This window comes from Rhinoderma darwinii, chromosome 8 (genome assembly GCF_050947455.1).
Source record: "Rhinoderma darwinii isolate aRhiDar2 chromosome 8, aRhiDar2.hap1, whole genome shotgun sequence".
Lineage (NCBI taxonomy): Eukaryota > Metazoa > Chordata > Amphibia > Anura > Rhinodermatidae > Rhinoderma > Rhinoderma darwinii.
This window is the reverse complement of record NC_134694.1, coordinates 106,268,259-106,340,347: the sequence shown is the minus strand read 5'-3', so window position 1 is coordinate 106,340,347 and position 72,089 is coordinate 106,268,259. Positions and strand designations below refer to the sequence as shown.

Genomic DNA, 72,089 nt, shown 5'->3' with positions numbered 1-72,089 from the left:
CGCGCTATTTATGGTTTCAATATTCCCCCACACCCAAATGCGCCAGATAGATTGGAAGCTTGCCCAAGATGTGCCACTCCCAAAACCGATCTTTTACACGGATTATGGAAGTGCCCCAAACTCGTTCCGTATTGGACCGAGATAGTGCAATTTATAAAAGATACTTGGGAAATCTCACTAACCCTGGACCCACTGCCTCTGCTGTTTCATGTCTTTCCTGATCTCCCTAGTGTACCACAAGCCCTTCATGTATTCTTGCTGATCGCTAAAAGATGCTTATTGGCACAATGGCTTACGCCCCTTATACCTACACTTACAGATCTAATGTACCAGATGAAGAAGGGTATACATATGGATAAGTTAGACATAGAGCGTACACCGGAAGCTAAAGCTTCCAAATTTTTTCAGAAATGGAAGACTTTTATTTCCAAGCATTACCGACAAAGCGAGATTGTGGAATTGATGGCACCATTTCATTACACGTCCTGGTATTTGACAAGAGCGGTGGCGGGGACGCTAGGTAACTTGGGGTCTCGGTGAGGGTCTAGCGAGGGGTGGGGGGGTGCACAGAGCTTGACCATGAAGATATATATGATTATTAGATCTGATGTCCAAATGTCGTATATTGGTTGCTATTGAAGATTAATTGAAAACTGATGGGACCCTGAGCTATGGTGGGGGGGGGGGGTATGTTTGTTTGATTGTTTAAGTTACTTTGGTCTAATGTCATTTGTAACAACAAGTACCTCAATGGTCATTGGCGATACTGCGAATGTTGCAGAATATCGTATTCTCTGCTGTATCTTATGCAATATGTTGCTATTACTGTACATTTCCTTTTCTCAGGGATCAATTCTGATGTAGAATATTTGATTTCTCTTTGATTTTATGTTTCTTGTAATGTTATAAAATCCAATAAAATTTGTTTACAAAAAACCAGGCTACACATTCACTATGCCAGGAGCCATAATACCATCTTATGGACTTCTGGACCCGGAAAGCTGAAGACCTTGACAATTGTCTCTGCTGGAATAGTATACGGATCCTGGGCCAACCGGGTCATGCAAAAAGAATGGCCCCTATTAACTCATAAAACAAATTGCTGCACTACATTAGAGACAGTCACTACAAAGTGAGACTAGCAGAATGGAAGTTGTTTCCACAAGTAAAAATCATGTGCACCCATGCCCACTGGTATAATAAACCAAAGTAATAAACTACTGTAATATAGTAAAGGACGTGTTCTGTGTAGACTGGTTCATTATTTATTAGCATGGATTTTATTTTTTTATGATCATCTCGGTTCCACGTAGAGTTGATATGTTCTGGCTACAACTCCATTTTTCCCAGGTTCGGGAGTAATTTCAAGATCTTCTGGAGCTTTGTTGGATTTCAGGTTCAACTTCTGCAGTATGGTGGTCAATATGAGGAAGATCTCCATGCGTGCTAACCCCTCTCCTAGACAGCTCCTCTTTCCTGTGGATAATAATATGGGAAATGTTAGAGCTCCTCAGTCTGGACTGTAGTGATGGGACATAAGGGGATTATTATATTACACAACTGGAAGGTGTTGGATTGTCTTCAGATGTCTGGTATCTATGCTACAAGTCAGTGTTATCTTACATCACTGGGATATATACATTCAGCATATCACTATTTCATATCATCAGTTTACCATGTACTAGAGTTGATGATATAGACCCATTGCTATGTTTGGTCAATGACTGTCGCCATTTTGTATCTATAAACTGCATTGTACCCCAACATTGTAAGCAGCTCACCTCAACCCAGCGTGGAATCACGATGAAGCTGATGTTTTGTGGCCACATGTCCCTCATATAATGGATCGTACAAACCAAAGGAACAGGCCATTATCCCTGACACAATACAGCATGGCGTGTGGGTGTGGAGCAGCTGCTAGAAGTTTCAACCCCTATGAATTGTATAAAAGAAGTTCTTGCTCATATATTCATGTCATATTACCAGTGGAGAAGGGAAGAAAAGCCTCATTATTCTTGAAGCGTCCATTTTCATCCAGGAAATGTCTTGGGTCAAAATCTTCTGGTCACTTAAAATACTTGTGAGTGATGACAATCTCTATACAGCCCTGTGGAATATATTGGTACTATATAAGCAACAGAAATAAACAAGTTCCATAACACTTGACGGCACAGGAATTGTAGCGCTACTCAAGCACTGAAATGAAGAAACACGATGGACCCCGATTTAGCTTAATGCGTTCTGTCGGCCACCATTGGTATCTGTCATATAATGGAGGTCTTAACGCAGATGTGAACCGAGCCTAACACAGAATCATACATTTTATCCAAGCTACCAAATACTTTAAGCAGGATCTCCAATCAACATGAACAAGAGAACTGAATCCTAATAATGCAATAAGACGACATCTGTTGAACGTCCATCTAATTCTAAAGCTGGTCATAAACCGTAGATTAAAGTCAGTCAGACCCGTCAATTGTAGTATTATCAGTCAACGATCTAATGTGTATATATAATGAATATATAATGACTGATTCCGTTTATGAATATTTACAGGATGGAATTGCTCTCTAAGTAGTAAACTCCATGAATTTCTTGTAAGGATCCTTTACGATTCTGACCTTTGGGATGCTGTATCCTCTGAATACTGTATCCTCGCTGGCCACATGTGGAACTCCCAGAGGGACTATGTCAGCAAATCCCTGGATCTCGTGAATCGCTGCATCTGTATATGACATGAAAGTGCGACCCTCCAGGGCAGGACATCGATTCTGTCCAATCACATTGTCAATCTCTTCTTGGATTTTCCCTGCAGACAAACATAACATTTTTGTACCACAGATGTATAAATAATGTAGGTTGAGCATGTAGGAGATTTAGTGTTATTATTGTTCTCATTCATTTATGTTCCTTGATCACCAGGTTAAGTTGTATTCCCCCCAAACATGTTTTTGCTCTGAATATGAAAAGAGGCCAATATGTCATTCACTTCCTAATATTAGGAAATGTTTATAAGTTGTATTTGATGGAGTCTACTCCCGGGGACGGGAGGAACTCCCGCTCGGACGTGGAGCCCGCGCTCCCTCACAATTTTACAGGAGGTGGCCAAATCGACGTCACCCCCTCGAGTGTCACCTGGCCTAATACACCGGATGGAGGCGCCAAAGAGGCCAAACTCCTGGAACTGCTGATCGGATCCGGCCTACAAATCCAACCTCATATAATGTAACCGATCTCAAGACTTTACTTACGTGCTACATTCGGGTATTTGAGGAGGATGAGGAGGGCATTTTTCATAGTTGTACTGGTGGTTTCAATTCCAGCAGAGAAGAGATCCATCACTGTACCAAACAAGTTCTCCAAGTGGAATTCAGTGTCCGGGTTGTCCTTCTCCTGTAGATTATGACACATCAAAGGATCGATGGACACAAAACATTACTAGTTAAGCCGTACCTCATCCAAAAATGTAAAACTTTACATTTAGTTTCTGGAAGTAACTCTCTAAAAACTAAGTGTGTCAGCCAATTAAGCTGCGATGGAGCAAATGTTCCTGTTATTTGGTCATTGGAAACACTCCTCAAATGTCCATGGCAAAGTTACATGTACATGCGACTATTTCATGACCCGTCGTATTGTTATGGACTGCAACTGTTTGGTGTGTATGTTCTTCAGCCTCACTGTGCAGAAATGTGCCCGATCTCCGTTGTCATAGCAATACATTCCTCTTCTCTGAGTGCAGCCCGGCCTCCTGGGATGACGTTTCATCCCATGTGACTGCTGTAGCCAATGAAAGGCTGGATTCACACGAGGTCATTACGTCCGTAATTGACGGACGTATTTCGGCCGCAAGTCCCGGACCGAACACAGTGCAGGGAGCCGGGCTCCTAGAATCGTACTTATGTACGACGCTAGGAGTCCCTGCCTCGCTGCCGGACAACTGTCCTGTACTGTAATCATGATTTCAGTACGGGACAGTTGTCCGGCAGCGAGGCAGGGACTCCTAGCGTCGTACATAAGTATGATGCTAGGAGCCCGGCTCCCTGCACTGTGTTCGGTCCGGGATTTGCGGCCGAAATACTTCCGTCAACTACGGACGTAATGACCTCGTGTCAATCCAGCCAAAGACTGAAGCAGTCACATGGACTGCAGCGTCATCCCAGGAGGCAGAAGATAGGTTAAGTGATACCCGTCTCGCTGAATACTATGAATGATGAGGATTATAGTGCAGCAGATACTTTATGATGGAGCTCATCGCTACTCACCTTCATGAAAGGCCGGGGCATTTCAGTAGCGCACACATGTAGAACAGTGCCCAGTACGGGAAGCGGGGGAGGACCAGGGTGTACGTTTTTTCTCATCAAATATCAGGAGGATGGTCCCTGTTACTCCCATCTCCATCTTCTCTGCACACTGACAGCAGGAATGTAGGAAATATTATATCTATACAGTACAGTGCGGGGAGGGTTATCTACTGCCTATTATTTGTAGTCGCGTGAGTCCAATGTACAAGATCTGCACAGGCTACATGCAGAATGACTACACTGCACTGACGGATGTTATTTACACGGATGATAAGAAGCTGCAAATGAATTATATGAGACGTTTATCAGATCAAAGAGGCAAATTTACCAGACGATTCATATAAGGAGTTAGATTTGGGTGTTGTGCAGAACATGTGCAGCTTTACCAGGGGTTTATATTTAAAGGGTTTTTCTGGTTCCTTTAAAGTGATGGTCTATTCTTAGGATAAGACATTAATATTAGATTGGTGGGGGTCCGACTCTCAGCACCCCCACTGATGAGCTGTTTGAAGGGGCCGCAGCGCTGGTCGACTTTGTTGTTTACACTGCTCTGTACAGCTCAGGTCTGTTCTTATAGAGGCCGCGGTGTCTGGTATTACAGCTCAGTCCTATTCACTTAAATGGGATAAAACCATAGCAAATTGTAATACCAGGCACAGCCACTACTAAGAGTACGGCGCTGTGCTGTACAGAGCAGTGTAAACAATGAAGGGGGCGCCGCGCTCACCAGGGCACCACTCCCTCATCAAACAGCTGATTTAAAAAAACAAAAAAAACCTGATACTAAGCAGATATTTCTCATGTGTCTGCTCAGTGTGACGGATATGCCCAGTGCAGTCAGTGGTTAGTAGCTGTAGCCTTACTAGAATAGCTGCTTACAGGGTAAAAATAGTGGGTTTTCCAGAAAAAGTATTTTTGTGGCAAATAAACGTAATATGGCTGCAAAGTGTGAACACAGCCTAAAATGTCACAGTGCAGCAATTTACTGTACAGGTGGGATAAATAATAAACAGAGTATCAGAGATTTTCTTTGCATCAAAGCAGGTAAAATACGAGGAGCAGACACATAATTCGTCCAAATTATATGTGTCCGCTCCTTATATTTTACCTACTTTAAAGCAAAGAAAAGATATATGCTTGATACCAAATGGTGAGTGCCGTGGACTCTCTTCTATATTGAATGATTCCTAGTATGGACTTTATACGCAGACACCACCGGAGGAAACGTCATCTGGAACCACTGATCCCAGAACGTCGCTATTTGCCACCGGCGATCTATGATTTGTGCCGACGTTACTCGTGTTTGTGAAGAATTTTAATACACATTATGTAAAGAGTATAAGCACATACTAAATTATCATTAGGAAAATCAGTCAGTATTTACACTTACCATCACAATCCAACTGTCGTCTATTCCTTATTGAGTTTCCGAGGTCGTGCCTTTTTTTTCTCAGTGATGATGGGACAGGAGCCCCCATTTCTTCAAGGCTTTCAGAGCTGCAGAAGGGGTTGTCTAAACACAATGATGGCCATTTTTCATTTTAGTAGTTTCATGGGAATGGCCCATTTGTAGGAAATACAATGATCTTGACGAGATTAGTCACAAAGAAGTCCACATCTGATGGAGAAGATTTGGGGCCAGTGTCTTCTGAATGGTGGACACATCTGGAAGCAGAAATCAGTGACTTAGGGACCAATTCCGTAAAGTCAAATGTGGTTGTAGGGATTGATCTCTCATGTCGATAATTGTTATGGACGTTTTATCCATGTTTTACTCCATTCTCTTATTTTTATTAATCAGTTCATTATGTGATTTGGTCAAGGTCTCCTAACTGAAGCAATTCCTCATTTTGAAAGTCAACATTTTCTTTATCATCCTCCAGGTTGGGCTGTGAGTAGATACTTCATGAACTCCTGAGCAGGAATGAAGAAGTCTTCTCCATCGGCTGGAATACTGTGAGAGAGAAAGGCTGTCCTACTTTTTTCCTGTTTTTTCTTATATTGTTATCCTAGTACTTATTAGGAAATCAAGGGGAATGTAAGGCCCCGGGTAGAGTCAGTTACCAGAGCAAGCGGCCCGAGGGATGAACATGGACCCTTTATGAGACAATAATAAAGGCAATTTAGATCCTGAACAGATGAAGAGGCCGCAAGGATGGTTTCCTCAGAAATATTGCATCTTTTTGTTGGGCCTTTAATAAAGGCTTCATGGAGTTCTTTGCTAAGGTCCACAGTAGTGTCAGTTACCAGAGTCCTCTTTAAGTCCAGTAGCATTCCCAGGGATAGGACCAGGTGGACAGCAGTCTACAGACATGGGTCCTTTAAGAGACGTTACATCAATATTGGCAATTTAGATTCGTCTTTGGTCAGAGGAAGAGGCAGCAAGGATTGTTCCTTGTGGGATATGACATCCTCCATTTTTGGCCTAAAACGCTTTATGGACTCCTCAGTTATTAGAGGGTGCAGTGATGAGGGAGTCTCTGACAACACTGTGAGAGGGAGAGGGGGCCTCAGATGAAGACCCCTGTTGAGAATTGTCCAATGTATTGAAAATAATCAGTATGTCTGTCAGGACGGCCTTTGCATTTAGATTTGTATTGTACTCCAGGAATCTGTATGGCATAGTGAGAGCTGTAATAGTAGTGCAGTGTTGCTGAATATCTCTGCCTGGCCATCAAGTCATATTTATGAGGCTGAATGCATTGCTCAATATCCTGCCTTATGGATGTAGAATCAGAAGTAGAGGAGGGTGTCCTTTTTCTTTTTTTTATAATTATAGTTATCCTTGTATTGATTAGGAAGAGATAAAGGGGGACTGATTAGAGTCAGTTCCAGAGCCCCCTTAAAGTCCAGCAGCTTTCCCAGGGATAGGACATGGTGGACAGCAGCTTGCAGGTGTGGGCTCTTTAAGAGACGGTACATCAATATAGGCAAATTACATGTCTCTGGTCCTATGAAGAGGCAGCAAGAATGGTTCCCTGTGAGATATGACATGTTCCTTGTTTGGCCTTCCATAAATGCTTCATGGACTCCTCAGTTATGGGAGGGTGCAGGGATGAGGGAGTCTCAGACATCAGCTAAAATACTGGGAGAGGGAGAGGAGGCCTCTGATGAAAACCTCTGTTGAGAATTGTCCAGTGGAAATAGAAAATCTCTGGTGCCTTCCGTCTCACAGTATTACAAAAATGAAGGTATGTGCCTTGGATTTGGATTGTGGACCTAGAGGCTTCTGGTATATTCCTTATGGGATGCCTTAGTGTCGATGATTATGAGTTCATGATCATGACGGGGACACTGGATTGTATAGGGCACGGCCAGTGTGGGACTGGGGTTCCTTGATTCTGAGCGCCCACCGTCTATCTAAATAAAAACAATGCATGTTAAGTTTACAATTATCAATGTTCTTGATGCGACCTGAAGTGCCGCTTTCCTTCTGCGTTGCTCAGATATTTAATAATCAGAAAATGTTATAGAATTGATAAATGAGAGCAGAATGTAAGTCAGAATGTAAACACCGGTTATGTCTCTTATACAGGAACAGTCCGATTACCGGTTTTGAAATATATGTGCAGCGCAGAAAGAGAATGCGAACCTGCTGAAGATGAGACAATAGTGCGCTCATAATGAAGTACAGAAAAAATGCTGACATGCAATACAAATGGACAATGCCACCATTTATACACATAAATAGTGCCGTTACACTATATACATAAATAGTGCCGCTACACTATACACATAAATAGTGCCTCTACACTATACACATAAATAGTGCCGCTACACTATACACATAAATAGTGCCGCTACACTATACACATAAATAGTGCCGCTACACTATAGACATAAATAGTGCCGCTACACTATACACATACATAGTGCCGCTACACTATACACATAAATAGTGCCACTGCACTATACACATAAATAGTGCCGCTACACTATAGACATAAATAGTGCCGCTACACTATACACACAAATAGTGCCGCTACACTATACACATAAATAGTGCCGCTACACTATACACATAAATAGTGCCATTACACTATACACATAAATAGTGCCGCTACACTATACACATAAATAGTGCCGCTACACTATACACACAAATAGTGCCGCTACACTATACACATAAATAGTGCCGCTACACTATACACATAAATAGTGCCGCTACACTATACTCATAAATAGTGCCGCTACACTATACACATAAATAGTGCCGCTACACTATACACATAAATAGTGCCGCTACACTATACACATAAATAGTGCCCTTACACTATACACATAAATAGTGCCGCTACACTATACACATAAATAGTGCCGCTACACTATACACATAAATAGTGCCGCTACACTATACACATAAATAGTGCCGCTACACTACACACATAAATAGTGGCGCTACACTATACACATAAATAGTGCCGCTACACTATACACATAAATAGTGCCGTTACACTATACACATAAATAGTGCCCTTACACTATACACATAAATAGCGCCGCTACACTATACACATAAATAGTGCCGCTACACTATACTCATAAATAGTGCCGCTACACTATACACATAAAGAGTGCCATTACACTATACACATAAATAGCGCCGCTACACTATACCCATAAATAGTGCCGCTACACTATACACACAAATAGTGCCCTTACACTATACACATAAATAGCGCCGCTACACTATACACATAAATAGTGCCGCTACACTATACACATAAATAGTGCCGCTACACTATACACATAAATAGTGCCGCTACACTATACACAAATAGGGCCGCTACACTATACACACAAATAGTGCCCTTACACTATACACATAAATAGTGCCGCTACACTATACACATAAATAGTGGAATTACACTATACACATAAATAGTGCCGCTACACTATACACATAAATAGTGCCGCTACACTATACATATAAATAGTGCCGCTACACTATATACATAAATAGTGCCGCTACACTATACACACAAATAGTGCCATTACACTATACACATAAATAGTGCCGCTACACTATACACATAAATAGTGCCGCTACACTATACACATAAATAGTGCTGTTACACTATACACATATATAGTGCCGCTACACTACACACAAATAGTGCCGCTACACTATACACATAAATAGTGCCGTTACACTATACACATAAATAGTGCAGCTACACTATAAACATAAATAGTGCCACTACACTATACCCATAAATAGTGCCGCTACGCTATACACATAAATAGCGCTGCTACACTATACACATAAATAGTGCCGCTACACTATACACATAAATAGTGCCGCTACACTATACACATAAATAGTGCTGCTACACTATACACATAAATAGTGCCACTACACTATACACATAAATATTGCCGCTACACTATACACAAATAGTGCAGCTACACTATACACATAAATAGTGCCGCTACACTATACACATAAATAGTGCCGCTACACTATACACATAAATAGTGCCGCTACACTATACACATAAATAGTGCCGCTACACTATACACATAAAAAGCGCCGCTACACTATACACATAAATAGTGCCACTACACTATACACATAAATAGTGCCACCTTTTTATACACATAAATAGTGCCACCTTTTTATACACATAAATAGTGCCGCTACACTATACACATAAATAGTGCCACCTTTTTATACACATAAATAGTGCCACCTTTTTATACACATAAATAGTGCCGCTACACTATACACATAAATAGTGCCGCTACACTATACACATAAATAGCGCCGCTACACTATACACATAAATAGTATCACTTACCATACACATAAATTGTGCCACTAATCAAACACATAAATATTACCAATAACTATACACAATGTAAATAGCACCACTATACCAAACAAATAGTGCCACTATACTATACAAGTAAGGAGTTACAGCTGACATGTACAGATAAATAGTACAACTAACCATACACATAAATAGTATCTCTAAATAATGATACACATACATTTGTATACACACACACATATTATATATATATATATATATATATATATATATATATATATATATATATATATATATTATACACAAACATAAACATATATACAAATTCAACATTACACACAAATATACACATTATACACATGTATATACATATTACACACTACACGCATAAAACATTACATTTATACAAATTAGACATATACACATTACACACAGATTATATGCACATATACACATTACACACACATATATATTAGTTATACACACATTACACACATATATACAGTAGTTATACACACATTACACACATATACATTAGTTATACACACATTACACACATATATACAGTAGTTATACACACATTACACACACATTATATGCACATATACACATTACACACACATATACATTAGTTATAGACACATTACACACATATATACAGTAGTTATACACACATTACACACACATTACACACACATATACACATTACACACACATATACATTAGTTATACACACATTACACACATATATACAGTAGTTATATACACATTACACACACATTACACACACATATACATTAGTTATACACACATTACACACATATATACAGTGGTTATACACACATTACATAGACATTTACCTTTTCTGCAGATCGCTGATGTTTGGACCTCTGACATGCAGGCAGCCTGAAGAATCTAATCAGCGGCCACCGTCTTTCTCATCTTTGGTGTCGCCGTACCAATGCATCCATTTTTTCCCCAGTAGGTGTTACTACCAGCAGTCCACTGAGCAATGTCTTGATTTTCATGCAATTTTTGTACACTTTATCATATGACAGAGCCCTGACTATACTTAAAAGCTGCCAGCCGGCTCTACAGTAGGAGCATTGTAGTAAGTGCACAGGGGGCAAGCCACAGGAGGATTACCCAGTCCTTTGGTGGGCCGGTCTGACACTGGCCATGGTATGTATCCTGTCATGGGGTAATTAATTCTGTAGGACCTTCAAATTGATCTAAGGACCCTCTGGAGCATTAAAGGAAGGTTTTCTTAAGGGTGATTGAATGCTGAAATGCTAATTGGGCTGGATTCCAGCTTTAGGTACCAAATCGGCAGGCAGAATAATAGTCAATATCAAAGCAAAGGTCAGGGTCGGCAGCAAACAATCATAGACGATAAGCAGGCCGAGGTCAGGGCAGGCAGCAAACAGTCATAGGCGATAAACAGGCCGAGGTCAGGGCAGGCGGCAAACAATCAAAGGCGATAAACGTACCGAGGTCAGGGCAGGCGGCAAACAAGCATAGTTCAGAAACAGGCAAAGGTCAGGGCAGGCGGCAGTCAATAAGCATAGTCCAATAATCAAGCCAAGGTCAAAACCGGAAAATCAATCATTCAGTAGAGCAGCTAGTGCAATATGATGTTATTCGCACGCTGCAGTTGACACAACCACTACATTATTCAGCAGCAATATGAGGATATCTCTCCCTGGGGATCTTGCTCAGAATAGATGACATCTCTGAGCTGGACAATCTCTGATCTACCACAGGTTCGGTCAGCATAGCTCTCAAGTTGTTACGTGCTGCATTGCTCAAACTGACCATTGGTCGGGGCCCATTTAGCTGTTTCGCAGTCACCTTAATGCGTGGTGGTAGGACATAAGGTGCACTGCGGACCCTTGATGTTACTGCTGATGACCCTCTCTGAGTTGGCAAGACTGATGACTGTCTTGCCAGATACATCTCCATGGGAGATTGTTTCCTCACCCATGGGGCAGTGGTCCAGACCTTGGGTTTTTCTTTTGTTGCTGCACAGGTGGCTACAGGTCTCGGTGGTGGTGATTGCAGCCTTAGGTATCGGCCAGATTCCTCTTTAGGCAGCAGGTTTTTGATACACTGCACGATACCTCTTAATGCGGATGTTATAAATCCAATACAGCCAGTTTGCCCTTGATGTTTTTCAGGCTTTTGGCTGTATGGGGACCTCCGGAGACGTTGGAGATGTCTCCGGGGCTGGAGTTTTCCCCCAGTTGCAGCCATTTGGCTGCCTCTTCCACAACACCCTCAGATAAAGTGTTTGTGGAGAGAAGAAAACAGTAACAAAACAAACAATAAACAAATAAACAAATAAGAGCCCAGCCGGGCAAATGCCTGCTCTGCAGAAAGTACTCAGCGCTCCTCTCTCTCTCGATGCTTGCTTCGTACTGGCCGTCCTTGCTGAGTATTCCGTGTCTCCAGGGCAACGCTTCTGTCATGTAATAAAGCTGTACACAGCACCGGGGTTCTAACTAGTGTTACCCACGGCAACAAAACAGATCCTAGCGCTCACTGTACAAGTGGAGGCCAGAAAATATAACTTTGGATGGATTGTCATGGACAATAGTAATGAATCCAATGTGTGTTTCTTCTATCGTCTGGGTTCATTGAGGAGCCGGCAGAGATGTTCTGGTTATAAAAGTCTAAAATTTTAAATCTAGCTCATTCCCTTCTGACTATAGAGGAGCATGCTGGGATCTGTAGTGCACATTACCTGTGCTGTAAACAGGTGCAACTGAATAAAAAAAAATCAGTTGGATTTATTCTTGTGAGGGACATGGGAGAGACGTGATAGCGCTGCCAACCGCTGCTTCTCACTGATATATACTGGACATAGGTTGTAGGAGTGATGTGCACTGTGATCTTGTAAAGCTACCGAAAAACAGAGCTCCAATTGACTGAATATTGGACTTGTATTGGCAATCACATGTGACTGGTGCATGTACTGGCCAACACACCGCAGACATCTACCGTGAAACAATATTCATCAGACCCGCTGAAAAATGAACTAAAACGTATCAATTACTGCACGCAAGTAAATTAGACTATTGCCTAGCAACACGTATTACGTGAACAGGTGACTACGCTGGATGTCCATGCTGCTGCGGAGACCAGGAGAAGAGCTGGTGGTGCTTATTGATGATGCCACATCTGAACTTCTGCCCCGCCCCCTCCCCACCACCATGGCATTTCTCCAGGGAAGTTGGCAACTGGTTCCCAACACTGAAAAGTTAACATAGGATATGCTCACAAGCGCTGGTCGTCCAGTGAGAAATCACAATGTTACGTATGGATACCGTACCTCATCTGTAGACATGCTGGATGTACAGAAATGTACTGGCCCTCAGGCTTATTGGCCGTATGGACTATGACTGTGGGCAATGTAGGGGTTAATATGGGTACAGCAGGGCTAGGGGAAGTTAGATTCTCCCTCCCCACTTTTCTTTACTCTATGTAAATGACAGGGCAGCCTATAGGGATTTAAGGTCCCTCCTACAGGGTGACTTTAGGGGGAATAGGGGCGGTTTTGCCCTCCTCCCCTTGCCTGGATTTATAAGGCAAGGGTGGGAGGGCATCTTCCTCTTTGGCCGTCACTTGTCCCACCCTCCGTCCCTCCCTCCCTATTGACTGTTATTTGTGTATTTTTTTTTTTAAATAAAAAAAATATGTAATAACATATAATATATATGTGTAAAAAAGCAAAACAAAAAAACAAAAACAAGAAAACAAACTGTAAAAAAAAACAAAAAAAAAACCATTTTATAATATGAAAATATACGGGAAGGTGTCCGAGGTCAATAGAAGTGAATATGTCTGTAATTGCGGACCGTAAATATGGTCTGCAATTATGGAAGATTTTTACGGTCGTGTGCAACTTTTTTATTTTTATGAATATTCAAATGGAAAAGAACAAAACTAGTACAAAAAAATACATAATTAGGTGAGAGCGGACAGGCAACTAAAATTCTGAGCATCCAAAGAGGCCCAGCCTACTTAGCAGTGGCACTACATTTGTGGTGAGGCCACATGGTTGGGCCTCCTTAATATCCCCTTGTTGAACCCTTCACTGTGCGGTATCAAAAAGTTGTAGCCATACAGTGGTATAGTATGGACCGAGGATTCCAGGAAGACATTATTCTTTCTCCCCTTATTGTCCTTTCCTAATTTATCCCTGTCTGTCAGGCTAGTGGATGTGTAAGGAGGGTGAACTGCAAATCTACAAATCCTCCATTTGAAGCCTATGGACTGCCATATATCCTTTGCAAATAAGTTGCCCTGTAGATATATATTGTCTTCCTCCCTTTTGCTTTGCAGGTTATCTGGACGGCAGGTAGTAATGCCCTGCAGCGCTGCCATGGCTGCCAAGCTGCTGATGCTGGACACCGAAAATGTATTTATAGAAGTTATGTTGCAGTTTGTGGTGTTGCCCCTAGGTGGCTCTGTTGTATTGTGTTATAAAAGGGAGTTCCTGCAGGAAGCGCTTCAGTGGGTGAATGAACCACATGGAGTGCAGAGGCAAATGCTGCACTGGGAGAAAGAAGACTAGGCCTGGATCCAGCTGCTGAGAAACTAGTCAGTGGGCTGAAGGAGAAGGAATAATGGAGATTTGCTACCCAAGGGAGAGGGAGAACAGCATGTGACATGAAGAGAGCGCTGTGTTGTAGGATCTGGCGGGTCAGGGTGGCCTGTATTGCTGCATGAACATCAATCAGTAGAAGGCTGTGAATAGAGGTGGATGCAGGAGGATGTGTAAAGTAGAGACAGGGAATGCTGTTGTGTAATGCACAGTAGGAGGCAGTCACGAGCAGACAGTGAGCTGTCAGACTAGTCGTAGTCTAGTATGGAGAGAGGCGGACCATGGAGAAGGGGATCCCGTGAGTCAATCCGGGCCATTTCTCAAGCGGTGCCTGTGGCAGGGTAATTGCCTTGCTGGTGTGTTAGCTCTTAGAAAGTCTAATGGGGGCTGTAGCTACCTGTAGTGGTCACTGCAGAGGAAATAAGCAGCAAACAGCATCTTCCGAGGTTACTGGTTGAGGTATTCATACCCCTCTTCTTTATCAGACCGGAGGAAAGTATAACCCACATTTACAAAGAGTGGCCAGTCTGAATAAAGGAGGCGGTTGGAATGATTTTCACCAAATTTATTAAAAGAAACAATCCTCTTAATATATTTGGCGCATTTTTAACCGCCTGACAGTCAGGAACGTCATATAATTTTTTTGCAGCAAATTACAGCTATTTTCTCCAATTCCACACAATAAATGTGGTGTGAAGTACGCCTCCTTTCTAGACTATGCCTACTATTCCCGTTGCTTGCCAAAATTGTACGGCAAAACCCGCCGTTCACTGCTTGATAAATGTGGAGTAATGTTTGGTCAGCCTCCGCGGTCAAGTCTTGTTCTACTGACCATCACTGGTCGTCATCGGGCCCTGACCCAATACATACATCTGCCTGCAGAGACTCACCTCCAGGATGGGTTTGTGTATCTCTCGACTCGTCAGTTGCAGTAAGTTTCCTACGATAGGTAGAGGTCTGGGACCTGGGGGAAGGTTTCCTCTGTTTCTAAACAACTTTTTAACCATGAGAAGCAGGAGTAGGGCAAGAAGAAAAGACGTAAGGAGCAACTCCATGTCTGTGAGCTGCAGTAAAGGAGAATGGCAGGCAGTATGAGGAGAACTGTGTACACAAGAGCCAGGACATAAGAATCTGCAGGGTTCAAACCAGCATTTCCTATAAGTCGTCACACCCTTTGTTAACCCATGATTGCTCAGTTCTACAATTACATGTGATCAGGGATGTTACTTTATTACTCTACTTGTTCATTTGTCTTCGTTCCTGTTTGCATTACATAATCTCTTATCCTATTGTATTGTTCCGTCCGGAGCGCTGTGTAATTCTTGTTTGATAATTATGTTATATTCCTCTAATTTAGTTCCTTAGATTATGTGTCTGCCAATTGTGTAATATAATTACAATACATTTATTAGTTGCATATTTTTACTATCTGAACATTTTAATCATGATCACTGCTGCACAGAGAAAAGAAATAAAAAAGAAATAAAAAACAAGGATTTGCCACTTTACCAATTGAAAAAAACAACTTTATTAGCAATACTTATAGGCGTCCTTGGTTCTTTGCAGCCGTGCCAGAAATCATTGCTTTTTACTTATTTTATTACAACTTGAACAAGGAAGGAGCAGCAGCTGAAGACCACCATAACCCACCACTACGCGTCTACCAGGGTTGTACTAGCACAGCCCTAAAAGGTGAGCCTAATGCCCCTCGCCCCTCAATGACACTTTGCCAACCTTTCCCTTTGAGATCCTTGCACAATGAGGCGCCGTTATTTTTCTTTCTCAGATTCACAGCTGCACAGAGACTTTTAGGAGAAATGTTTTAAGCACCACACTCAAATGGGAAATGATGTTGTATAATGCTGCATGGTATGCGCCAACACAGTATAGCGAAGTGTGAGGAAATATGAAGAACGAAGCAATAATAAAAACACACAAAAATACAAATATGATCTGTATGTATTCCAGATAGTATGGTATATACAGCGTGTGTGTGTGTATATATATATACTTTTTGACATCCCATTCCTGTGAGCGTTTTGCCCATTCAGCCAAACAACATTTAGTTGGGTTCGCAATCGCCGTTCCAATTCATCCCAAAGGTGTTGGCTGGGGCTGGGGTCAGGGCTCTGAGCAGCCACTCGAGTTCCTCCACACCAAACTCGCCAACCCGTGTCTTTATGAACCTCGCTTTGTTCACAGTCGAACAGTCAAGTTGGAACAAGAAAGGACTGAACCCCAAACTGTTCCCACAAAGTTGAAAGTTACAATTGTCCAAAATGGCTTTGTATATGTAGCATTAACTCTTTAAAGGAAATAAGGGACCAAACCATGAAAAACAGCACAGACCATTATCCCTCCTCCTCCAAACTATATAGTAGGCACTATGCACTCCGGTAGATAGCATTCTCCCGGCACCCGCCAAACCCCGATCCTCCATCAGCCGGTCAGATAGTGAGATGTGATTCATCACTCCAGAGAACACGTTTCCGCTGCTCCAGAGTCAGTGGCGGACGCTTTACACCACTCCATGGTGATCTTACATTTGTCTGCAGCTGCTGGACCATAAAAGCCCATTTCGGTTCTTGCGCTGATTTTACTTCCAGAGGCAGCCTGGATCTCTGTAATGAGTGATATAACAGAGGATTGGCGATTTTTATGTGCTACACGCCTCAGCACTTGGCGGCCTCACTCTGTAATCTTGCGTGGTCTATCACTTCGTGGGTGAGCTGTTGTTACTTCTAGACCCTCTCACTGCAAGGTTATAGCACAGTCGGAGGTGTCCGATGGGTTAACCCCTCAACGGAAAGACAAACGGAAACCTTAGCTTCCGTTTGCATCACCATTGATCTCAATGGTGACGGAAATGTCGCTAATGGTTTTGGCTTGTCACCGTTGTGACAGGGTTCCGTTGTTTTTGACTAAATCAATAGCGCAGATGTTTCTGCTACATTAGGAACAATATTGTCCATGGGAACATGTCTATATGAGAAATATAACTGCTTGTAAATGTTGTGTTTTTATACTGATGGTATATCAATAAGGGCTCATCCACACGGCCATATTAATAGGGCTGCTATAGAGGTATATAGGGTCTTTACTGAACCTCTGTACACCTCTGATTTCCTATGGAGGCACATGAAGGATTTTCTGTCAGATTCAGTATAAACCTAACATAAGCATCGCTACTAGGGAAGAATATCTCAGCGGCATTCGATGGAGCCTGTAAGACAGCACAAGGAGGATGTGCAGCTCCATACTGTCATGTACTTAAGCCCTGAAAATCCAATGTCAAAACCTCTGCTGTTTACTTACACTCATCCAGTTGAGTTTTCTTTTTGTTTTGACTTATTACATGTATATCATTCTACAATGAACAGAAAAAGCAGTATGCTGATACAATGCTCTCATATATAGTGTATATAGAGTGATGATGATGGAGATGGAGCTTGTCGGGGAGTCTACACTAAAGCAGGTGTCTGTGCGGGTCCTAACTTCTAAATTAGGTAAATTGTGGAATTGAAAGTAGATGTGGCTACATGTGGTGTTACAAATCCGTAAAATAGAAGACCACCCGGGATGCTTAGATGATATTACAAGTTCTATGTACAGATTACTGAAGATGGTTCATGGATCCAAGGATTTATTCTCCATTTTGGAGTCGGGAAGGAATTTTTTTTCCCTAAAATGAAGAAAATTGGCTCCTTCCTTGTGCCATTTTTTTGGCTTCTTATGGACCAACAATGCAGGTGAATAGGTGGAACTAGATGGACATATGACTATGTTAACCTTACTAACCATATAACCAGGCTACACATCACTATGCCAGGAGCCATAATACCATCTTCTGGACTTCTGGACCCGGAAAGCTGAAGACCTTGACTTGACTAGAATTCTCTCTGCTGGAATAGTTTACGGATCCTGGGCCAACTGGGTCATGCAAAAGGAATGGCCCCTATAAACCCATAAAAAAAATTGCTGCACTACATTAGAGACAGTCACTACAAAGTGAGACTGACACCTTCATAGCAGAATGGAAGTTGTTTCCACAAGTAAAAATCATCTGCACCCATGCCCACTGGTATAATAAACCAAAGTAATAAACTACTGTAATATAGTAAAGGACGTGTTCTGTGTAGACTGGTTCATTATTTATTAGCATGGAATTTATTTTTTTATGATCATCTCGGTTCCACGTAAAGCTGATATGTTCTGGCTACAACTCAATTTTTCCCAGGTTCGGGGGTAATTTCAAGATCTTCTGGAGCTTTGTTGGATTTCAGGTTCAACTTCTGCAGTATGGTGGTCAATATGAGGAAGATCTCCATGCGTGCTAACCCCTCTCCTAGACAGCTCCTCTTTCCTGTGGATAATAATATGGGAAATGTTAGAGCTCCTCAGTCTGGACTGTAGTGATGGGACATAAGGGGATTATTATATTACACATCTGGAAGGTGTTGGATTGTCTTCAGATGTCTGGTATCTTTGCTACAAGTCAGTGTTATCTTACATCACTGGGATATATACATTCAGCATATCACTATTTCATATCATCAGTTTACCATGTACTAGAGTTGATGAGATAGACCCATTGCTATGTTTGGTCAATGACTGTCGCCATTTTGTATCTATAAACTGCATTGTACCCCAACATTGTAAGCAGCTCACCTCAACCCAGCGGGGAATCACGAGGAAGCTGCTGTTTTGTGGCCACATGTCCCTCATATAATGGATCGTACAAACCAAAGGAACAGGCCATTATCCCTGACACAATACAGCGTGGCGTGTGGGTGTGGAGCAGCTGCTAGAAGTTTCTACCCCTATGAATTGTATAAAAAAAGCTCTTGCTCATATATTCATGTCATATTACCAGTGGAGAAGGGAAGAAAAGCCTCATTATTCTTGAAGCTCCATTTTCATCCAGGAAATGTCTTGGGTCAAAATCTTCTGGTCACTTAAAATACTTGTGAGTGATGACAATCTCTATACAGCCCTGTGGAATATATTGGTGCTATATAAGCAACAGAAATAAACAAGTTCCATAACACTTGACGGCACAAGAATTGTAGCGCTATTCATGCAGTGAAATGAAGAACCACGATGGACCCCGATTTAGCTTAATGCGTTCTGTCGGCCACCATTGGTATCTGTCATATAATGGAGGTCTTAAAGGGAATGTGTTGCCAGAAAAACATGTTTTTTTTTTAAAAATTAAACATTTAGTGTGTGGGTGATTAAACATTGTTCAAATTTTTTTTATTTTTTTCAAGAGACAGGAAATATTATAAATTTTTTCTAATTTATAATACTACCCATTTTTGGTCACTAGATGGAGCTAGTTCCCAAAATTGCAGCATTGCAACATTGGGTTAAAAGCCCTCGCTCTAGTGAGCTCTCAGCATCCCCCCCTCCTTTATCCTGGCTAGTGCCGGGATAAACGAGGGGTTTGAAAGGTTTAACCTCCTACACTGTGTGTCGCCATTTTTTGAGGTAACCCACAGTGTAGTAGGTTTACATACAGTAGTAAACACACACAAACACTAACATACATTGAAATCTCTTACCTGCTCCTGCCGCCGCGGCTCCCTCCGGCCCGTCCGCTCCCTTTGCTGCCGCTGTTCCATGTGCACAAGTCCGGAAGCCGCGACCGGAAGTAGTAATATTACAGTCCGGCCGCGACTTCCGGTCCACAGGAAAATGGCGCCGGACGGCGCCAATTTCGAATAGGACTGTGTGGGAGCGGCGCATGCGCAGTTCCCACACAGACGCCGTACACGGACGTGAATGGGACGGGAGCCGTTCACAGTCCCTATGGGACTGTGGCTGCCGTACTCCATGTCTGTGTGTGTCGTTAATCGACACACACAGAAATGGAACAAAAAATGGCAGCCCCCATAGGGAAGAAAAAGTGTAAAAATAAGAAACAGTAAAACACAAACACACAAATGAATATAAACGTTTTTATTAAAGCACTAACATCTTTAACATATAAAAAATTTATTTGTGATGACACTGTTCCTTTAACGCAGATGTGAACCGAGCCTAACACAGCATCTTCATTTTATCCAAGCTACCAAATACTTTAAGCAGGATCTCCAATCAACATGAACAAGAGAACTGGATCCTAATAATGCAATAAGACGACATCTGTTGAACGTCCATCTAATTCTAAATCTGGTCATAAACCGTAGATTAAAGTCAGTCAGACCCGTCAATTGTAGTATTATCAGTCAACGATCTAATGTGTATATATAATGAATATATAATGACTGATTCCGTTTATGAATATTTACTGGATGGAATTGCTCTCTAAGTAGTAAATTCCATGAATTTCTTGTAAGGATCCTTTACGATTCTGACCTTTGGGATGCTGTATCCTCTGAATACTGTATCCTCGCTGGCCACATGTGGAACTCCCAGAGGGACTATGTCAGCAAATCCCTGGATCTCGTGAATCGCTGCATCTGTATATGACATGAAAGTGCGATCCTCCAGGGCAGGACATCGATTCTGTCCAATCACATTGTCAATCTCTTTTTGGATTTTCCCTGCACACAAACATAAAATTTTTGTACCACAGATGTATAAATAATGTAGGTTGAGCATGTAGGAGATTTAGTGTTATTATTGTTCTCATTCATTTATATTCCTTGATCACCAGGTTAAGTTGTATTCCCCCCAAACATGTTTTTTGCTCTAAATGTGAAAAGAGGCCAATATGTCATTCACTTCCTAATATTAGGAAATGTTTATAAGTTGTATTTGATGGAGTCTACTCCCGGGGACGGGAGGAACTCCCGCTCGGACGTGGAGCCCGCGCTCCCTCACAATATTACAGGAGGTGGCCAAATCGACGTCACCCCCTCGAGTGTCACCTGGCCTAATACACCGGATGGAGGCGCCAAAGAGGCCAAACTCCTGGAACTGCTGATCGGATCCGGCCTACAAATCCAACCTCATATAATGTAACCGATCACAAGACGTTACTTACGTGCTACATTCGGGTATTTGAGGAGGATGAGGAGGGCATTTTTCATAGTTGTACTGGTGGTTTCAATTCCAGCAGAGAAGAGATCCATCACTGTACCAAACAAGTTCTCCAAGTGGAATTCAGTGTCCGGGTTGTCCTTCTCCTGTAGATTATGACATACAAAGGATCGATGGACACAAAACATTACTAGTTAAGCCGTACCTCAAGCCACAAATGTAAAACTTTACATTGAGTTTCTGGAAGTAACTCTCTAAAAACTAAGTGTGTCAGCCAATTAAGCTGCGATGGAGCAAATGTTCCTGTTATTTGGTCATTGGAAACACTCCTCAAATGTCCATGGCAAAGGTACATGTACATGCGACTATTTCATGACCCGTCGTATTGTTATGGACTGCAACTGTTTGGTGTGTATGTTCTTCAGCCTCACTGTGCCCGATCTCCGTTGTCATAGCGATACATCCCTCTTCTCTGAGTGCAGCCCGGCCTCCTGGGATGACGTTTCATCCCATGTGACTGCTGCAGCCAATGAAAGGCTGGATTCACACAAGGTCATTACGTCCGTAATTGACGGACAACTGCCGGACAACTGTCCTGTACTGTAATCATGATTTCAGTACGGGACAGTTGTCCGGCAGCGAGGCAGGGACTCCTAGCATCGTACATAAGTATGATGCTAGGAGCCCGGCTCCCTGCACTGTGTTCGGTCCGGGACTTGCGGCCGAAATACTTCCGTCAATTACGGACGTAATGACCTCGTGTCAATCCAGCCAAAGACTGAAGCAGTCATATGGACTGCAGCGTCATCCCAGGAGGCAGAAGATAGGTTAAGTGATACCCGTCTCACTGAATACCATGAATGATGAGGATTATAGTGCAGCAGATACTTTATGATGGAGCTCATCGCTACTCACCTTCATGAAAGACCGGGGTATTTCAGTAGCGCTCACATGCAGAACAGTGCCCAGTACGGGAAGCGGGGGAGGACCAGGGTGTACGTTTTTTCTCATCAAATATCAGGAGGATGGTCCCTGTTACTCCCAGCTCAATCTTCTCTGCACACTGACAGCAGGAATGTAGGAATTATATATATATATAGTACAGTGCGGGGAGGGTTATCTTCTGCCTATTATTTGTAGTCACGTGAGTCCAATGTACAAGATCTGCACAGGCTACATGCAGAATGACTACACTGCACTGACGGATGTTATTTACACGGATGATAAGAAGCTGCAAATGAATTATATGAGACGTTTATCAGATCAAACAGGCAAATTTACCAGACGATTCATATGAGTTAGATTTGTGTGTTGTGCAGAACATGTGCAGCTTTACCAGGGGTTTATATTTAAAGGGTTTTTCTATTTCCTTTAAAGCGATGGTCTATTCTTAGGATAAGACATTAATATTAGATTGGTGGGGGTCCGACTCTCAGCACCCCCACTAATGAGCTGTTTGAAGGGGCCGCAGCGCTGGTCGACTTTGTTGTTTACACTGCTCTGTACAGCTCAGGTCTGTTCTTATAGAGATAGAGGCCGCGGTGTCTGGTATTACAGCTCAGTCCTATTCACTTAAATGGGATAAAACCATAGCAAATTGTAATACCAGGCACAGCCACTACTAAGAGTACGGAGGGGCGCCGCGCTCACCAGGGCACCACTCCCTCATCAAACAGCTGATTTAAAAAAACAAAAAAAACCTGATACTAAGCAGATATTTCTCATGTGTCTGCTCAGTGTGACGGATATGCCCAGTGCAGTCAGTGGTTAGTAGCTGTAGCCTTACTAGAATAGCTGCTTACAGGGTAAAAATAGTGGGTTTTCCAGAAACAGCATTTTTGTGGCAAATAAACGTAATATGGCTGCAAAGTGTGAACACAGCCTAAAATGTCACGGTGCAGCAATTTACTGTACAGGTGGGATAAATAATAAACAGAGTATCAGAGATTTTCTTTGCATCAAAGCAGGTAAAATACGAGGAGAAGAAACATATAATTCGTCCAAATTATATGTGTCCGCTCCTTATATTTTACCTACTTTAAAGCAAAGAAAAGATATATGCTTGATACCAAATGGTGAGTGCCGTGGACTCTCTTCTATATTGAATGATTCCTAGTATGGACTTTATACACAGAGCACCACCGGAGGAAACGTCATGTGGAACCACTGATCCCAGAACGTAGCTATTTGCCACCGGTGATCTATGATTTGTGCCGACGTTACTCGTGTTTGTGAAGAATTTTAATACACATTATGTAAAGAGTATAAGCACATACTAAATTATCATTAGGGAAATCAGTCAGTATTTACACTTACCATCACAATCCAACTGTCGTCTATTCCTTATTGAGTTTCCGAGGTCGTGCCTTTTTTTTCTCAGTGGTGATGGGACAGGAGCCCCCATTTCTTCAAGGCTTTCAGAGATGCAGAAGGGGTTGTCTAAACACAATGATGGCCATTTTTCACTTTAGTAGTTTCATGGGAATGGCCCATTTGTAGAAAATACAATGATCTTGAAGAGATTAGTCACAAAGAAGTCCACATCTGATGGAGAAGATTTGGGGCCAGTGTCTTCTGAATGGTGGACACATCTGGAAGCAGAAATCAGTGACTTAGAGACCAATTCCGTAAAGTCAAATGTGGTTGTAGGGATTGATCTCTCATGTCGATAATTGTTATGGACGTTTTATCCATGTTTTACTCCATTCTCTTATTTTTATTAATCAGTTCATTATGTGATTTGGTCAAGGTCTCCTAACTGAAGCAATTCCTCATTTTGAAAGTCAACAATTTCTTTATCATCCTCCAGGTTGGGCTGTGAGTAGATACTTCATGAACTCCTGAGAAGGAATGAAGAAGTCTTCTCCATCGGCTGGAATACTGTGAGAGAGAAAGGCTGTCTTACTTTTTTCCTGTTTTTTCTTATATTGTTATCCTAGTACTTATTAGGAAATCAAGGGGAATGTAAGGCCCCGGGTAGAGTCAGTTACCAGAGCAAGCGGCCCGAGGGATGAACATGGACCCTTTATGAGACAATAATAAAGGCAATTTAGATCCTGAACAGATGAAGAGGCCGCAAGGATGGTTTCCTCAGAAATATTGCATCTTTTTGTTGGGCCTTTAATAAAGGCTTCATGGAGTTCTTTGCTAAGGTCCACAGTAGAGTCAGTTACCAGAGTCCTCTTTAAGTCCAGTAGCATTCCCAGGGATAGGACCAGGTGGACAGCAGTCTACAGACATGGGTCCTTTAAGAGACGTTACATCAATATTGGCAATTTAGATTCGTCTTTGGTCAGAGGAAGAGGCAGCAAGGATTGTTCCTTGTGGGATATGACATCCTCCATTTATGGCCTAAAACGCTTTATGGACTCCTCAGTTATTAGAGGGTGCAGGGATGAGGGAGTCTCTGACAACACTGTGAGAGGGAGAGGGGGCCTCAGATGAAGACCCCTGTTGAGAATTGTCCAATGTATTGAAAATAATCAGTAAGTCTGTCAGGACGGCCTTTGCATTTAGACTTGTATTGTACTCCAGGAATCTGTATGGCATAGTGAGAGCTGTAATAGTAGTGCAGTGTTGCTGAATATCTCTGCCTGGCCATCAAGTCATATTTATGAGGCTGAATGCATTGCTCAATATCCTGCCTTATGGATGTAGAATCAGAAGTAGAGGAGGGTGTCCTTTTTCTTTTTTTTATAATTATAGTTATCCTTGTATTGATTAGGAAGAGATAAAGGGGGACTGATTAGAGTCAGTTCCAGAGCCCCCTTAAAGTCCAGCAGCTTTCCCAGGGATAGGACATGGTGGACAGCAGCTTGCAGGTGTGGGCTCTTTAAGAGACGGTACATCAATATAGGCAAATTACATGTCTCTGGTCCTATGAAGAGGCAGCAAGAATGGTTCCCTGTGGGATATGACATGTTCCTTGTTTGGCCTTCCATAAATGCTTCATGGACTGCTCAGTTATGGGAGGGTGCAGGGATGAGGGAGTCTCAGACATCAGCTAAAATACTGGGAGAGGGAGAGGAGGCCTCTGATGAAGACCCCTGTTGAGAATTGTCCAGTGGAAATAGAAAATCTCTGGTGCCTTCTGTCTCACAGTATTACAAAAATGAAGGTATGTGTCTTGTATCTGGATTGTGGACCTAGAGGCTTCTGGTATATTCCTTAGGGGATGCCTTAGTGTCGATGATTATGAGTTCATGATTATGAGTGGGACACTGGATTGTATAGGGCACGGCCAGTGTGGGACTGAGGTTCCTTGATTCTGAGCGCCCACCGTCTATCTAAATAAAAACAATGCATGTTAAGTTTACATTATCAATGTTCTTGATGCGACCTGAAGTGCCGCTTTCCTTCTGCGTTGCTCAGATATTTAATACTCAGAAAATGTTATAGATTTGAGAAATGAGAGCAGAATGTAAGTCAGAATGTAAACACCGGTTATGTCTCTTATACAGGAACAGTCCGATTACCGGTTTTGAAATATATGTGCAGCGCAGAAAGAGAATGCGAACCTGCTGAAGATGAGACAATTGTGCGCTCATAATGAAGCACATAAAACATGCTAACATACAATACAAATGGACAATGCCACCATTTATACACAAATAGTGCCGCTACACTATACACATAAATAGTGCCGCTACACTATACACATAAATAGTGCCGCTACACTATACACATAAATAGTGCCGCTACACTATACACAAATAGTGCCGCTATACTATATACATAAATAGTGCCGTTACACTATGCACATAAATAGTGCCGTTACACTATACACATAAATAGTGCGGCTACACTATACACATAAATAGTGCCGCTACACTATACACAAATAGTGCCGCTACACTATACACAAATAGTGCCGCTATACTATATACATAAATAGTGCCGTTACACTATGCACATAAATAGTGCCGTTACACTATACACATAAATAGTGCCGCTACACTATACACATAAATAGTGCCGCTACACTATACACAAATAGTGCCGCTACACTATACACATAAATAGTGCCGCTACATTATACACATAAATAGTGCCGCTACACTATACACATAAATAGTGGCGCTACACTATACACATAAATAGTGCCGCTACACTATACACATAAATAGCGCCACTACACTATACACATAAATAGTGCCACTACACTATACACATAAATAGTGCCACTACACTATACACATAAATAGTGCCGCTACACTATACACATAAATAGTGCCGCTACACTATACACAAATAGTGCCGCTACACTATACACAAATAGTGCCGCTACACTATACACAAATAGTGCCGCTATACTATATACATAAATAGTGCCGTTACACTATGCACATAAATAGTGCCGTTACACTATACACATAAATAGTGCCGCTACACTATACACACAAATAGTGCCCTTACACTATACACATAAATAGTGCTGCTACACTGTACACAAATAGTGCCGCTACACTATCACATAAATAGTGCCGTTACACTATACACATAAATAGTGTCACTACACTATACACATAAATAGTGCCGCTACACTATACATATAAATAGTGCCGCTACACTATACACATAAATAGTGCCGCTACACTATACACATAAATAGTGCCGCTACACTATACACAAATAGTGCCGCTACACTATACACATAAATAGTGCCGTTACACTATACACATAAATAGTGCAGCTACACTATACACATAAATAGTGCCGCTATGCTATACACACAAATAGTGCCGCTACACTATACACATAAATAGTGCCGCTACGCTATACACACAAATAGTGATGTTACACTATAAACATAAATAGTGCCGCTACACTATAAACATAAATAGTTCCTCTACACTATACCCATAAATAGCGCCGCTACACTATACACATAAATAGTGCCGCTACACTATACACATAAATAGTGCCGCTACACTATACACAAATAGTGCCGCTACACTATACACAAATAGTGCCGCTATACTATATACATAAATAGTGCCGTTACACTATGCACATAAATAGTGCCGTTACACTATACACATAAATAGTGCCGCTACACTATACACATAAATAGTGCCGCTACACTATACACAAATAGTGCCGCTACACTATACACATAAATAGTGCCGCTACACTATACACATAAATAGTGCCGCTACACTATACACATAAATGGTGCCGCTACATTATACACATAAATAGTGCCGCTACACTATACACATAAATAGTGGCGCTACACTATACACATAAATAGTGCCGCTACACTATACACATAAATAGCGCCACTACACTATACACATAAATAGTGCCACTACACTATACACATAAATAGTGCCACTACACTATACACATAAATAGTGCCGCTACACTATACACATAAATAGTGCCGCTACACTATACACAAATAGTGCCGCTACACTATACACAAATAGTGCCGCTACACTATACACAAATAGTGCCGCTATACTATATACATAAATAGTGCCGTTACACTATGCACATAAATAGTGCCGTTACACTATACACATAAATAGTGCCGCTACACTATACACACAAATAGTGCCCTTACACTATACACATAAATAGTGCTGCTACACTGTACACAAATAGTGCCGCTACACTATCACATAAATAGTGCCGTTACACTATACACATAAATAGTGTCACTACACTATACACATAAATAGTGCCGCTACACTATACATATAAATAGTGCCGCTACACTATACACATAAATAGTGCCGCTACACTATACACATAAATAGTGCCGCTACACTATACACAAATAGTGCCGCTACACTATACACATAAATAGTGCCGTTACACTATACACATAAATAGTGCAGCTACACTATACACATAAATAGTGCCGCTATGCTATACACACAAATAGTGCCGCTACACTATACACATAAATAGTGCCGCTACGCTATACACACAAATAGTGATGTTACACTATAAACATAAATAGTGCCGCTACACTATAAACATAAATAGTTCCTCTACACTATACCCATAAATAGCGCCGCTACACTATACACATAAATAGTGCCGCTACACTATACACATAAATAGTGCCGCTACACTATACACATAAATAGTGCCACTACACTATACACATAAATAGTGTTATTACACTATACACATAAATAGTGACACCTTTTTATACACATAATTAGTGCCGCTACACTATATACACACAAATAGTGCCGCCATTTTATACACATAAATAGTGCCGCTACACTATACACATAAATAGTATCACTTACCATACACATAAATAGTGCCGCTACACTATACACATAAATTGTGCCACTTACCATACACATAAATATTACCAATAACTACACACAATGTAAATAGCACCACTATACCAAACAAATAGTGCCACTATACTATACAAGTAAGGAGTACAGCCGACATGTACAGATAAATAGTACAACTAACCATACACATAAATAGTATCTCTAAATAATGATACACATACATTTGTATACACATACACACATATTATATATATATATATATATTATACACAAACATACACATATATACAAATTCAACATTACACACAAATATACACATTATACACATGTATATACATATTACACACTACACGCATAAAATATTACATTTATACAAATTAGACATATACACATTACACACACATTATATGCACATATACACATTACACACACATTATATGCACATATACACATTACATACACATGTACATTAGTTATACACACATTACACACATATATACAGTGGTTATACACACATTACACACATATATACAGTAGTTATACACACATTACACACATATATACAGTAGTTATGCACACAGTACACACACATATACAGTGGTTATACACACATTACACACATATATACAGTGGTTATACACACATTACACACACATATACAGTGGTTATACACACATTACACACACATATACAGTGGTTATACACACATTACACACACATATACAGTAGTTATACACACATTACACACATATATATACAGTAGTTATACACACATTACATAGACATTTACCTTTTCTGCAGATCGCTGATGTTTGGACCTCTGACATGCAGGCAGCCTGAAGAATCTAATCAGCGGCCACCGTCTTTCTCATCTTTGGTGTCGCCGTACCAATGCATCCATTTTTTCCCCAGTAGGTGTTACTACCAGCAGTCCACTGAGCAATGTCTTGATTTTCATGCAATTTTTGTACACTTTATCATATGACAGAGCCCTGACTATACTTAAAAGCTGCCAGCCGGCTCTACAGTAGGAGCATTGTAGTAAGTGCACAGGGGGCAAGCCACAGGAGGATTACACAGTCCTTTGGTGGGCCGGTCCGACACTGGCCATAGTATGTATCCTGTCATGGGGTAATTAATTCTGTAGGACCTTCAAATTGATCTAAGGACCCTCTGGAGCATTAAAGGAAGGTTTTCTTAAGGGTGATTGAATGCTGAAATGCTAATTGGGCTGGATTCCAGCTTTAGGTACCAAATCGGCAGGCAGAAGAATAGTCAATATCAAAGCAAAGGTCAGGGTCGGCAGCAAACAATCATAGACGATAAGCAGGCCGAGGTCAGGGCAGGCAGCAAACAATCATAGGCGATAAACAGGCCGAGGTCAGGGCAGGCGGCAAACAATCATAGGCGATAAACGGAACCGAGATCAGGGCAGGCGGCAAACAATCATAGTTCAGAAACAGGCAGAGGTCAGGGCAGGCGGCAGTCAATAAGCATAGTCCAATAATCAAGCCAAGGTCAAAACCGGAAAATCAATCATTCAGTAGAGCAGCTAGTGCAATATGATGTTATTTGCACGCTGCAGTTGACTCAACCACTACATTATTCTGCAGCAATATGAGGATATCTCTCCCTGGGGATCTTGCTCAGAATAGATGACATCTCTGAGCTGGACAATCTCTGATCTACCACAGGTCCGGTCAGCATAGCTCTCAAGTTGTTACGTGCTGCATTGCTCAAACTGACCATTGGTCGGGGCCCATTTAGCTGTTTTGCAGTCACCTTAATGCGTGGTGGTAGGACATAAGGTGCACTGCGGACCCTTGATGTTACTGCTGCTGACCCTCTCTGAGTTGGCAAGACTGATGACTGTCTAGCCAGATACATCTCCATGGGAGATTGTTTCCTCAGCCATGGGGCAGTGGTCCAGACCTTGGGTTTTTCTTTTGTTGCTGCACAGGTGGCTACAGGTCTCGGTGGTGGTGATTTCAGCCTTAGGTATCGGCCAGATTCCTCTTTAGGCAGCAGGTTTTTTATACACTGCACGATACCTCTTATAGCTGATGTAATAAATCCAATACAGCCAGTTTGCTCTTGATGTTTTTCAGGCTTTTGGCTGTATGGGGACCTCCGGAGACGTTGGAGATGTCTCCGGGGCTGGAGTTTTTTCCCAGTTGCAGCCATTTGGCTGCCTCTTCCACAACACCCTCAGATAAAGTGTTTGTGGAGAGTAGAAAACAGTAACAAAACAAACAATAAACAAATAAACAAATAAGAGCCCAGCCGGGCAAATGCCTGCTCTGCAGAAAGTACTCAGCGCTCCTCTCTCTCTCGATGCTTGCTTCGTACTGACCGCCCTTGCTGAGTATTCCGTGTCTCCAGGGCAACGCTTCTGTCATGTAATAAAGCTGTACACAGCACCGGGGTTCTAACTAGTGTTACCCACGGCAACAAAACAGATCCCAGCGCTCACTGTACAAGTGGAGGCCAGAAAATATAACTTTGGATGGATTGTCATGGACAATAGTAATGAATCCAATGTGTGTTTCTTCTATCGTCTGGGTTCATTGAGGAGCCGGCAGAGATGATCTGGTTATAAAAGTCTAAATCTATAAATCTAGTTCATTCCCTTCTGCCTGTAGAGGAGCATGCTGGGATCTGTAGAGCACATTACCTGTGCTGTAAACAGGTGCAACTGAATAAAAAAAAATCTGTTGGATTTATTCTTGTGAGGGACATGGGAGAGACGTGATAGCGCTCCCAACCGCTGCTTCTCACTGATATATACTGGACATAGGTTGTAGGAGTGATGTGCACTGTGGATCTTGTAAAGCTACCGAAAAACAGAGCTCCAATTGACTGAATATTGGACTTGTATTGGCAATCACATGTGGCTGGTGCATGTACTGGCCAACACACCGCAGACATCTACCGTGAAACAATATTCATCAGACCCGCTGAAAAATGAACTAAAACGTATCAATTACTGCACGCAAGTAAATTAGACTATTGCCTAGCAACACGTATTACGTGAACAGGTGACTACGCTGGATGTCCATGCTGCTGCGGAGACCAGGAGAAGAGCTGCTGGTGCTTATTGATGATGCCACATCTGAACTTCTGCCCCGCCCCCTCCCCACCACCATGGCATTTCTCCAGGGAAGTTGGCAACTGGTTCCCAACACTGAAAAGTTAACATAGGATATGCTCACAAGCGCTGGTCGTCCAGTGAGAAATCACAATATTACGTATGGATACCGTACCTCATCTGCAGACATGCTGGATGTACAGAAATGTACAGGCCCTCAGGCTTATCGGCCGTAGGGACTATGACTGTGGGCAATGTAGGGGTTAATATGGGTACAGCAGGGCTAGGGGAAGTTAGATTCTCCCTCCCCACTTTTCTTTACTCTATGTAAATGTCAGGGCAGCCTATAGGGATTTAAGGTCCCTCCTACAGGGTGGCTTTAGGGGGAATAGGGACGGTTTTGCCCTCCTCCCCTTGCCTGGGTTTATAAGGCAAGGGTGGGAGGGCATCTTCCTCTTTGGCCGTCACTTGTCCCACCCTCCCTCCCTATTGACTGTTATCTGTGTATTTTTTTTTTTTAAATAAAAAAAATATGTAATAACATATAATATATATGTGTAAAAAACAAACCAAAAAAACAAAAACAAGAAAACAAACCGTAAAAAAAACATTTTATAATATGAAAATATACGGGAAGGTGTCCGAGGTCAATAGAAGTGAATATGTCTGTAATTGCGGACCGTAAATATGGTCTGCAATTATGGAAGATTTTTACGGTCGTGTGCAACTTTTTTCTTTTTATGAATATTCAAATGGAAAAGAACAAAACTAGTACAAAAAAATACATAATTAGGTGAGAGCGGACAGGCAACTAAAATTCTGAGCATCCAAAGAGGCCCAGCCTACTTAGCAGTGGCACTACATTTGTGGTGAGGCCACATGGTTGGGCCTCCTTAATATCCCCTTGTTGAACCCTTCACTGTGCGGTATCAAAATGTTGTAGCCATACAGTGGTATAGTATGGACCGAGGATTCCAGGAAGACATTATTCTTTCTCCCCTTATTGTCCTTTCCTAATTTATCCCAGTCTGTCAGCCTAGTGGATGTGTAAGGAGGGTGAACTGCAAATCTACAAATCCTCCATTTGAAGCCTATGGACTGCCATGTATCCTTTGCAAATAAGTTGCCCTGTAGATATATATTGTCTTCCTCCCTTTTGCTTTGCAGGTTATCTAGACGGCAGCTAATAATGTCCTGCAGCGCTGCCATGGCTGCCAAGCTGCTGATGCTGGACACCGAAAATGTGTTTATAAAAGTTATGTTGCAGTTTGTGATGTTGCCCCTAGGTGGCTCTGTTGTATTGTGTTATAAAAGGGAGTTCCTGCAGGAAGCGCTTCAGTGGGTGAATGAACCACATGGAGTGTAGAGGCAAATGCTGTACTGGGAGAAAGAGGACTAGGCCTGGATCCAGCTGCTGAGAAACTAGTCAGTGGGCTGAAGGAGAAGGAATAATGGAGATTTGCTACCCAAGGGAGAGGGAGAACAGCATGTGACATGAAGAGAGCGCTGTGTTGTAGGATCTGGCAGGTCAGGGTGGCCTGTATTGCTGCATGAACATCAATCAGTAGAAGGCTGTGAATAGAGGTGGATGCAGGAGGATGTGTAAATTAGAGACGGGGAATGCTGTTGTGTAATGCACAGTAGGAGGCAGTCACGAGCAGACAGTGAGCTGTCAGACTATTCGTAGTCTAGTATGGAGAGATGCGGACCATGGAGAAGGGGATCCCGTGAGTCAATGCGGGCCATTTCTCAAGCGGTGCCAGTGGCAGGGTAATTGCCTTGCTGGTGTGTTATCTCTTAGAAAGTCTAATGGGGGCTGTAGCTACCTGTAGTGGTCACTGCAGAGGAAATAAGCAGCAAACAGCATCTTCTGGGGTTACTGGTTGAGGTATTCATACCCCTCTTCTTTATCAGACCGGAGGAAAGTATAACCCACATTTACAAAGAGTGGCCAGTCTGAATAAAGGAGGCGGTTGGAATGATTTACACCAAATTTATTAAAAGATTCAATCTTCTTAATATATTTGGCGCATTTTTAACCGCCTGACAGTCAGGAACGTCATATAATTTTTTTGCGGTAAATTACAGCTATTTTCTCCAATTCCACACAATAAATGTGGTGTGAAGTACGCCTCCTTTCTAGACTATGACTACTATTCCCGTTGCTTGCCAAATTTGTACGCCAAAACTCGCCGTTCACTGCTTGATAAATGTGGACTAATGTTTGGTCAGCCTCCGCGGTCAAGTCTTGTTCTACTGACCATCACTGGTCGTCATCGGGCCCTGACCCAATACATACATCTGCCTGCAGAGACTCACCTCCAGGATGGGTTTGTGTATCTCTCGACTCGTCAGTTGCAGTAAGTTTCCTACGATAGGTAGAGGTCTGGGACCTGGGGGAAGGTTTCCTCTGTTTCTAAACAACTTTTTAACCATGAGAAGCAGGAGTAGGGCAAGAAGAAAAGACGTAAGGAGCAACTCCATGTCTGTGAGCTGCAGTAAAGGAGAATGGCAGGCAGTATGAGGAGAACTGTGTACACAAGAGCCAGGACATAAGAATCTGCAGGGTTCAAACCAGCATTTCCTATAAGTCGTCACACCCTTTGTTAACCCATGATTGCTCAGTTCTACAATTACATGTGATCAGGGATGTTACTTTATTACTCTACTTGTTCATTTGTCTTCGTTCCTGTTTGCATTACATAATCTCTTATCCTATTGTATTGTTCCGTCCGGAGCGCTGTGTAATTCTTGTTTGATAATTATGTTATATTCCTCTCATTTAGTTCCTTAGATTATGTGTCTGCCAATTGTGTAATATAATTACAATACATTTATTAGTTGCATATTTTTACTATCTGAACATTTTAATCATGATCACTGCTGCACGGATAAAAGAAATAAAAAAGAAATAAAAAACAAGGATTTGCCACTTCACCAATTGAAAAAAACAACTTTATTAGCAATACTTATAGGCGTCCTCGGTTCTTTGCAGCCGTGCCAGAAATCATTGTTTTTTATTTATTTTATTACAACTTTAACAAGGAAGGAGCAGCAGCTGAGGACCACCATAACCCACCACTACGCGTCTACCAGGGTTGTACTAGCACAGCCCTAAAAGGTGAGCCTAATGCCCCTCGACCCTCAATGACACTTTGCCAACCTTTCCCTTTGAGATACTTGCACAATGAGGCGCCGTTATTTTTCTTTCTCAGATTCACAGCTGCACAGAGACTTTAAGGAGAAATGTTTTAAGCACCACACTCAAAGGCAAAATTATGTTGTTTAATGCGGCAAAGCAGTATAGCGAAGTGTGAGGAAATATGAAGAACAGATCAATAATAAAAACACACAAAAATACAAATATGATCTGTATGTATTCCAGATAATATGGTATATACAGCGTGTGTGTGTGTATATATATATATATATACTTTTTGACATCCCATTCCTGTGAGCGTTTGTGCCCATTCAGCCAAACAACATTTAGTTGGGTTCGCAATCGCCGTTCCAATTCATCCCAAAGGTGTTGGCTGGGGCTGGGGTCAGGGCTCTGAGCAGCCACTCGAGTTCCTCCACACCAAACTCGCCAACCCGTGTCTTTATGAACCTCGCTTTGTTCACAGTCGAACAGTCAAGTTGGAACAAGAAAGGACTGAACCCCAAACTGTTCCCACAAAGTTGAAAGTTACAATTGTCCAAAATGGCTTTGTATATGTAGCATTAACTCTTTACTGGAAATAAGGGACCAAACCATGAAAAACAGCACAGACCATTATCCCTCCTCCACCAATAGTAGGCACTATGCACTCCGGTAAATAGCATTCTCCCGGCACCCGCCAAACCCCGATCCTCCATCAGTCGGTCAGATAGTGAGATGTGATTCATCACTCCAGAGAACACGTTTCCGCTGCTCCAGAGTCAGTGGCGGACGCTTTACACCACTCCATGGTGATCTTACATTTGTCTGCAGTTGCTGGACCATAAAAGCCCATTTCAGTTCTTGTGCTGATTTTACTTCCAGAGGCAGCCTGGATCTCTGTAATGAGTGATATAACAGAGTATTGGTGATTTTTATGTGCTACACGCCTCAGCACTTGGCGGCCTCACTCTGTAATCTTGCGTGGTCTATCACTTCGTGGATGAGCTGTTGTTACTACTAGACCCTCTCACTGCAAGGTTATAGCACAGTCGGAGGTGTCCGATGGGTTAACCCCTCAACGGAAAGACAAACGGAAACCTTAGCCTCCGTTTGCATCACCATTGATCTCAATGGTGACGGAAATGTCGCTAATGGTTTTGGCTTGTCACCGTTGTGACAGGGTTCCATTGTTTTTGACTAAATCAATAGATGTTTCTGCTACATTAGGAACAATATTGTCCATGGGAACATGTCTATATGAGAAATATAACTGCTTGTAAATGTTGTGTTTTTATACTGATGGTATATCAATAAGGGCTAAGGGCTCATCCCCACGGCCATATTAATAGAGCTGCTATAGAGGTACATAGGGCCTTTACTGAACCTCTGTACGCCTCTGATTTCCTATGGAGGCACATGAAGGATTTTCTGTCGGATTCAGTATAAACCTAACATAAGCATCGCTACTAGGGAAGAATATCTCAGCGGCATTTGATGGAGCCTGTAAGTCAGCACAAGGAGGATGTGCAGCTCCATACTGCCATGTACTTAAGCCCTAAAAATCCAATGTCAAAACCTCTGCTATTTACTGACGATAATCCAGTTGAGTTTTCTTTTTGTTTTGACTTATTACATGTATATCATTCTACAATGAACAGAAAAAGCAGTATGCTGATACAATGCTCTCATATATAGTGTATATAGAGTGATGATGATGGAGATGGAGCTTGTGGGGGAGTCTACACTAAAGCAGGTGTCTGTGCGGGTCCTAACTTCTAAATTAGGTAAATTGTGGAATTGAAAGTAGATGTGGCTACATGTGGTGTTACAAATCCGTCAAATAGAAGATCACCCAGGATGCTTAGATGATATTACAAGTTCTATGTACAGATTACTGGAGATGGTTCATGGATCCAAGGATTTATTCTCCATTTTGGAGTCGGGAAGGAATTTTTTTTCCCTAAAATGAAGAAAATTGGCTCCTTCCTTGTGCCATTTTTTTGGCTTCTTATGGACCAACAATGCAGGTGAATAGGTGGAACTAGATGGACATATGACTATGTTAACCTTACTAACCATATAACCAGGCTACACATTCACTATGCCAGGAGCCATAATACCATCTTCTGGACTTCTGGACCCGGAAAGCTGAAGACCTTGACTTGACTAGAATTCTCTCTGCTGGAATAGTTTACGGATCCTGGGCCAACTGGGTCATGCAAAAGGAACGGCCCCTATAAACCCATAAAAAAAATTGCTGCTCTACATTAGAGACAGTCACTACAAAGTGAGACTGACACCTTCATAACAGAATGGAAGTTGTTTCCACAAGTAAAAATCATCTGCACCCATGCCCACTGGTATAATAAACCAAAGTAATAAACTACTGTAATATAGTAAAGGACGTGTTCTGTGTAGACTGGTTCATTATTTATTAGCATGGATTTGATTATTTTATGATCATCTCGGTTCCACGTAGAGCTGATATGTTCTGGCTACAACTCCATTATTCCCAGGTTCGGGGGTAATTTCAAGATCTTCTGGAGCTTTGTAGGATTTCAGGTTCAACTTCTGCAATATGGTGGTCAATATGAGGAAGATCTCCATGCGTGCTAACCCCTCTCCTAGACAGCTCCTCTTTCCTGTGTATAATAATATGGGAAGTGTTAGAGCTCCTCAGTCTGGACTGTAGTGATGGGACATAAGGGGATTATTATATTACACATCTGGAAGGTGTTGGATTGTCTTCAGATGTCTGGTATCTATGCTACAAGTCAGTATTATCTTACATCACTGGCATATATACATTCAGCATATCACTATTTCATATCATCAGTTTACCATGTACTAGAGTTGATGATATAGACCCATTGCTAAGTTTGGTCAATGACTGTCGCCATTTTGTATCTATAAACTGCATTGTACCCCAACATTGTAAGCAGCTCACCTCAACCCAGCGGGAAATCACGATGAAGCTGGTGTTTTGTGGCCACATGTCCCTCATATAATGGATCGTACAAACCAAAGGAACAGGCCATTATCCCTGACACAATACAGCATGGCGTGTGGATGTGGAGCAGCTGCTAGAAGTTTCAACCCCTATGAATTGTATAAAAGAAGCTCTTGCTCATATATTCATGTCATATTACCAGTGGAGAAGGGAAGAAAAGCCTCATTGTTCTTGAAACGTCCATTTTCATCCAGGAAATGTCTTGGGTCAAAATCTTCTGGTCGCTCAAAATACTTTGGATCTTTTAGAACGGATGTCAACAATGGGGAAACAATCGTATTCTGAAACATAATACCCGGTGATTAATAAGTATGAAGCTCTGTATGTAATAAGTTATTAAGCCTCTGTCCACATTTGCGTTGGACGCCCCATTCACTCAGTGGTTAGCAATGCTGTCTTGTCCTAAGTTGTCCATATCCAGTGGGGGAACATCTGCATGGATGTTGTATGCTCTCCCTGTATTTGCGTGGGTTTCCTCACACACTCCAAGCAAAATTTACTAATAGGTTAACTGGCATCCTAGGAAATTAGCCCTAATATGTGTCTGAGTTTGGGAAATTAGGCTGTGAGCCCCATTGGGGACAGGGACTTATGTGAGTGATGACAATCTCTATACGGCACTGTGAAATATATTGGTGCTATATAAGCAACAGAAATAAACAAGTTCCATAACACTTGACGGCACAGGAATTGTAGCGCTACTCAAGCAGTGAAATGAAGAACCACGATGGACCCCGATTTAATTCATTGCGTTCTGTCGGCCACCATTGGTATCTGTCATATAATGGAGTTCACAACACAGATGTGAACCGAGCCTAACACAGCATCTTCATTTTATCCAAGCTACCAAATACTTTAAGCAGGATCTCCAATCAACATGAACTAGAGAACTGGATCCTAATAATGCACAAGACGATATTTGTTGAACGTCCATCTAATTCTAAATCTGGTCATACACCGTAGATTAAAGTCAGTCAGACCCGTCAATTGTAGTATTATCAGTCAACGATCTAATGTGTATATATAATGAATATATAATGACTGATTCCGTTTATGAATATTTACTGGATGGAATTGCTCTCTAAGTAGTAAACTCCATGAATTTCTTGTAAGGATCCTTTACGATTCTGACCTTTGGGATGCTGTATCCTCTGAGTACTGTATCCTCGCTGGCCACATGTGGAACTCCCAGAGGGACTATGTCAGCAAATCTCTGGATCTCGTGAATCGCTGCATCTGTATATGACATGAAAGTGCGACCCTCCAGGGCAGGACATCGATTCTGTCCAATCACATTGTCAATCTCTTCTTGGACCTTCCCTGCAGACAAAAATAACATTTTTGTACCACAGATGTATAAATAATGTAGGTTGAGCATGTAGGAGATTTAGTGTTATTATTGTTCTCATTCATTTATATTCCTTGATCAGCAGGTTAAGTTGTATTCCCCCCCAAACATGTTTTTTGCTCTAAATGTGAAGAGGCCAATATGTCATTCACTTCCTAATATTAGGAAATGTTCATAAGTTGTATGTGACGGAGTCTACTCCCGGGGACGGGAGGAACTCCCGCTCGGACGTGGAGCCCGCGCTCCCTCACAATATTATAGGAGGTGGCCAAATCGACGTCACCCCCTCGAGTGTCACCTGGCCTAATACACCGGATGGAGGCGCCAAAGAGGCCAAACTCCTGGAACTGCTGATCGGATCCGGCCTACAAATCCAACCTCATATAATGTCAGGGGCCCCCCAGGCTATTGCCTGGGGGACACATGGTCGCACGGCCCCCCCATAAGTTGTTAATAAAATATGTTTTTTTGCTTGGTATGTTTTTCTCTCCCCCTTTCCCTCTTTTCTCCATTTGTTATTTTATATTAGAATGGTACTTACCATCGTGGTGTCCCCCGGGTAAGCTGTGCTGGTGGCACGAGCCGGTTTCCAGATGTTTCTGTCTCTGGGCAGTTTGGAGTTGGTCCCAGCTGATTGGACCTAGGTCAGCTGTGCAATTGCATGAGCAGGTTCTGGCAGATTCTATCTCCAGGCAGTTTTGTGGAAGGCCAGCTGATTGGTCATTGATAAAATCCTAAAGGCGGGAAAATTGGACATAAAAGGAGCAGTTCATCGTGGTCAAGCAGCCAGTTTTTGAAGATTGGACCGTCGCCATGGATGTCCTGCTGATGGAGCTGATCAGAAGAGCGGAGTCGGAAGGAGGAGAAAACTGGCTGAGGCAATGCCTAGCAGCAGCGCCGTCGAGGGAAGTCGAGGGAAGAAGCGAACTTACTCGGCTGGAAGACGACATAGAGGAAGCAGTGTCTCCTGCTGGGTCGTCGCTCGAGGTGCCGTCATCAGCTGCAGCCAAGAGGATGAAGTCTGCAGCAGAGTCATCACTGAGGGTGGAGCGCAGTTCCGGACGTTCGCTCCAGGTGCCGGAGCTTGAGAGGAGGCGGCCGACCGTGTCATCAAAGAAGGTGGCGCACAGTGCCGGAAGTGCGCAGCAAGTGCCGGCGCAATTGGCTAACCCGCTGGCCAGAAGTTTAGTCAGAGAACGGGAGACAACAGGTTGGTCGGGTACCCCCTCCTGCTCCAAGGATGGTGTGGAGGACACAGCGGAAGCGCCGGCCTCACTGGTTTTAGAGGCGGCGCAGGACTTTTCTTCAGAGCTGCAACCGAGGAAGAGGAGCCGGAAGACTAGGGTGGCTTATTCCCCACCCCCGCCAGTATCAAGGAGAAGAAGAGGTCCCAGGAGTCAACTTTCCTGTCAGCAAGTTTCCCCAGGATCTACAGGCACGCAGCAGGAGGTAGCAGAAGTGGTGCACGACCCAGGACAGGTGGAACAGAGTGGTGAGATGCCAGCTACCCCTTATCTGTCCCACCCCATCCCCCCTCCCCTCAATTCTAATGTAATGTTTGATATTTTAAAATTATTAGCTGATTTGGTCAGTAAGTCGGCTGTTCTTGCTAGTTCCCCCGCTGATGTATGGAAGCATAGTAGTCAGCATTTACAGAATGCTGGTTTTAGTAATATTCCTGTTTTAGAGAAAGGAATTGGTGTTTCGGAAACTTGTTGTAAGGAAGTGATGTCTTGCGATATTTCGCCATTAGGTTTTCATTTACAGCCAGCAATTAAGGAGCGTATTTGGAGGAACGAGTTTATAGATTATTTTCTTTATTACCATCTGCGAAGGAGACTCTTGTCAAGCAGGATGGTAAGTCTGATAAAGATGAGGTTATAAAAAACGTTCTCCTCCTAAGTCTTTCTTTAACTGGCTACAGGCGTTCTGTATCTATGCTTCAGTTTTAGGGGAAAAGTCTTTCATTAATTCTAGTAATTTATTCCAGCATGTAGACATTATTCTTGAGGCTTACCGCCAGTTTGGTGGTTTAGCATGGTACAATTATGATGAAATGTTTCGCCAGAAGATGGCAGTGTACCCTTCATTAAAATGGGGCACTAAGGATGTTGGTTTGTGGCTTAGTTTAATGCTTCCACAAAGGTCAGTGCCCAAGCAGCAGCCTAGTTCTCAGAATACGTTGAGGAAAGGAGTTTGCTTTGCTTATAATGAAGCTCAGTGTAAATGGTTGAACAATTGTCGGTATAAACATGAATGTTCCTTTTGTGGGGGTTCGCACCCAATGTGTCGCTGTTTTAAAAGAGCAAACCAGTCTCAACCCCCTAGTTCCAAAGAACAGTTATCCAAAAGCATGGACGCCAGTGAAATTAATAAGAATGGCGCCTTGGCTAGAAATGTTCCCAGACAGGGAGAAAGCTAATTTAATTTTTAACGGTTTTAAGTTTGGTTTTGATATCCCTTCTTTCAAAGGATCTGGTTGTTGCTGGGTGGATAATTTGAAATCCATCCAGCAGCATAAGGATATTGTGCATCAGAAAATCCTGAAAGAGCTTGAAACTGGCAGGATCGCTGGTCCTTTTATACATCCGCCGTTTACAAACTTTAGACTTTCACCTTTAGGAATTGTCCCTAAGAAGGAATTGAATTCATTCCGTTTAATACATCACCTTTCTTACCCGTTTAAGGCTTCATTAAATGATGATGCTGACAAGTCTAAAGCGACAGTACACTATGCTTCGTTTGATCAGGCTGTCTCTTTATTGAGACAGTTTGGTCAAAATGCTTTTTTAGCAAAAGCTGATATCAAATCAGCTTTCCGTTTACTACCAGTTAACCCTGCAGGTTTCAACTCTCTAGGTTTTCAATTTGAAGGTGATTATTTTTATGACAAATGTTTACCAATGGGTTTTTCTTTATCTTGTTTCCATTTTGAGGCATTTTCATCCTTTTTACATTGGGTAGTGCAGAAGCAAATTCCGGATGGAGGTGTTCTGCACTATCTTGATGATTTTTTGTTTATAGGTGATGCTAGTTCTGAGTTATGTTATTCCTTATTGTTAAAATTTGTCGAGTTTATGAAATTTTTTGGTGTTCCGTTAGCTGAAGAGAAGACTGTGTTTCCATGTAGGTCATTAGAATTTTTAGGTATTAGAATAGATTCTGAGAGAATGGAATTTAGTTTACCAGAGGAAAAATTGTTAAAGTTAAGGGTTTCTTGAGTCAGTATGTTAGCTAGGAAGAAATGTTCATTACGTGATATGCAGTCACTGTTAGGGTTGTTGAGCTTTGCCTCTAGAGTTATTCCTATGGGAAGAGTTTTTTCAAAGCGGCTGTATTTTTCAACAAGGGGTCTTAAGTCACCTAGGTCCCATATTAGGTTAACGGTTCAGCTAAAAGAAGATTTAGCTGTATGGCTAGAATTTTTATCTAAATTTAATGGACGCAGTTGCTGGCAGTTTAATTTTGAGGATTCTGACTCTTTGTCTTTATTTACGGATGCAGCCGGTAGTATGGGCTACGGGGCATTCTTTAATGGTCAATGGTCGGCTGAGTTATGGCCCAGTGCTTGGCGTGTAAGCAAAGTTACTTCAAATATTGTCTTATTGGAATTATTTCCGGTTTTGGTAGCCATAGTTGTATGGGGTCATTATTTTAAGAATAGGAGAATTTTGTTGTTTACGGATAACAAAGGTGTGGTCTTTGCAATTAACACATTATCTTCAAAATGTGAATTAGTAGTTAAGATATTAAGACATTTAACTTTATGTTGTCTGAAGTTGAACATCTGGTTGAAAGCTAGCTATATAGAAGGAAAAAAGAATGATATAGCAGATTCATTATCTCGTTGTCAGTGGCGGAGGTTCAGAACGATGGCACCAGAAGCGGAGCTTTGTGGAATTCCGTGTCCTCCTCATTTATGGAATCTGAGTTGGGACTAATCTATGTTAATATTCAGAGATCCTTGGCTCCAAGAACATGGGCTGATTATTCAGCTGCTTGGAAGGAGTGGGTTAATTTCTGTGTTAATGAGAACTGTAATTTCTTTCATAATGAGGTAGGTCTAGTTTTAAAATTTGTATGTAGCCTGATTAGTAGGAGGCTGTCATTTGCCTCCATTTCTAAGTCTCTGGCAGGCATCTCTTTCTTTCTTAAATTAAACAGTTGTCCGGCTATTTCTTCGCTCTTCCCAGTTAAGCAGCTTTTGAAAGGTTACCATAGGTCAGCTCCGGTTGTGGAAAGACGAAGGCCTATTTCATTAGATTTGTTGTTAAAATTATTCAATGTGTTACATTTAGTTTGTTTTAGTAAGTTTGAAGTGTGTTTGTTTAGAACAGCATTTGTGTTAATGTTCTTTGCAGCCTTGAGAATAAGCGAACTGGTGGCAGAGAGTAAAGTTTCAGTCCCGGGCCTTTCATTTCAGGATGTTAGTTGCAAAATTGACCATGTTTTGTTATTGTTAAAAAAATCTAAGACAGATCAATTAGGAAAAGGTCGTTTGGTTAGAATTAATCAGTTTTCGGGTTCTGTTCTTTGCCCAGTTTCTAATGTTAAACATTGGTTGTCAATCAGGCTGAGTCTTGGGGTTGCTTTCCTGATTCATCAGAATGGGGATCAGCTGTCCAGATTTCAGTTTAACTCTGTTTTGAAGAAATGTTTGAAGTCCCTGAAGTTGGAGCATTTAAAAATATCCTCCCATTCGTTTAGAATAGGTGCAGCTACGGAAGCTGCACAGTTAGGAATTGATGAAGGGATTATAAAAAGAATTGGAAGGTGGGAGTCTAATAGATTTAAACTTTATGTTCGACCAGACTTGTTAGTAGTGTAATTATATATCCACAGGTAAGCGTTTGGTTGTTTGGATCCTTGGCCACTCTTTTATATTTTGGGCACAGAAGAGAGCCGCGAGAAGGTCCTATACAGAAAATTTGTCTATGGATCCGCTAGTTTTTTCGGTTTTTTGGCATGGGGTAAGGGGTTTGCAATGGAAGAACGTGTTTTCTTTAGTTAAATCACTGAGTTCTTATTGGCCGGATCCGAATTTAATTATCATCCATGCTGGAGGCAATGACCTAGGTAAAGAAAAGACTTTGGACTTACTTTGGGAAATGAGAAGGGATATAGCCTTGATAAAATGTCTTTTCCCTGACGCTACTATTTCCTTTTCAGAGATTATTCCAAGACTGCTATGGTCCTCTGGAAATTATAAGTTTTTGAATCGAATCCGTAAAAGGATTAATAGAGCCATGTCTAAATACATGTCGGTCCTCGGTGGTCTTTCTTATAGACACAGTGACCTTGAAGACCTCACAGACGGGCTGTTCAGAAATGATTGTATACATCTTTCTGATGTGGGTATCGACATTTTCAATTTGGGCCTGCAGAATTTAATTGAAGAATGGCTGCGGTGTTTTGGGGGGGCCATGTCTTGGTAATGTCATGGCTTGTGGGGTTTGTCACCCAGCTAATGCTGGGCGGACTTGGTTTTTATTGGTCAAAATATTTATATTTTATTATTTATTCGATTATTTATGGTTATTCTCTTCGAATTATTTTATCTTAGGTTACCCTTAATAAACACCGTGGCCATTTTTATCCAAAGAAACTGTTGTCATGTTTTATTTCATTTGATTGAGTATTGTGGGGTTTGTGCTACCATGTCAGGGGCCCCCCAGGCTATTGCCTGGGGGACACATGGTCGCACGGCCCCCCATAAGTTGTTAATAAAATATGTTTTTTTGCTTGGTATGTTTTTCTCTCCCCCTTTCCCTCTTTTCTCCATTTGTTATTTTATATTAGAATGGTACTTACCATCGTGGTGTCCCCCGGGTAAGCTGTGCTGGTGGCACGAGCCGGTTTCCAGATGTTTCTGTCTCTGGGCAGTTTGGAGTTGGTCCCAGCTGATTGGACCTAGGTCAGCTGTGCAATTGCATGAGCAGGTTCTGGCAGATTCTATCTCCAGGCAGTTTTGTGGAAGGCCAGCTGATTGGTCATTGATAAAATCCTAAAGGCGGGAAAATTGGACATAAAAGGAGCAGTTCATCGTGGTCAAGCAGCCAGTTTTTGAAGATTGGACCGTCGCCCACCCTCCCGCCCTATTGTTCTTAAATTCCTTCACGTCACGTTGTTTGTTAGAGGGGTTTGTCACCCAGCTAATGCTGGGCGGACTTGGTTTTTATTGGTCAAAATATTTATATTTTATTATTTATTCGATTATTTATGGTTATTCTCTTCGAATTATTTTATCTTAGGTTACCCTTAATAAACACCGTGGCCATTTTTATCCAAAGAAACTGTTGTCATGTTTTATTTCATTTTGATTGAGTATTGTGGGGTTTGTGCTACCATGGTTTTGGCTTGTCACCGTTGTGACAGGGTTCCGTTGTTTTTGACTAAATCAATAGTGCAGATGTTTCTGCTACATTAGGAACAATATTGTCCATGGGAACATGTCTATATGAGAAATATAACTGCTTGTAAATGTTGTGGTTTTATACTGATGGTATATCAATAAGGGCTCATCCACACGGCCATATTAATAGAGCTGCTATAGAGGTACATAGGGCCTTTACTGAACCTCTGTACGCCTCTGATTTCCTATGGAGGCACAGGAAGGATTTTCTGTCGGATTCAGTATAAACCTAACATAAGCATCGCTACTAGGGAAGAATATCTCAGCGGCATTCGATGGAGCCTGTAAGACAGCACAAGGAGGATGTGCAGCTCCATACTGCCATGTACTTAAGCCCTAAAAATCCAATGTCAAAACCTCTGCTATTTACTTACACTCATCCAGTTGAGTTTTCTTTTTGTTTTGACTTATTACATGTATATCATTCTACAATGAACAGAAAAAGCAGTATGCTGATACAATGCTCTCATATATAGTGTATATAGAGTGATGATGATGATGGAGATGGAGCTTGTCGGGGAGTCTACACTAAAGGAGGTGTCTGTGCGGGTCCTAACTTCTAAATTAGGTAAATTGTGGAATTGAAAGTAGATGTGGCTACATGTGGTGTTACAAATCCGTAAAATAGAAGACCACCCGGGATGCTTAGATGATATTACAAGTTCTATGTACAGATTACTGGAGATGGTTAATGGATCCAAGGATTTATTCTCCATTTTGGAGTTGGGAAGGATTTTTTTTTCCCTAAAATGAAGAAAATTGGCTCCTTCCTTGTGCCATTTTTTTGGCTTCTTATGGACCAACAATGCAGGTGAATAGGTGGAACTAAATGGACATATGACTATGTTAACCTTACTAACCATATAACCAGGCTACACATTCACTATGCCAGGAGCCATAATACCATCTTCTGGACTTCTGGACCCGGAAAGCTGAAGACCTTGACTTGACTAGAATTCTCTCTGCTGGAATAGTTTACGGATCCTGGGCCAACCGGGTCATGCAAAAGGAATGGCCCCTATAAACCCATAAAAAAAAATTGCTGCTCTACATTAGAGACAGTCACTACAAAGTGAGACTGACACCTTCATAACAGAATGGAAGTTGTTTCCACAAGTAAAAATCATCTGCACCCATGCCCACTGGTATAATAAACCAAAGTAATAAACTACTGTAATAAAGTAAAGGACGTGTTCTGTGTAGACTGGTTCATTATTTATTAGCATGGATTTGATTTTTTTATCATCATCGAGGTTCCACGTAGAGCTGATATGTTCTCGCTACAACTCCATTTTTCCCAGGTTCGGGGTAATTTCAAGATCTTCTGGAGCTTTGTTGGATTTCAGGTTCAACTTCTGCAGTATGGTGGTCAATATGAGGAAGATCTCCATGCGTGCTAACCCCTCTCCTAGACAGCTCCTCTTTCCTGTGGATAATAATATGGGAAGTGTTAGAGCTCCTCAGTCTGGACTGTAGCGATGGGACATAAGGGGATTATTATATTACACATCTGGAAGGTGTTGGATTGTCTTCAGATGTCTGGTATCTATGCTACAAGTCAGTGTTATCTTACATCACTGGCATATATACATTCAGCATATCACTATTTCATATCATCAGTTTACCATGTACTAGAGTTGATGATATAGACAGTGATAATAGCAAGGAAAAAGGGGAATGGGAGGAAACCTCCAGCTCACCAGCTTCACACTCCTGTGTCTGATATCGCCTGGATCAGCCGCGACGGCCCACGGCAGGTAACTGTAGCAAAAAGAAGGAATGATCCAGCGATGTATGATAAAGGTGGGGGAAACTCAGTTCCCACTTTATTAGAAAAATCAAACCACGAATGATACAACGAAATGAACGAACAACACCAGGAGGATGACAAGGTGGTGGAATTGGCACGATATAAAGCCTACGCGTTTCAAGCACTTGAAGTGCTCTTACTCATGGCTCGGACCATGAGTAAGAGCACTTCAAGTGCTTGAAACGCGTAGGCTTTATCATACATCGCTGGATCATTCCTTCTTTTTGCTTGATGATATAGACCCATTGCTATGTTTGGTCAATGACTGTCGCCATTTTGTATCTATAAACTGCATTGTACCCCAACATTGTAAGCAGCTCACCTCAACCCAGCGTGGAATCACGATGAAGCTGCTGTTTTGTGGCCACCTGTCCCTCATATAATGGATCGTACAAACCAAAGGAACAGGCCATTATCCCTGACACAATACAGCGTGGCGTGTGGGTGTGGAGCAGCTGCTAGAAGTTTCAACCCCTATGAATTGTATAAAAGAAGTTCTTGCTCATATATTCATGTCATATTACCAGTGGAGAAGGGAAGAAAAGCCTCATTATTCTTGAAGCGTCCATTTTCATCCAGGAAATGTCTTGGGTCAAAATCTTCTGGTCACTTAAAATTCTTGTGAGTGATGACAATCTCTATACAGCCCTGTGGAATATATTGGTGCTATATAAGCAACAGAAATAAACAAGTTCCATAACACTTGACGGCACAAGAATTGTAGCGCTACTCAAGCAGTGAAATGAAGAAACACGATGGACCCCGATTTAGCTTAATGCGTTGTCGGCCACCATTGGTATCTGTCATATAATGGAGGTCTTAACGCAGATGTGAACCGAGCCTAACACAGAATCTTACATTTTATCCAAGCTACCAAATACTTTAAGCAGGATCTCCAATCAACATGAACAAGAGAACTGGATCCTAATAATGCAATAAGACGACATCTGTTGAACTTCCATCTAATTCTAAATCTGGTCATAAACCGTAGATTAAAGTCAGTCAGACCCGTCAATTGTAGTATTATCAGTCAACGATCTAATGTGTATATATAATGAATATATAATGACTGATTCCATTTATGAATATTTACAGGATGGAATTGCTCTCTAAGTAGTAAACTCCATGAATTTTTTGTAAGGATCTTTTACGATTCTGACCTTTGGGATGCTGTATCCTCTGAATACTGTATCCTCGCTGGCCACATGTGGAACTCCCAGAGGGACTATGTCAGCAAATCTCTGGATCTCGTGAATCGCTGCATCTGTATATGACATGAAAGTGCGACCCTCCAGGGCAGGACATCGATTCTGTCCAATCACATTGTCAATCTCTTCTTGGATTTTCCCTGCAGACAAACATAACATTTTTGTACCACAGATGTATAAATAATGTAGGTTGAGCATGTAGGAGATTTTGTGTTATTATTGTTCTCATTCATTTATGTTCCTTGATCACCAGGTTAAGTTGTATTCCCCCCCAAACATGTTTTTTGCTCTAAATGTGAAAAGAGGCCAATATGTCATTCACTTCCTAATATTAGGAAATGTTCATAAGTTGTATTTGATGGAGTCTACTCCCGGGAACGGGAGGAACTCCCGCTCGGACGTGGAGCCAGTGCTGACTCACAATATTACAGGAGGTGGCCAAATCGACGTCACCCCCTCGAGTGTCACCTGGCCTAATACACCGGATGGAGGCGCCAAAGAGGCCAAACTCCTGGAACTGCTGATCGGATCCGGCCTACAAATCCAACCTCATATAATGTAACCGATCACAAGTCTTTACTTACATGCTACATCCGGGTATTTGAGGAGGATGAGAAGGGCATTTTTCATAGTTGTACTGGTGGTTTCAATTCCAGGAGAGAAGAGATCCATCACTGTACCAAACAAGTTCTCCAAGTGGAATTCAGTGTCCGGGTTGTCCTTCTCCTGTAGATTATGACACATCAAAGGATCGATGGACACAAAACATTACTAGTTAAGCCGTACCTCAAGCCACAAATGTAAAACTTTACATTTAGTTTCTGGAAGTAACTCTCTAAAAACTAAGTGTGTCAGCCAATTAAGCTGCGATGGAGCAAATGTTCCTGTTATTTGTTCATTGGAAACGCTCCTCAAATGTCCATGGCAAAGTTACATGTACATGCGACTACTTCATGACCCGTCGTATTCTTGTGGACTGCAACTGTTTGGTGTGTATGTTCTTCAGCCTCACTGTGCAGAAATGTGCCCGATCTCCGTTGTCATAGCGATACATCCCTCTTCTCTGAGTGCAGCCCGGCCTCCTGGGATGACGTTTCATCCCATGTGACTGCTGCAGCCAATCAAAGGCTGGATTCACACGAGGTCATTACGTCCGTAATTGACGGACGTATTTCGGCCGCAAGTCCCGGACCGAACACAGTGCAGGGAGCCGGGCTCCTAGCATCGTACTTATGTACGACGCTAGGAGTCCCTGCCTCGCTGCCGGACAACTGTCCTGTACTGTAATCATGATTTCAGTACGGGACAGTTGTCCGGCAGCGAGGCAGGGACTCCTAGCATCGTACATAAGTATGATGCTAGGAGCCCGGCTCCCTGCACTGTGTTCGGTCCGGGACTTGCGGCCGAAATACTTCCGTCAATTACGGACGTAATGACCTCGTGTCAATCCAGCCAAAGACTGAAGCAGTCATATGGACTGCAGCGTCATCCCAGGAGGCAGAAGATAGGTTAAGTGATACCCGTCTCACTGAATACCATGAATGATGAGGATTATAGTGCAGCAGATACTTTATGATGGAGCTCATCGCTACTCACCTTCATGAAAGACCGGGGCATTTCAGTAGCGCTCACATGCAGAACAGTGCCCAGTACAGGAAGCGGGGGAGGACCAGGGTGTACGTTTTTTCTCATCAAATATCAGGAGGATGGTTCCTGTTACTCCCAGCTCCATCTTCTCTGCACACTGACAGCAGGAATGTAGGAAATATTATATCTATACAGTACAGTGCGGGGAGGGTTATCTACTGCCTATTATTTGTAGTCACGTGAGTCCAATGTACAAGATCTGCACAGGCTACATGCAGAATGACTACACTGCACTGACGGATGTTATTTACACGGATGATAAGAAGCTGCAAATGAATTATATGAGACGTTTATCAGATCAAAGAGGCAAATTTACCAGACGATTCATATGAGTTAGATTTGTGTGTTGTGCAGAACATGTGCAGCTTTACCAGGGGTTTATATTTAAAGGGTTTTTCTATTTCCTTTAAAGCGATGGTCTATTCTTAGGATAAGACATTAATATTAGATTGGTGGGGGTCCGACTCTCAGCACCCCCACTAATGAGCTGTTTGAAGGGGCCGCAGCCAGCGCTGGTCGACTTTGTTGTTTACACTGCTCTGTACAGCTCAGGTCTGTTCTTATAGAGGCCGCGGTGTCTGGTATTACAGCTCAGTCCTATTCACTTAAATGGGATAAAACCATAGCAAATTGTAATACCAGGCACAGCCACTACTAAGAGTACGGAGGGGCGCCGCGCTCACCAGGGCACCACTCCCTCATCAAACAGCTGATTTAAAAAAACAAAAAAAACCTGATACTAAGCAGATATTTCTCATGAGTCTGCTCAGTGTGACGGATATGCCCAGTGCAGTCAGTGGTTAGTAGCTGTAGCCTTACTAGAATAGCTGCTTACAGGGTAAAAATAGTGGGTTTTCCAGAAACAGTATTTTTGTGGCAAATAAACGTAATATGGCTGCAAAGTGTGAACACAGCCTAAAATGTCACGGTGCAGCAATTTACTGTACAGGTGGGATAAATAATAAACAGAGTATCAGAGATTTTCTTTGCTTCAAAGCAGGTAAAATACGAGGAGAAGAAACACATAATTCGTCCAAATTATATGTGTCCGTCCGCTCCTTATATTTTACCTACTTTAAAGCAAAGAAAAGATATATGCTTGATACCAAATGGTGAGTGCCGTGGACTCTCTTCTATATTGAATGATTCCTAGTATGGACTTTATACGCAGACACCACCGGAGGAAACGTCATGTGGAACCACTGATCCCAGAACGTAGCTATTTGCCACCGGCGATCTATGATTTGTGCCGACGTTACTCGTGTTTGTGAAGAATTTTAGAACACATTATGTAAAGAGTATAAGCACATACTAAATTATCATTAGGGAAATCAGTCAGTATTTACACTTACCATCACAATCCAACTGTCGTCTATTCCTTATTGAGTTTCCGAGGTCGTGCCTTTTTTTCCTCAGTGGTGATGGGACAGGAGCCCCCATTTCTTCAAGGCTTTCAGAGATGCAGAAGGGGTTGTCTAAACACAATGATGGCCATTTTTCACTTTAGTAGTTTCATGGGAATGGTCCATTTGTAGGAAATACAATGATCTTGACGAGATTAGTCACAAAGAAGTCCACATTTGATGGAGAAGATTTGGGGCCAGTGTCTTCTGAATGGTGGACACATCTGGAAGCAGAAATCAGTGACTAAGAGACCAATTCCGTAAAGTCAAATGTGGTTGTAGGGATTGATCTCTCATGTCGATAATTGTTATGGACGTTTTATCCATGTTTTACTCCATTCTCTTATTTTTATTAATCAGTTCATTATGTGATTTGGTCAAGGTCTCCTAATTAAAGCAATTCCTCATTTTGAAAGTCAACATTTTCTTTATCATCCTCCTGGTTGGGCTGTGAGTAGATACTTCATGAACTCCTGAGCAGGAATGAAGAAGTCTTCTCTATTGGCTGGAATACTGTGAGAGAGAAAGGCTGTCCTACTTTTTTCCTGTTTTTTCTTATATTGTTATCCTAGTACTTATTAGGAAATCAAGGGGAATGTAAGGCCCCGGGTAGAGTCAGTTACCAGAGCAAGCGGCCCGAGGGATGAACATGGACCCTTTATGAGACAATAATAAAGGCAATTTAGATCCTGAACAGATGAAGAGGCCGCAAGGATGGTTTCCTCAGAAATATTGCATCTTTTTGTTGGGCCTTTAATAAAGGCTTCATGGAGTTCTTTGCTAAGGTCCACAGTAGAGTCAGTTACCAGTAGAGTCCTCTTTAAGTCCAGTAGCATTCCCAGGGATAGGACCAGGTGGACAGCAGTCTACAGACATGGGTCCTTTAAGAGACGTTACATCAATATTGGCAATTTAGATTCGTCTTTGGTCAGAGGAAGAGGCAGCAAGGATTGTTCCTTGTGGGATATGACATCCTCCATTTTTGGCCTAAAACGCTTTATGGACTCCTCAGTTATTAGAGGGTGCAGGGATGAGGGAGTCTCTGACAACACTGTGAGAGGGAGATGGGGCCTCAGATGAAGACCCCTGTTGAGAATTGTCTAATGTATTGAAAATAATCAGTAAGTCTGTCAGGACGGCCTTTGCATTTAGATTTGTATTGTACTCCAGGAATCTGTATGGCATAGTGAGAGCTGTAATAGTAGTGCAGTGTTGCTGAATACCTCTGCCTGGCCATCAAGTCATATTTATGAGGCTGAATGCATTGCTCAATATCCTGCCTTATGGATGTAGAATCAGAAGTAGAGGAGGGTGTCCTTTTTCTTTTTTTTATAATTATAGTTATCTTTGTATTGATTAGGAAGAGATAAAGGGGGACTGATTAGAGTCAGTTACCAGAGCCCCCTTAAAGTCCAGCAGCTTTCCCAGGGATAGGACATGGTGGACAGCAGCTTGCAGGTGTGGGCTCTTTAAGAGACGGTACATCAATATAGGCAAATTACATGTCTCTGGTCCGATGAAGAGGCAGCAAGAATGGTTCCCTGTGGGATATGACATGTTCCTTGTTTGGCCTTCCATAAATGCTTCATGGACTGCTCAGTTATGGGAGGGTGCAGGGATGAGGGAGTCTCAGCTAAAATACTGGGAGAGGGAGAGGAGGCCACTGATGAAGACCCCTGTTGAGAATTGTCCAGTGGAAATAGAAAATCTCTGGTGCCTTCCGTCTCACAGTATTACAAAAATGAAGGTATGTGCCTTGGATCTGGATTGTGGACCTAGAGGCTTCTGGTATATTCCTTAGGGGATGCCTTAGTGTCGATGATTATGATGAGTTCATGATTATGAGTGGGACACTGGATTGTATAGGGCATGGCTAGTGTGGGTCTGAGGTTCCTTGATTCTGAGCGCCCACCGTCCATCTAAATAAAAACAATGAATGTTAAGTTTACAATTATCAATGTTCTTGATGCGACCTGAAGTGCCGCTTTCCTTCTGCGTTGCTCAGATATTTAATACTCAGAAAATGTTATAGAATTGATAAATGAGAGCAGAATGTAAGTCAGAATGTAAACACCGGTTATGTCTCTTATACAGGAACAGTCCGATTACCGGTTTTGAAATATATGTGCAGCGCAGAAAGAGAATGCGAACCTGCTGAAGATGAGACAATAGTGCGCTCATAATGAAGTACAGAAAAAATGCTGACATGCAATACAAATGGACAATGCCGCCATTTATACTCATAAATAGTGCCGTTACACTATACACACAAATAGTGCCGCTACACTATACACATAAATAGTGCCGCTACACTATACACATAAATAGTGCCGCTACACTATACACATAAATAGTGCCGCTACACTATACACATAAATAGTGCCGCTACACTATACTCATAAATAGTGCCTCTACACTATACACATAAATAGTGCCGCTACACTATACACATAAATAGTGCCCTTACACTATACACATAAATAGTGCCGCTACACTATACACATAAATAGTGCCGCTACACTATACACATAAATAGTGCCGCTACACTATACACATAAATAGTGCCGCTACACTATACACATAAATAGTGCCGCTACACTATACTCATAAATAGTGCCGCTACACTATACACATAAATAGTGCCGCTACACTATACACATAAATAGTGCCCTTACACTATACACATAAATAGTGCCGCTACACTATACACATAAATAGTGCCGCTACACTATACACATAAATAGTGCTGCTACACTATACACATAAATAGTGCCGCTACACTATACACATAAATAGTGCCATTACACTATACACATAAATAGTGCCGCTAAACTATACACATAAATAGTGCCGCTACACTATACACATAAGTAGTGCCCTTACACTATACACATAAATAGTGCCCTTACACTATACACATAAATAGTGCCCTTACACTATACACATAAATAGCGCCGCTACACTATACACATAAATAGTGCCGCTACACTATACACATAAATAGTGCCGCTACACTATACACAGAAATAGTGCCCTTACACTATACACATAAATAGCGCCGCTACACTATACACATAAATAGTGCCGCTAAACTATACACATAAATAGTGCCGCTACACTATACACATAAATAGTGCCGCTACACTATACACATAAATAGTGCCGCTACACTATACACAAATAGGGCCGCTACACTATACACACAAATAGTGCCGCTACACTATACACATAAATAGTGCCGCTACACTATACACATAAATAGTGCCGCTACACTATACACAAATAGGGCCGCTACACTATACACACAAATAGTGCCGCTACACTATACACATAAATAGTGCCATTACACTATACACATAAATAGTGCCGCTACACTATACACATAAATAGTGCCGCTACACTATACATATAAATAGTGCCGCTACACTATATACATAAATAGTGCCGCTACACTATACACACAAATAGTGCCATTACACTATACACATAAATAGTGCCGCTACACTATACACATAAATAGTGCCGCTACACTATACACATAAACACTGCAACTAAGCTATACACATAAATAGTGCCGCTACACTATACACATAAATAATGCTGTTACACTATACACATAAATAGTGCCGCTACACTACACACAAATAGTGCCGCTACACTATACACATAAATAGTGCCGTTACACTATACACATAAATAGTGCAGCTACACTATACACATAAATAGTGCCGCTACGCAATACACACAAATAGTGATGTTACACTATAAACATAAATAGTGCCGCTACACTATAAACATAAATAGTGCCACTACACTATACCCATAAATAGTGCCGCTACACTATACACATAAATAGCGCTGCTACACTATACACATAAATAGTGCCGCTACACTATACACATAAATAGTGCCGCTACACTATACACATAAATAGTGCCACTACACTATACACATAAATAGTGCTGCTTACACTATACACATAAATAGCGCCGCTACACTATACCCATAAATAGTGCCGCTATGCTATACACATAAATAGCGCCGCTACACTATACACATAAATAGTGCCGCTACACTATACACATAAATAGTGCCACTACACTATACACATAAATAGTGCCGCTACACTATACACAAATAGTGCAGCTACACTATACACATAAATAGTGCCGCTACACTATACACATAAATAGTGCGCTTACACTATACACATAAATAGTGCCGCTACACTATACACATAAAAAGTGCCGCTACACTATACACATAAATAGTGCCACCTTTTTATACACATAATTAGTGCCGCTACACTATACACATAAAAAGTGCCGCTACACTATACACATAAATAGTGCCGCTACACTATACACATAAATAGTGCCGTTACACTATACACATAAATAGTGCCGCTACACTATACACATAAATAGTGCCGTTACACTATGCACATAAATAGTGCCGTTACACTATACACATAAATAGTGCCACCTTTTTATACACATAATTAGTGCCACTACACTATACACATAAATAGTGCCACCTTTTTATACACATAATTAGTGCCGCTACACTATACACATAAAAAGTGCCGCTACAGTATACACATAAATAGTGCCACCTTTTTATACACATAATTAGTGCCACTACACTATACACATAAATAGTGCCGCTACACTATACACATAAATAGTGCCACTACACTATACACAAATAGTGCAGCTACACTATACACATAAATAGTGCCGCTACACTATACACATAAATAGTGCGCTTACACTATACACATAAATAGTGCCGCTACACTATACAAATAAAAAAGTGCCGCTACACTATACACATAAATAGTGCCACCTTTTTATACACATAATTAGTGCCGCTACACTATACACATAAATAGTGCCGCTACACTATACACATAAATAGCGCCGCTACACTATACACATAAATAGTATCACTTACCATACACATAAATTGTGCCACTAATCAAACACATAAATATTACCAATAACTATACACAATGTAAATAGCACCACTATACCAAACAAATAGTGCCACTATACTATACAAGTAAGGAGTACAGCCGACATGTACAGATAAATAGTACAACTAACCATACACATAAATAGTATCTCTAAATAATGATACACATACATTTGTATACACACACACACACACACACACATTATACATATATATATATATATATATATTATACACAAACATACACATATATACAAATTCAACATTACACACAAATATACACATTATACACATGTATATACATATTACACACTACACGCATAAAACATTACATTTATACAAATTAGACATATACACATTACACACACATTATATGCACATATACACATTACACACATATACACAGTAGTTATACACACATTACACACATATATACAGTAGTTATACACACATTACACACACATATACATTAGTTATACACACATTACACACATATATACAGTAGTTATACACACATTACACACACATATACACTAGTTATACACACATTACACACACATTATATGCACATATACACATTACACACACATATACATTAGTTCTACAGACATTACACACATATATACAGTAGTTATACACACATTACACACATATACAGTGGTTATACACACATTACACACATATATACAGTAGTTATGCACACATTACACACATATACAGTGGTTATACACACATTACACACATATACAGTAGTTATACACACATTACACACATATACAGTGGTTATACACACATTACACACACATATACAGTAGTTATACACACATTACACACACATATACAGTAGTTATACACACATTACACACATATATACAGTAGTTATACACACATTACACACATATATACAGTAGTTATACACACATTACATAGACATTTACCTTTTCTGCAGATCGCTGATGTTTGGACCTCTGACATGCAGGCAGCCTGAAGAATCTAATCAGCGGCCACCGTCTTTCTCATCTTTGGTGTCGCCGTACCAATGCATCCATTTTTTCCCCAGTAGGTGTTACTACCAGCAGTCCACTGAGCAATGTCTTGATTTTCATGCAATTTTTGTACACTTTATCATATGACAGAGCCCTGACTATACTTAAAAGCTGCCAGCCGGCTCTACAGTAGGAGCATTGTAGTAAGTGCACAGGGGGCAAGCCACAGGAGGATTACCCAGTCCTTTGGTGGGCCGGTGTGACACTGGCCATGGTATGTATCCTGTCATGGGGTAATTAATTCTGTAGGACCTTCAAATTGATCTAAGGACCCTCTGGAGCATTAAAGGAAGGTTTTCTTAAGGGTGATTGAATGCTGAAATGCTAATTGGGCTGGATTCCAGCTTTAGGTACCAAATCGGCAGGCAGAAGAATAGTCAATATCAAAGCAAAGGTCAGGGTCGGCAGCAAACAATCATAGACGATAAGCAGGCCGAGGTCAGGGCAGGCAGCAAACAGTCATAGGCGATAAACAGGCCGAGGTCAGGGCAGGCGGCAAACAATCAAAGGCGATAAACGTACCGAGGTCAGGGCAGGCGGCAAACAAGCATAGTTCAGAAACAGGCAAAGGTCAGGGCAGGCGGCAGTCAATAAGCATAGTCCAATAATCAAGCCAAGGTCAAAACCGGAAAATCAATCATTCAGTAGAGCAGCTAGTGCAATATGATGTTATTCGCACGCTGCAGTTGACTCAACCACTACATTATTCTGCAGCAATATGAGGATATCTCTCCCTGGGGATCTTGCTCAGAATAGATGACATCTCTGAGCTGGACAATCTCTGATCTACCACAGGTTCGGTCAGCATAGCTCTCAAGTTGTTACGTGCTGCATTGCTCAAACTGACCATTGGTCGGGGCCCATTTAGCTGTTTCGCAGTCACCTTAATGCGTGGTGGTAGGACATAAGGTGCACTGCGGACCCTTGATGTTACTGCTGCTGACCCTCTCTGAGTTGGCAAGACTGTTGACTGTTTTGCCAGATACATCTCCATGGGAGATTGTTTCCTCACCCATGGGGCAGTGGTCCAGACCTTGGGTCTTTCTTTTGTTGCTGCGCAGGTGGCTACAGGTCTCGGTGGTGGTGATTTCAGCCTTAGGTATCGGCCAGATTCCTCTTTAGGCAGCAGGTTTTTGATACACTGCACGATACCTCTTAATGCGGATGTAATAAATCCAATACAGCCAGTTTGCTCTTGATGTTTTTCAGGCTTTTGGCTGTATGGGGACCTCCGGAGACGTTGGAGATGTCTCCGGGGCTGGAGTTTTCCCCCAGTTGCAGCCATTTGGCTGCCTCTTCCACAACACCCTCAGATAAAGTGTTTGTGGAGAGTAGAAAACAGTAACAAAACAAACAATAAACAAATAAACAAATAAGAGCCCAGCCGGGCAAATGCCTGCTCTGCAGAAAGTACTCAGCGCTCCTCTCTCTCTCGATGCTTGCTTCGTACTGACCGTCCTTGCTGAGTATTCCGTGTCTCCAGGGCAACGCTTCTGTCATGTAATAAAGCTGTACACAGCACCGGGGTTCTAACTAGTGTTACCCACGGCAACAAAACAGATCCTAGCGCTCACTGTACAAGTGGAGGCCAGAAAATATAACTTTGGATGGATTGGCATGGACAATAGCAATGAATCCAATGTGTGTTTCTTCTATCGTCTGGGTTCATTGAGGAGCCGGCAGAGATGTTCTGGTTATAAAAGTCTAAATCTATAAATCTAGTTCATTCCCTTCTGACTATAGAGGAGCATGCTGGGATCTGTAGTGCACATTACCTGTGCTGTAAACAGGTGCAACTGAATAAAAAAAAATCAGTTGGATTTTTTCTGTTGAGGGACATGGGAGAGACGTGATAGCGCTCCCAACCGCTGCTTCTCACTGATATATACTGGACATAGGTTGTAGGAGTGATGTGCACTGTGATCTTGTAAAGCTACCGAAAAACAGAGCTCCAATTGACTGAATATTGGACTTGTATTGTCAATCACATGTGGCTGGTGCATGTACTGGCCAACACACCGCAGACATCTACCGTGAAACAATATTCATCAGACCCGCTGAAAAATGAACTAAAACGTATCAATTACTGCACACAAGTAAATTAGACTATTGCCTAGCAACACGTATTACGTGAACAGGTGACTGCGCTGGATGTCCATGCTGCTGCGGAGACCAGGAGAAGAGCTGGTGGTGCTTATTGATGATGCCACATCTGAACTTCTGCCCCGCCCCCTCCCCACCACCATGGCATTTCTCCAGGGAAGTTGGCAACTGGTTCCCAACACTGAAAAGTTAACATAGGATATGCTCACAAGCGCTGGTCGTCCAGTGAGAAATCACAATGTTACGTATGGATACCGTACCTCATCTGTAGACATGCTGGATGTACATAAATGTACAGGCCCTCAGGCTTATCGGCCGTAGGGACTATGACTGTGGGCAATGTAGGGGTTAATATGGGTACAGCAGGGCTAGGGGAAGTTAGATTCTCCCTCCCCACTTTTCTTTACTCTATGTAAATGTCAGGGCAGCCTATAGGGATTTAAGGTCCCTCCTACAGGGTGGCTTTAGGGGGAATAGGGGTGGTTTTGCCCTCCTCCCCTTGCCTGGGTTTATAATTTAAGGGTGGGAGGGCATCTTCCTCTTTGGCCATCACTTGTCCCACCCTCCCTCCCTATTGACTGTTATCTGTGTATTTATTTTTTTTAAATAAAAAAAATATGTAATAACATATAATATATATGTGTAAAAAACAAACCAAAAAAACAAAAACAAGAAAACAAACCGTAAAAAAAACAATATGAAATAATATGAAAATTTACGGGAAGGTGTCCGAGGTCAATAGAAGTGAATATGTCTGTAATTGCGGACCGTAAATATGGTCTGCAATTATGGAAGATTTTTACGGTCGTGTGCAACTTTTTTATTTTTATGAATATTCAAATGGAAAAGAACAAAACTAGTACAAAAAAAATACACAATTAGGTGAGAGCGGACAGGCAACTAAAATTCTGAGCATCCAAAGAGGCCCAGCCTACTTAGCAGTGGCACTACATTTGTGGTGAGGCCACATGGTTGGGCCTCCTTAATATCCCCTTGTTGAACCCTTCACTGTGCGGTATCAAAAAGTTGTAGCCATACAGTGGTATAGTATGGACCCAGGATACCAAGAAGACATTATTCTTTCTCCCCTCATTGTCCTTTCCTAATTTATCCCTGTCTGTCAGCCTAGTGGATGTGTAAGGAGGGTGAACTGCAAATCTACAAATCCTCCATTTGAAGCCTATGGACTGCCATATATCCTTTGCAAATAAGTTGCCCTGTAGATATATATTGTCTTCCTCCCTTTTGCTTTGCAGGTTATCTGGACGGCAGGTAGTAATGCCCTGCAGCGCTGCCATGGCTTCCAAGCTGCTGATGCTGGACACCGAAAATGTGTTTATAGAAGTTATGTTGCAGTTTGTGGTGTTGCCCCTAGGTGGCTCTGTTGTATTGTGTTATAAAACGGAGTTCCTGCAGGAAGTGCTTCAGTGGGTGAATGAACCACATGGAGTGCAGAGGCAAATGCTGCACCAGGAGAAAGAGGACCAGGCCTGGATCCAGCTGCTGAGAAACTAGTCAGTGGGCTGAAGGAGAAGGAATAATGGAGATTTGGTACCCAAGGGAGAGGGAGAACAGCATGTGACATGAAGAGAGCGCTGTGTTGTAGGATCTGTCAGGTCAGGGTGGCCTGTATTGCTGCATGAACATCAATCAGTAGAAGGCTGTGAATAGAGGTGGATGCAGGAGGATGTGTAAAGTAGAGACAGGGAATGCTGTTGTGTAATGCACAGTAGGAGGCAGTCACGAGCAGACAGTGAGCTGTCAGACTAGTCGTAGTCTAGTATGGAGAGATGCGGACCATGGAGAAAGGGGATCCCGTGAGTCAATGCGGGCCATTACTCAAGCGGTGCCAGTGGCAGGGTAATTGCCTTGCTGGTGTGTTATCTCTTAGAAAGTCTAATGGGGGCTGTAGGCAGGGCCGATTCTAGCTTTTCTGCTGCCTGAGGCGAAAATGGAAATGGCGCCCCCCCCCCCCCTCCACACAAAAAATAAAAATTAAAATAAATTGTAAGTAAGAAACAACTTGTAAAACGAAACAAAAAAATTAAAACTGTGTGAACAAAAAAATACATTAGGGCCTGTTCACATCACCGTTCGCTTCCGTTCCGAGGTTATGTCGGGTGAACCCCGCAACGGAAAGTGACAGCACAGCTTCCGTTTCAGTCACCATTGATCTCAATGTTGATGGAAACATCGCTAATGGCTTCCGTTCGTCACCATTCCGGCTGGTTTCCGGTTTTCCGACGGAATCAATAGCGGAGTCGACTACGGAACGGAACAGAATCGAACGGTGATGTGAACAGGCCCTTATTGAACATCATTGTTATAAACTGCAAGGTCTCATAATGCTACAGGCAATTGTGTAGTAAATATCCCTATATTGCCCCAGCTATAAATACTAGTAAAATGACCAGGGCAACGTGTATCCAAAATTCAAACACAAAAATGAAAGAACAATGTCAGTGTTCAAACTTCTGTCAGGGCTCCTTTAATGCCACTTTACAGTCAGTATAGTAACACATGCGGCACTTTACAGTCAGTAAAGTAACACATGCGGCACTTTACAGTCAGTATAGTAACACATGCGGCACTTTACAGTCAGTATAGTAACGCACGCTGCACTTTACAGTCAGTATAGTAACACATGCGGCACTTTACAGTCAGTATAGTAACACATGCGGCACTTTACAGTCAGTATAGTAACGCACGCTGCACTTTACACTCAGTATAGTAACGCACGCGGCACTTTACAGTCAGTATAGTAACACATGCGGCACTTTACAGTCAGTATAGTAACACACGCAGCACTTTACAGTCAGTATAGTAACACATGCGGCACTTTACAGTCAGTATAGTAACACGCTGCACTTTACAGTCAGTATAGTAACACATGCGGCACTTTACAGTCAGTATAGTAACACATGCGGCACTTTACAGTCAGTATAGTAACACATGCGGCACTTTACAGTCAGTATAGTAACGCACGCTGCACTTTAGTCAGTATAGTAACGCACGCTGCACTTTACAGTCAGTATAGTAACGCACGCTGCACTTTACAGTCAGTATAGTAACACACGCTGCACTTTACAGTCAGTATAGTAACACATGCGGCACTTTACAGTCAGTATAGTAACACATGCGGCACTTTACAGTCAGTATAGTAACACATGCGGCACTTTACAGTCAGTATAGTAACACATGCGGCACTTTACAGTCAGTATAGTAACGCACGCTGCACTTTAGTCAGTATAGTAACGCACGCTGCACTTTACAGTCAGTATAGTAACACACGCTGCACTTTACAGTCAGTATAGTAACACACGCTGCACTTTACAGTCAGTATAGTAACACACGCTGCACTTTACAGTCAGTATAGTAACGCACGCTGCTCTTTACAGTCAGTATAGTAACGCATGCTGTTCTTTACAGTCAGTATAGTAACGCACGCTGCACTTTACAGTCAGTATAGTAACGCATGCTGTTCTTTACAGTCAGTATAGTAATGCATGCTGTTCTTTACAGTCAGTATAGTAACGCACGCTGCACTTTACAGTCAGTATAGTAACACACACTGCACTTTACAGTCAGTATAGTAACACACGCTGCACTTTACAGTCAGTATAGTAACGCACGCTGCACTTTACAGTCAGTATAGTAACACATGCGGCACTTTACAGTCAGTATAGTAACGCACGCTGCTCTTTACAGTCAGTATAGTAACGCATGCTGTTCTTTACAGTCAGTATAGTAACGCACGCTGCACTTTACAGTCAGTATAGTAACGCACGCTGCACTTTACAGTCAGTATAGTAACGCACGCTGCATTTAACAGTCAGTATAGTAACGCACGCTGCACTTTACAGTCAGTATAGTAACGCACGCTGCACTTTACAGTCAGTATAGTAACGCACGCTGCTCTTTACAGTCAGTATAGTAACGCACGCTGCACTTTACAGTCAGTATAGTAATGCATGCTGTTCTTTACAGTCAGTATAGTAACGCACACTGTTCTTTACAGTCAGTATAGTAACGCATGCTGTTCTTTACAGTCAGTATAGTAACGCACGCTGCTCTTTACAGTCAGTATAGTAACGCACGCTGCACTTTACAGTCAGTATAGTAATGCACGCTGCACTTTACAGTTAGTATAGTAACGCACGCTGCACTTTACAGTTAGTATAGTAACGCACGCTGCACTTTACAGTCAGTATAGTAACGCACGCTGCACTTTACAGTCAGTATAGTAACGCACGCTGCGCTTTACAGTTAGTATAGTAACGCACGCTGCACTTTACAGTCAGTATAGTAACGCATGCTGCACTTTACAGTCAGTATAGTAACGCACGCTGCACTTTACAGTTAGTATAGTAACGCATGCTGCACTTTACAGTCAGTATAGTAACGCACGCTGCACTTTACAGCCAGTATAGTAACGCACGCTGCACTTTACAGTCAGTATAGTAACGCATGCTGCACTTTACAGTTAGTATAGTAACGCATGCTGCACTTTACAGTTAGTATAGTAACGCATGCTGCACTTTACAGTCAGTATAGTAACGCACGCTGCACTTTACAGTCAGTATAGTAACGCACGCTGCACTTTACAGCCAGTATAGTAACGCACGCTGCTCTTTACAGTCAGTATAGTAACGCACACTGCTCTTTACAGTCAGTATAGTAACACACGCTGCACTTTACAGTCAGTATAGTAATGCACGCTGCTCTTTACAGTTAGTATAGTAACACACGCTGCACTTTACAGTCAGTATAGTAACACATGCTGCACTTTACAGTCAGTATAGTAACGCATGCTGCACTTTACAGTCAGTATAGTCACGCACGCTGTTCTTTACAGTCAGTATAGTAACACACGCTGCACTTTACAGTCAGTATAGTAACGCACGCGGCACTTTACATTCAGTATAGTAACACATGCTGCACTTTACAGTCAGTATAGTAACACATGCTGCACTTTACAGTCAGTATAGTAACACATGCGGCACTTTACAGTCAGTATAGTAACACATCCGGCACTTTACAGTCAGTATAGTAACGCATGCTGCTCTTTACAGTCAGTATAGTAACACATGCTGCTCTTTACAGTCAGTATAGTAACGCACGCTGCACTTTACAGTCAGTATAGTAACGCACGCTGCACTTTACAGTCAGTATAGTAACACATGCTGCTCTTTACAGTCAGTATAGTAACAAATGCTGCTCTTTACAGTCAGTATAGTAACGCACGCTGCTCTTTACAGTCAGTATAGTAACACACGCTGCACTTTACAGTCAGTATAGTAACGCACGCTGCTCTTTACAGTCAGTACAGTAACACACGCTGCACTTTACAGTCAGTATAGTAACACATGCGGCACTTTACAGTCAGTATAGTAACGCACGCTGCACTTTACAGCCAGTATAGTAACACATGCGGCACTTTACAGTCAGTATAGTAACGCACGCTGCACTTTACAGTCAGTATAGTAACACACGCTGCACTTTACAGTCAGTATAGTAATGCACTCTGCTCTTTACAGTTAGTATAGTAACACACGCTGCACTTTACAGTCAGTATAGTAACACATGCTGCACTTTACAGTCAGTATAGTAACGCATGCTGCACTTTACAGTCAGTATAGTCACGCACGCTGTTCTTTACAGTCAGTATAGTAACACACGCTGCACTTTACAGTCAGTATAGTAACGCACGCGGCACTTTACATTCAGTATAGTAACACATGCTGCACTTTACAGTCAGTATAGTAACGCATGCTGCACTTTACAGTCAGTATAGTAACGCATGCTGCTCTTTACAGTCAGTATAGTAACACATGCTGCTCTTTACAGTCAGTATAGTAACGCACGCTGCACTTTACAGTCAGTATAGTAACGCACGCTGCACTTTACAGTCAGTATAGTAACACATGCTGCTCTTTACAGTCAGTATAGTAACAAATGCTGCTCTTTACAGTCAGTATAGTAACGCACACTGCTCTTTACAGTCAGTATAGTAACACACGCTGCACTTTACAGTCAGTATAGTAACGCACGCTGCTCTTTACAGTCAGTACAGTAACACACGCTGCACTTTACAGTCAGTATAGTAACACATGCGGCACTTTACAGTCAGTATAGTAACGCACGCTGCACTTTACAGTCAGTATAGTAACACATGCGGCACTTTACAGTCAGTATAGTAACACATGCGGCACTTTACAGTCAGTATAGTAACGCACGCTGCACTTTACAGTCAGTATAGTAACACATGCGGCACTTTACAGTCAGTATAGTAACGCACGCTGCACTTTACAGTCAGTATAGTAACACACGCTGCTCTTTACAGTCAGTATAGTAACGCACGCTGCACTTTACAGTCAGTATAGTAACACGCTGCACTTTATAGTCAGTATAGTAACGCAGGCTGCTCTTTACAGTCAGTATAGTAACGCACGCTGCTCTTTACAGTCAGTATAGTAACACACGCTGCTCTTTACAGTCAGTATAGTAACGCACACTGCTCTTTACAGTCAGTATAGTAATGCACGCTGCACTTTACAGTCAGTATAGTAACACACGCTGCTCTTTACAGTCAGTATAGTAACACACGCTGCTCTTTACAGTCAGTATAGTAACGCACGCTGCACTTTACAGTCAGTATAGTAACACATGCGGCACTTTACAGTCAGTATAGTAACGCACGCTGCACTTTACAGTCAGTATAGTAACGCACGCTGTACTTTACAGTCAGTATAGTAACGCACGCTGCTCTTTACAGTCAGTATAGTAACGCACGCTGCTCTTTACAGTCAGTATAGTAACGCACGCTGCTCTTTACAGTCAGTATAGTAACGCATGCTGCTCTTTACAGTCAGTATAGTAACGCACGCTGCACTTTACAGTCAGTATAGTAACACACGCTGTTCTTTACAGCCAGTATAGTAACGCATGCTGCACTTTACAGTCAGTATAGTAACGCATGCTGCTCTTTACAGTCAGTATAGTAACACATGCTGCTCTTTACAGTCAGTATAGTAACGCACGCTGCACTTTACAGTCAGTATAGTAACACATGCTGCTCTTTACAGTCAGTATAGTAACAAATGCTGCTCTTTACAGTCAGTATAGTAACGCACGCTGCTCTTTACAGTCAGTATAGTAACACACGCTGCACTTTACAGTCAGTATAGTAACGCACGCTGCTCTTTACAGTCAGTACAGTAACACACGCTGCACTTTACAGTCAGTATAGTAACACATGCGGCACTTTACAGTCAGTATAGTAACGCACGCTGCACTTTACAGCCAGTATAGTAACACATGCGGCACTTTACAGTCAGTATAGTAACGCACGCTGCACTTTACAGTCAGTATAGTAACACACGCTGCACTTTACAGTCAGTATAGTAACACACGCTGCACTTTACAGTCAGTATAGTAATGCACTCTGCTCTTTACAGTTAGTATAGTAACACACGCTGCACTTTACAGTCAGTATAGTAACACATGCTGCACTTTACAGTCAGTATAGTAACGCATGCTGCACTTTACAGTCAGTATGGTCACGCACGCTGTTCTTTACAGTCAGTATAGTAACACACGCTGCACTTTACAGTCAGTATAGTAACGCACGCGGCACTTTACATTCAGTATAGTAACACATGCTGCACTTTACAGTCAGTATAGTAACGCATGCTGCACTTTACAGTCAGTATAGTAACGCATGCTGCTCTTTACAGTCAGTATAGTAACGCATGCTGCTCTTTACAGTCAGTATAGTAACGCACGCTGCACTTTACAGTCAGTATAGTAACGCACGCTGCACTTTACAGTCAGTATAGTAACACATGCTGCTCTTTACAGTCAGTATAGTAACAAATGCTGCTCTTTACAGTCAGTATAGTAACGCACGCTGCTCTTTACAGTCAGTATAGTAACACACGCTGCACTTTACAGTCAGTATAGTAACGCACGCTGCTCTTTACAGTCAGTACAGTAACACACGCTGCACTTTACAGTCAGTATAGTAACACATGCGGCACTTTACAGTCAGTATAGTAACGCACGCTGCACTTTACAGTCAGTATAGTAACACATGCGGCACTTTACAGTCAGTATAGTAACACATGCGGCACTTTACAGTCAGTATAGTAACGCACGCTGCACTTTACAGTCAGTATAGTAACACATGCGGCACTTTACAGTCAGTATAGTAACGCACGCTGCACTTTACAGTCAGTATAGTAACACACGCTGCTCTTTACAGTCAGTATAGTAACGCACGCTGCACTTTACAGTCAGTATAGTAACACGCTGCACTTTATAGTCAGTATAGTAACGCAGGCTGCTCTTTACAGTCAGTATAGTAACGCACGCTGCTCTTTACAGTCAGTATAGTAACACACGCTGCTCTTTACAGTCAGTATAGTAACGCACACTGCTCTTTACAGTCAGTATAGTAACGCACGCTGCACTTTACAGTCAGTATAGTAACACACGCTGCTCTTTACAGTCAGTATAGTAACACACGCTGCTCTTTACAGTCAGTATAGTAACGCACGCTGCACTTTACAGTCAGTATAGTAACACATGCGGCACTTTACAGTCAGTATAGTAACGCACGCTGCACTTTACAGTCAGTATAGTAACGCACGCTGCTCTTTACAGTCAGTATAGTAACGCACGCTGTACTTTACAGTCAGTATAGTAACGCACGCTGCTCTTTACAGTCAGTATAGTAACGCACGCTGCTCTTTACAGTCAGTATAGTAACGCACGCTGCTCTTTACAGTCAGTATAGTAACGCATGCTGCTCTTTACAGTCAGTATAGTAACGCACGCTGCACTTTACAGTCAGTATAGTAACACACGCTGTTCTTTACAGCCAGTATAGTAACGCATGCTGCACTTTACAGTCAGTATAGTAACACACGCTGTTCTTTACAGCCAGTATAGTAACACACGCTGCTCTTTATAGTCAGTATAGTAACGCACGCTGCTCTTTACAGTCAGTATAGTAACATACGCTGCACTTTACAGTCAGTATAGTAACACACGCTGTTCTTTACAGTCAGTATAGTAACACATGCGGCACTTTACAGTCAGTATAGTAACACATGCGGCACTTTACAGTCAGTATAGTAACACATGCGGCACTTTACAGTCAGTATAGTAACACACGCTGCACTTTACAGTCAGTATAGTAACGCACGCTGCTCTTTACAGTCAGTATAGTAACACATGCGGCACTTTACAGTCAGTATAGTAACGCACACTGCACTTTACAGTCAGTATAGTAACGCACGCTGCTCTTTACAGTCAGTATAGTAACGCACGCTGCACTTTACAGTCAGTATAGTAACGCACGCTGCACTTTACAGTCAGTATAGTAACGCATGCTGCACTTTACAGTCAGTATAGTAACGCACGCTGCTCTTTACAGTCAGTATAGTAACGCACGCTGCTCTTTACAGTCAGTATAGTAACACATGCAGCACTTTACAGTCAGTATAGTAACGTATGTTGAACTTTCTTTCTGTCCACGTCTGTTGGATCTGTACTACCAATCCGTAATATTTGTAAACCGAAACTGCACAGACCAGACTAGGAATGAATGTAATCATCGAGCCAGTAATATAATCTGAAAACTATTCACTGCATGTTCAGGTTTTACAGGGGTTGTCCCAAGATTAAATGTTATCCCCTCTCTACAGGATAGGAGATAACATGCTGATCAGTGGGGGTCCCTCGTACCCCTGAGTTAAAGGTAATGTGTTGCCAGAAAAACATGTTGTTTTTTTTTAAATTAACCATTTAGTGTGTGGGTGATTAAACATTGTTAAAAAAAATTTTATTTTTTTCACGAGTCAGGAAATATTATAAATTAATTCTAATTTATAATATTACCCATTTCTGGTCACTAGATGGAGCTATTCCCAAAATTGCAGGATTGCAAAATTGGGTAAAAAGCCCTCGCTCTAGTGAGCTCTCAGCATCCCCCCCTCCTTTATCCTGGCTAGTGCCGGGATAAACGAGGGGTTTGAATGGTGTAACCTCCTACACTGTGTGTCGCCATTTTTGGAGCTAACACACAGTGTAGTAGGTTTACATACAGTAGTAAACACACACAAACACGAACATACATTGAAATCTCTTACCTGCTCCTGCCGCCGCGGCTCCCTCCGGCCCGTCCGCTCCGTCTGCTGCCGCTGGTCCAAGTGCACAAATCCGGAAGCCGCGACCGGAAGTAGTAATATTACTGTCCGACCGCGACTTCCGGTCCACAGGAAAATGGCGCCGGACGGCGCCAATTTCGAATTGGACTGTGTGGGAGCGGCGCATGCGCAGTTCCCACACAGACGCCGTACACTGAAGTCAATGGGACGGGAGCCGTTCGCAGTCCCTATGGGACTGTGGCTGCCGTATTCCATGTCTGTATGTGTCGTTAATCGACACATACAGAAATGGAACAAAAAATGGCAGCCCCCATAGGGAAGAAAAAGTGTAAAAATAAGAAAAAGTAAAACACAAACACACAAATAAATATAAACGTTTTTAATAAAGCACTAACATCTTTAACATATAAAAAAATAATTTGTGATGACACTGTTCCTTTAATGACGCTGCAGGTCAAGCATACACCCTGCCGCTCCAGTTACTCAGGCGTACAAGGGACCACCGTTCCAGTTATCAGTGGGGGCCCCAGTGTTCGGACCCCCACCGATCAGCATGTTATGTCCTGTCCTGTAGACAGGGGATAACATTTAATCTTGGAACAACCCCTTTAACTGCAAGGGGCAAAGATGTATATTTAGAAAAAAAGGCATATGGAACAGTAGCAAAGCAAAAAATAAACTGTGCACAACCTATAAATAATTATGTACCCGCAGTGTATATACCGCACAGATCCATATATAGCAGCAGTGTATATACCGCACAGATCCATATATAGCAGCAGTGAATATACCGCACAGATCCATATATAGCAGCAGTGTATATACCTCACAGATCCATATATAGCAGCAGTGTATATACCTCACAGATCCATATATAGCAGCAGTGAATATACCGCAGATCCATATATAGCAGCAGTGTATATACAGAACAGATCCATATATAGCAGCAGTGAATATACCGCACAGATCCATATATAGCAGCAGTGTATATACCGCACAGATCCATATATAGCAGCAGTGTATATGCCGCACAGATCCATATATAGCAGCAGTGTATATACCGCACAGATCCATATATAGCAGCAGTGAATATACCGCACAGATCCATATATAGCAGCAGTGTATATACCGCACAGATCCATATATAGCAGCAGTGTATATACCGCACAGATCCATATATAGCAGCAGTGTATATACCGCACAGATCCATATATAGCAGCAGTGTATATACCGCACAGATCCATATATAGCAGCAGTGAATATACCGCACAGATCCATATATAGCAGCAGTGAATATACCGCAGATATAAATATATACCAGCAGTGTATATACCGCACAGATCCATATATAGCAGCAGTGTATATGCCGCACAGATCCATATATAGCAGCAGTGTATATACCGCACAGATCCATATATAGCAGCAGTGAATATACCGCACAGATCCATATATAGCAGCAGTGTATATACCGCACAGATCCATATATAGCAGCAGTGTATATACCGCACAGATCCATATATAGCAGGAGTGTATATACCGCACAGATCCATATATAGCAGCAGTGTATATACCGCACAGATCCATATATAGCAGGAGTGTATATACCGCACAGATCCATATATAGCAGCAGTGTATATACCGCACAGATCCATATATAGCAGCAGTGAATATACCGCACATATAAATATATAGCAGCAGTGAATGTTATTAGCCACAGTCCGCCCTTCTCCTCCTCCTCTCATCCAATAACATGTGGAGGCTGAGGAGAGGTGCAGAGTTGCCATACTCAC

At 42.0% G+C, this 72,089-nt stretch overlaps 4 protein-coding genes across 9 annotated transcripts; 1 reads left to right on the top strand and 3 right to left on the bottom strand.

Annotated features, from left to right (window-relative positions):
- Window positions 1–1,308: 1,308 nt before the first annotated feature.
- LOC142659756 (cytochrome P450 2C8-like) lies at window positions 1,309–11,395 on the bottom strand. Its single transcript, XM_075836200.1, has 6 exons — window positions 10,936–11,395; window positions 5,692–5,966; window positions 3,252–3,393; window positions 2,622–2,809; window positions 1,984–2,107; window positions 1,309–1,476 (listed from the first exon to the last, which is right to left on the bottom strand). The coding sequence occupies exons 2-5, from the start codon at window positions 5,692–5,694 to the stop codon at window positions 2,066–2,068; spliced, it is 375 nt and encodes a 124-aa protein (XP_075692315.1). The 5' UTR covers window positions 5,695–5,966; window positions 10,936–11,395; the 3' UTR covers window positions 1,309–1,476; window positions 1,984–2,065.
- Window positions 11,396–20,932: 9,537 nt separating this feature from the next.
- LOC142659751 (cytochrome P450 2B19-like) lies at window positions 20,933–25,409 on the bottom strand. 2 transcript variants are annotated; one of them, XM_075836191.1, is made up of 3 exons: window positions 23,985–25,409; window positions 21,673–21,814; window positions 20,933–21,229 (listed from the first exon to the last, which is right to left on the bottom strand). In XM_075836191.1, exons 1-3 carry the CDS (start codon window positions 23,985–23,987, stop codon window positions 20,991–20,993), a joined length of 384 nt encoding a protein of 127 aa, XP_075692306.1. In that variant the 5' UTR covers window positions 23,988–25,409; the 3' UTR covers window positions 20,933–20,990. The 2 variants fall into 2 exon arrangements, with proteins under 2 accessions (XP_075692306.1, XP_075692305.1); XM_075836190.1 differs by lacking the exon at window positions 23,985–25,409 and adding an exon at window positions 22,584–22,719.
- A 12,825-nt stretch (window positions 25,410–38,234) lies between these two features.
- On the bottom strand, window positions 38,235–59,511 carry LOC142659748 (cytochrome P450 2B19-like). 4 transcript variants are annotated; one of them, XM_075836183.1, is made up of 7 exons: window positions 57,917–59,511; window positions 51,951–53,920; window positions 50,548–50,695; window positions 49,536–49,677; window positions 48,904–49,091; window positions 39,239–39,300; window positions 38,235–38,454 (listed from the first exon to the last, which is right to left on the bottom strand). In XM_075836183.1, the coding sequence occupies exons 3-7, from the start codon at window positions 50,641–50,643 to the stop codon at window positions 38,430–38,432; spliced, it is 513 nt and encodes a 170-aa protein (XP_075692298.1). In that variant the 5' UTR covers window positions 50,644–50,695; window positions 51,951–53,920; window positions 57,917–59,511; the 3' UTR covers window positions 38,235–38,429. The 4 variants fall into 4 exon arrangements, 3 of the variants coding, with proteins under 3 accessions (XP_075692298.1, XP_075692297.1, XP_075692299.1); XM_075836182.1 differs by lacking the exon at window positions 39,239–39,300; XM_075836184.1 differs by lacking the exons at window positions 39,239–39,300; window positions 50,548–50,695.
- LOC142659721 (uncharacterized) lies at window positions 39,958–45,788 on the top strand. Of its 2 annotated transcripts, none has more exons than XM_075836140.1 (2): window positions 39,958–41,013; window positions 43,376–45,788. In XM_075836140.1, the coding sequence occupies exons 1-2, from the start codon at window positions 40,335–40,337 to the stop codon at window positions 44,347–44,349; spliced, it is 1,653 nt and encodes a 550-aa protein (XP_075692255.1). In that variant the 5' UTR covers window positions 39,958–40,334; the 3' UTR covers window positions 44,350–45,788. The 2 variants fall into 2 exon arrangements, with proteins under 2 accessions (XP_075692255.1, XP_075692256.1); XM_075836141.1 differs by having other exon boundaries at window positions 39,990–41,013; window positions 44,364–45,788.
- Window positions 59,512–72,089: the final 12,578 nt, after the last annotated feature.

Coding starts and splice junctions, on each gene's coding strand:
- LOC142659748 (XM_075836182.1), bottom strand. CDS start 50,643: ATGAGAAAAAACGTACACCCTGGTCCTCCCCCGCTTCCTGTACTGGGC. Junction 49,092..49,535: donor CAAATACCCGGATGTAGCAT/GTAAGTAAAGAC, acceptor GTTTGTCTGCAG/GGAAAATCCAAGAAGAGATT. Junction 38,455..48,903: donor GAGGATACAGCATCCCAAAG/GTCAGAATCGTA, acceptor ATTATGTTTCAG/AATACGATTGTTTCCCCATT.
- LOC142659756 (XM_075836200.1), bottom strand. Junction 2,810..3,251: donor CAAATACCCGAATGTAGCAC/GTAAGTAAAGTC, acceptor GTTTGTCTGCAG/GGAAAATCCAAGAAGAGATT. Junction 2,108..2,621: donor GAGGATACAGCATCCCAAAG/GTCAGAATCGTA, acceptor TATATTCCACAG/GGCTGTATAGAGATTGTCAT.
- LOC142659751 (XM_075836190.1), bottom strand. CDS start 22,679: ATGAGAAAAAACGTACACCCTGGTCCTCCCCCGCTTCCCGTACTGGGC. Junction 21,815..22,583: donor TACCCCGGTCTTTCATGAAG/GTGAGTAGCGAT, acceptor CATAATCTACAG/GAGAAGGACAACCCGGACAC. Junction 21,230..21,672: donor CAAATACCCGAATGTAGCAC/GTAAGTAACGTC, acceptor GTTTGTGTGCAG/GGAAAATCCAAAAAGAGATT.
- LOC142659721 (XM_075836140.1), top strand. CDS start 40,335: ATGGATGTCCTGCTGATGGAGCTGATCAGAAGAGCGGAGTCGGAAGGA. Junction 41,014..43,375: donor AGGACAGGTGGAACAGAGTG/GTGAGATGCCAG, acceptor TCTCGTTGTCAG/TGGCGGAGGTTCAGAACGAT.